Source organism: Ictalurus furcatus, chromosome 10 (assembly GCF_023375685.1).
Source record: "Ictalurus furcatus strain D&B chromosome 10, Billie_1.0, whole genome shotgun sequence".
NCBI lineage: Eukaryota > Metazoa > Chordata > Actinopteri > Siluriformes > Ictaluridae > Ictalurus > Ictalurus furcatus.
This window is the reverse complement of record NC_071264.1, coordinates 284,746-356,834: the sequence shown is the minus strand read 5'-3', so window position 1 is coordinate 356,834 and position 72,089 is coordinate 284,746. Positions and strand designations below refer to the sequence as shown.

General features: G+C 40.2%; 3 protein-coding genes, 2 long non-coding RNA genes and 2 pseudogenes across 6 annotated transcripts in view; 5 read left to right on the top strand and 2 right to left on the bottom strand.

The window, feature by feature from the left end:
• Positions 1 to 13,879, bottom strand: part of LOC128614058 (uncharacterized) — a 367,857-nt gene extending 353,978 nt beyond the window's left edge. Inside the window, exons 1-2 of the mRNA XM_053635334.1 lie at positions 13,748 to 13,879; positions 13,359 to 13,627 (exon numbers count right to left, since the gene is read on the bottom strand). The gene's annotated coding sequence lies outside the window, so the exon portion shown is untranslated. The remainder of the gene's footprint in view (positions 1 to 13,358; positions 13,628 to 13,747) is intronic.
• Positions 13,880 to 43,062: 29,183 nt separating this feature from the next.
• Positions 43,063 to 44,864, bottom strand: LOC128613808 (succinate receptor 1-like; annotated as a pseudogene).
• Positions 44,865 to 46,402: 1,538 nt separating this feature from the next.
• LOC128614056 (kelch-like protein 10) lies at positions 46,403 to 48,478 on the top strand. Its single transcript, XM_053635329.1, has one exon. It carries the CDS (start codon positions 46,656 to 46,658, stop codon positions 48,444 to 48,446), a length of 1,791 nt encoding a protein of 596 aa, XP_053491304.1. The 5' UTR covers positions 46,403 to 46,655; the 3' UTR covers positions 48,447 to 48,478.
• Positions 48,479 to 53,013: 4,535 nt separating this feature from the next.
• Positions 53,014 to 54,102, top strand: LOC128614096 (uncharacterized). Its single transcript, XR_008386995.1, has 2 exons — positions 53,014 to 53,146; positions 53,319 to 54,102. It is a non-coding gene; the product is annotated as an uncharacterized LOC128614096 (long non-coding RNA).
• A 1,225-nt stretch (positions 54,103 to 55,327) lies between these two features.
• LOC128614095 (uncharacterized) lies at positions 55,328 to 61,127 on the top strand. The gene is made up of 2 exons (XR_008386994.1): positions 55,328 to 57,301; positions 61,006 to 61,127. It is a non-coding gene; the product is annotated as an uncharacterized LOC128614095 (long non-coding RNA).
• A 43-nt stretch (positions 61,128 to 61,170) lies between these two features.
• LOC128613807 (piwi-like protein 1) lies at positions 61,171 to 68,297 on the top strand (annotated as a pseudogene).
• Positions 68,298 to 68,315: 18 nt separating this feature from the next.
• On the top strand, positions 68,316 to 69,911 carry LOC128614084 (piwi-like protein 1). Of its 2 annotated transcripts, XM_053635379.1 has the most exons (3): positions 68,316 to 68,954; positions 69,038 to 69,163; positions 69,265 to 69,911. In XM_053635379.1, exons 1-2 carry the CDS (start codon positions 68,770 to 68,772, stop codon positions 69,153 to 69,155), a joined length of 303 nt encoding a protein of 100 aa, XP_053491354.1. In that variant the 5' UTR covers positions 68,316 to 68,769; the 3' UTR covers positions 69,156 to 69,163; positions 69,265 to 69,911. The 2 variants fall into 2 exon arrangements, with proteins under 2 accessions (XP_053491354.1, XP_053491353.1); XM_053635378.1 differs by having other exon boundaries at positions 69,038 to 69,911.
• The last annotated feature ends 2,178 nt before the right edge of the window (positions 69,912 to 72,089 follow it).

The following is a 72,089-nucleotide window of genomic DNA, read 5'->3' as shown; positions in this document are numbered from 1 at the left end:
TAGCTGTTCATTATTATAATAAGCAATGGCTCCATGTGCTAAAACCACAACACTAAGTGAAGTTCATTTAACAAGCATCCTTATTCTTTCCTAGTGCAGAATGTATTACACTTCGAGTTTAGCAGTTAATAGTCTTTCTAATTAGGGATGTGCCAGGTATTCGAATACACATTTAACCTTTTGAGGTGCCATTAGTTAAGTCAAGTGGGTTTTTATTGTCATTCCTCTATATAGCTTGTATACACTGGAACAAAGTGACATTCCTTCCGGACCATGATGCAACACAGTTGTGTATTTGCACTTTATGTAGTCTTGCGTACTGTTCTGTGTGAGATGAATGCAACACAATAAAAACACAAAACAGCAAATACACAGGACAGTAGATACACAGGACATGGACTGTAACTGTAAGCTACTGTGTAATGTAGCAGCACATGTACTGCAGCAATACTGGCAGCAGAAATAGTTCCCTAGTATAAAGTGACTGATGCAGCTATGTAAAGTCTTACTGGGTTAGTGCGGTGTGCAGTGGTATGAGTCTTACTGGGTGAGGTGTTTGACTAGCCCAGGTGAGCACTGTAATCTGACTGTCTCAGGGAAGAAACTGTTGCAGAGTCTGCTGCTGGTGGCACAGACGCTCCTGTACCTTCTGCCAGATGGCAGGAGGGTGAATAGTCTGTGAAAGGGGTCCTCCACAATACTGGTGGCTTTGCGGATGCACCGGTAGTTGAAGGAGGTGTGTGGTGGGTAGAGAGACCCGATGATCTTTCCAGCTGTCCTCACAATTCACTGTAGGGTCTTGCGGTTGGAGGCGGTGCAGTTCCCGTACTACACCGTGAGACAGCTGGTTTGTTTGTACCCTTTATTGGCATGAAGTCAATGAGAAAATCTGGTCAGGTCTAGCAGAACAGTTACCCCAGACATTGTGTAAGTTATAGGTGTTCATGTGCACTAGGGCTGCACGATTATGGCCAAAATGATAATCCCGATTATTTTGATTAATATTGAGATCTTGATTATTTATCACGATTATTAATTGATTTTAGTGACAACATTTTTTATTGCACTTTCACATTTAAGTTTTCTCATGCCACAATATAACACACAAGTAGGCATGAGAACTTGAGCTGGTCAATTATGACAGAATTTAGGAACATAGTGTGAGCCATGACACATTAATTTACCTTCTGATAAACTAAATCTAGTATTTTCAGTTTCAGGTGTGCAGTGGCTTTGGTATCATGTACGTGTTGGGAGAAACAGTCTTCTTAGATTCACTCAATTCTGAATGTTCACACTTCAACTGTTCTTTTCCCCCCAGTTGTATAGTGAATATACAGCTTAATAGAATGATTAAAGATCTAGCAGCAAGGTCGTTTTCCCTATTTGGGGAAAACATTTATTATTAAAGTAGGGTTGAACGAAGTGCACTTCATTTGACTATTTATTGGAATTGTAACAAAATGTTAACTTTATCACTATTAGAAGACCGATTTGTGGTCTTATCCTCGTTACAGGCACGGATGCTGATCACAGAGGAGAGCCTGAAGACCACGATCGTCCGCACACTCCATGATCACCTGAGACATCGAGACCAGCAGGGACGATTTCAGTTTGATCTCTACAGTGCACAAAAGGTCTTTAAATTCCGCAGTGTCCAGAGTCTTATAGAAGACCTCAAGTACGGCTGGAAAAAAGCAGAATGTGTTACACTGTCTGTCAGAGAATATCATTATTAATGATAATTAATAGCTAATCATTCTCATTAAACTTTTTTTTTTAAACTCGGATATGTCCTGATTAGCCGTCCAACAGAGTGGACCGACAAGCTCAGGGAGAAGTTTCTGGAAGGACTTGATGCTTTCTTGGAGCTGCTCAAGTGCATGCAGTGTGTTTACGTGTGTTTGTATAAGCCATGTTAACTTGCAGTTATAGATGTAATAATCATGTAGGGGGGGAAATATAGCCATGTTCTTTAATATCAGTAGTATAATGTGTGTTGGGGATTTGTGACTTCTGCAGGGTATGGACCCAATAGTACGCGACGTGGACCAAGACATAGAGATGGAACCATTGTGGGTGACAGCCTTCACATTGCAGATGAAGCTCACACACATTCTCAGTGATGCAAGAGTGGTGTGCCAGTGATGTGAGTACTAACACACTCACCAGTACTAGTATATTACAATATGTGCACACTCTACAGGAGTTCTGGTAGTGCGACCATAGCAGCAAATGCACATATTATTCCTGCACAAACTAAAACCAACAAGATCTGTCTGAAGATCACAGGACTTTTGTCTTTGTCATGTCTTTGAGGTGTATGGAAATGATTGGCTCTGAGTAGGGATTTCTTGAAGGTCAAAGTTCTACATGTGGTTGTAAATTTAAATCTATATATGGAAGCCTTCAATTAAGAAGGAAGTATTCGACGTGCAGGAAGTGGACAAAATAACTAACAGTACATGAAAAAGCATCTTGACAAGCACAGCTATTGCACTTTAGAGGTGAACAACACGCGTACACAAGTACGAAGAACATCGGCGTTTCCGAAACTTTTATAAATCCGGCAGAAACGTTTAGTTTGGTTTGACTTGGGCAAACATTTACACACAACTTTACTAAAAGAAACTTGCTCAGAACTACAAACAGCCGTTCCCTCAGCACTGAAACTGGAGACTCCTTCCAAAACACATGTCTGCTTTCAACATATGATTTTGATTGATTTATTTGATAAACAACACGCTTTTTAATCTATTTATTGTTAGACCTGTATTACATAGAGATCACGTGTCTTACTTTTAACGTCTTGCTCACAGTGTTTGTGTCCGTGTTTGTTCGTCAGGGCTCAGGACGTTCCCCCGCAGCTGTTGAGCCAGAGAGACCTGAAATGGTTAGAGATGCTGAAGAACTGGGACAAAAGGATCAACAAGAGATTTAAGAAGGTAAACGTACAGCACATACACTATGGGTTAATATACAGCTTGTACCTGCTCATTGAAGGGATTTTCTTCATTTTGAATAGTGTCTGCAGGTTTATAATAATAATAATAATAATAATAATAATAATAATGATGATGATGATGACGACCACAAGTGTTAAACAGAGTCTAAATTCGTAACAGTATTCCCAGTGAAGCTGTGCACGTTCTCTACATCTTCTGATCCTGACTCCTGAGGGCGTTTCACACAGGAGGCTTTTCCAAGTTCCCAAATAAACACTTGAAATAACTGGTTCCCCTCCCCGAAACACCGACATGCACGTAAACATTTTCAAAATTCCCCTCGATTCGGCACCATCTCTTTATCTCCCTCTTATTTCTCTGTTCTGGAGACTAATTACTCAGACACCTGCACATTGCCTCACTGTCTCATTAGCCGTGTTGTGTGTGGACAAGTACGGCATCTCACTGAACTGTCCTCACACAGCTTGTGTGTGTGTGTGTGTGTGTGTGTGTGTGTGTGTGTGTGTGTGTGTCACTCTCTCTTCTCCTAAGCTCTCTTAAGCTTCTGCTGGGACTGGTGTGATCTCAAGTAAAGAGGAGGGTTCGTATATGTGTGCGTGCGTGTGTGTGCGTGCGCGTGCGTGTGTGTGCGTGTGTGTGTTAGATTAGTGCATTATGTGTTTACTTAATAGAGCAGTCTCTGTTGCTGCTTTTTCTTTGCATTTAAATCAGGAAAGATGCTCCTGTGAGTGGAAATTTACACAGTATACGTAAATAATAGAACATGAAATTTTTCATTAATAATTAAAAATTAAAAAATACAAATAAGAATAAAAGACCACTGCATAACACCAGTCAGGACTTGTGCGAACCTCTTCTGTGTATTTGACTTTTTTTAATGTATTTGTTGATTTAATAGATTAATAGTTTATTCAATGAATGAATGGTATTTGTTGATAAATAATTCACATTTTTAAAGACCGATTTATTTATTTATTTATTTAAAAGTGTTAATGTATTCAGTTATTAACGGACTTATTCATATTTTAGGTATACGGTCCATCTTTAAAACACTTATTTATTTGTTTGTTTGTTTATTTATTTATTTAGCGTGTCTTGAAACAAACAGCGTCGTTTGATGTGTTGAAGTAATTTCCACTGAAATAGGAAGTCAGGGCGGGGCATATCCAGTGCCCCCCCCCTTTAAAAATAAAAATAGCCAGTTGCTCAACGGGTGATATTTATCATGACGGTTATGATGTCATCAAAGTAGTTGATCCGTATTGGCGGTAGAGATCGACTGTAAATTATGAACACGTACATCTTCTAAATGCGAATTGTGTCGTTGTTTTGGAGCAGCACTAGTTTATAGATCACCTTAAGGCTGACATTCATACTGAACGCTACAAAACTTCAATTTTGTTTTCATGGGGACTTTTTATTAAATAGGATTAAAAGAACAATGGCAATGAGGAATATAATAGCTGTATCTACTCGTTTTATTATGTTTATTATTTTCAAGCAAGTGCTCTTTAAAAAATATATAAAAAATATGAATAAAACGTTTATTTTTTGGAAGAACGGCATTATGGAGTGTGTGCATGAACTCATGTGTAACTATTGTTTTGCATTGAGTTACGTATTTCTTTTAAAACTCTGTGTGCACTTGTGTTATTGCTAACATAGTGCATGTATGTAGGTCGATTTCTTTAAAAACATTTTCGCATGGTTGTAAAGTCCTCCTATGTAAACCCCAAATAGTCAGTTACCACAGTATTTTCATGCATGCCAGCTGCATAGTTAATCATCAAAATCATCACACAGTCACCTCAAAAGATCTTGTTTGGCTCTGTAATAGCTTTTGTACAATTTGTAAGCAATTCCTAAGTTATCTATTTAAAAAAATAATATACCAATCAAATTTTACAATCCAAAGCGCTTTACACTGTGTCTCATTCACCCATTCACACACACTCACACACCAGTGGTAGCAAAGCTGTCATGCAAGGCGCTAACTTGCCATCGGGAGCAACTCAGGGTTCAGTGTTTTGCTCAAGGACATTTCAGTATCCTTGCGGAAAATCCGAGCAGTGCGTGGCGTCCGAGCTCTAGGAAAAGCAGCACAGATTTTGCTCTGTAGAAGAACGGTGGTTCAAAATGACCCCGCTGCTCCTTTTATTTTCATGTAGGAAGGTGGAGACTTAAATTTTAAGTTTTCTTATAAAAAAAAAATTCATCAATAGCTACAGTGCATCCAGAAAGTATTCACAGTGCTTGACTTTTTCCACATTTTGTTATGTTACAGCCTTATTCCAAAATGGATTCAATTCATTATTTTCCTCAAAATTCTACAAACAATACCCCATAATGACAACTCGAAAGAAGTTTGTTTGAAATCTTTGCAAATTTATTAAAAATAAAAAACAAAAACAAAAAAAGCACATGTACATAAGTATTCACACCCTTTGCTCAATACTTTGTTGAAGCACCTTTGGCACCAATTACAGCCTCAAGTCTTTGAGAATGATGCTATAAGCTTGGCACACCTATTTTTGGGCAGTTTCTCCCATTCTTCTTTGCAGAACCTCTCAAGCTCCATCAGGTTGGATGGGGAGCGTCGGTCCACAGCCATTTTCAGATCTCTACAGAGATGTCCAATCGGGTTCAAGTCTGGGCTCCGGCTGGGCCACTCAAGGACATTCACAGAGCAGACAGACAGACAGTCAGTCAGTCTGTCTGTCTGTCTGTCTGTCTTATTGGTCCTCAAAAAGAGGAAATTTGTTTCCACAGTGGGTGCGTACAAAAACATAACAACGTCATACATATAGACCAACATAAACAATGACAGGCATAGAGAGGAAAAGGGGACAAGGGGAAAAACATCAGGATCATCATACAACAATGCATCTGACGTCACAATGGCTGAGTACCTATGTGTTTAATGCTCGTATAGCCATATTAACAAAACTCCTACCATAGCTGGCCTTTCTGCACACGGGTAGTCTATACCTGCGGCCAGAGTGAAGGAGATTGAAATATTGATCAAGTGGGTGGTTTGGGTCATTCAAAATTTTATGTGCCTTCTGGAGCGTAAATGAACTGACAGAGTCTGATAAATTAGGGATGGGAATACCAATAATTTTCCTTGCTAAATTAGTTATTTTCAAAAGTTTGTTCTTATTGGTTACTGTTAGCATATGGAAAAAACAAATGGCACCATACATAAGAACCGGTTCAATAATACTTCGGTACAGAAGAAGTAGACTAGGCTGAACGGACAGATATTTAAGTTTATGGATAACTGTGAGTCTCTGTTGACAACATTTGTAAATACCTCGAGTGTGCTGATTGAAGCTGAGATGTTTATCCAATGTAATGCCCAGATATCTGAAATGCTCCACACTTTCAACCATCTCTCGGTTAATGGTAAAACCGGAAGGATGGGTCAGTGTTTTGGAAGAGCTAAAACCAGTTCCTTAGTCTTTTTGATATTAAGGTGGAGAAAATTATCATCACACCGTGTACTAAAATGTGCTATGGAGTGTTAATGCTCCAAAAAAGAATCATTGTCCTTATTAAGCAATGCAACAATAGCAGTATCGTCTGCATATTTAAAGTAATGAGTGGCAGTGACTGGACTCTGACAGTCATTTGTATAGAGAATATAAAGAAGTGGACTAAGTACACACCCCTGAGGGGCACCAGTGTTGAGAACAATAATGGGCGACAATGCATTGTCCACCTTTACCACTTGTGGTCTATTAGAAAGGAAATTATAAATCCAGTGTACTAGTGGTGATGGGACTTGCAGACACTGTAGTTTCCTGATTATCTGATGATGCTGAATTGAGTTAAAGGCGGAGCTAAAGTCAATGAAGAGAAGTCTGGCATAGTTTCCAGGAATATCCAGGTGTTGTAGTAGACAGTGCAAGAGACAAGCCACTGCATCCTCTGTACCTCTCCTCTGTTTATATGCAAATTGGAGGCAGTCCAAAAAGGGTGAAACATATGGAAGCATCATGTTTTGAACCATTGTCTCAAAGCATTTCATTATGATTGAAGTTAGTGATACTGGCCTGTAATGATTTAACTCTGTTTGATGAGGTTTTTTGGGAACAGGGATAACTACCGATGTTTTCCATGCGACTGGTATTGTTGAAGTACAAAGTGATAGTCTGAAGTTGTAGAGGAAACATTCGCACTCGGTAATTTAGTTTTGTAACGCCACACAGATCATAAGGTCTGTTAGAAATTATATATCGGAGCTACAAACCCCACCCTGCGCCGCTGTACGAGGCGACTCAACACCGCCATCTTGTGTTTGTGTGTTGCTGTGTTCATGAGGCAGTTTTGCTTAGTTTTTTCTTTAAGGTTTAATGTCCTATATTATTGTGTGTGTGTGTTTATGTATTTTAGTGTGAGCTTTAGTTTTGTAATCTTATTTCTCAGGTGCAATTTTACATGTTTTATTTCTTCCTCCCTGATTTCTGCACTGCACAGTGTATTATTAGAAACAAGGCTTCTCTGTGTAGGAGAATAGTTGTTTTGTGTTTTTAACAGCAAGTTATAGCGCTTATTGTGAACCGTTATGTGTGCAGGAGGCGGTTCAGCTGGACGGAGAGATCCTGCATGCGCTGTTGAAGTGAGTGTGTCCTGTGGCGTATCGGCACCTGGACAAGCACAAGATCAAGCTGGTGCTCTACATGATGGAGTGGTTCATGTGCGCCTTCTCCTGAACTCTGCCCTGGGCCTCAGTCCTCCGAGTGTGGGACATGTTCCTGTGTGACTGTCAGAAGAGTGTTAATGGTGTTTACTGCTCATCTGGAGAGTCACCGCCATCTTTCTGCAGGGGGTTAGAAGGTACTGCTCAATGGTTTTATTTGTCTATTTGTTTGAACTTTACACTTTAATATCAATTCAAATCTATGTGTATGTTTGGCTTTTCCTCTAAAAACGAGTGTTTGGAGAGTTAGCATTTCTCATTTCTGCTCTCCAAACAAAACAAAAAAACGTTTATTATATTTAAATAATAAAAATTATAAAAACAACAACGTTTATTATATTTAAATCTGTAATTAGTAGTTATTTGTTTTAAAAGAGAGATTATTTTCTGTGGGAGATTGTGTAAAATGTACATATAGAGCAGAAGGGTTTGCATGTGCCTTTACTAAATTCAGTAACTTGACTTGTGATAGGTCACTTATGCACATACTTGCTCACTAAAATGGCGGGTGCTTGCGTCTTCTTGTTCAGCTTCTTCTTCGTCTGTAAGACAGTGTTGTACTTGAGCGCCATCAAGTGGTACTTTTATGTAACTTCACCGGCTCCGGGCACGTGAACAAAAGCGCGAATCTCATTGGGCGGCCAGTTTTTGCTGCTTTTCCGCCACGTGTTTTATGCCCGAGTGTGAAAACTCATTGACAGTGACAGGGGGCATTAAACAGACCGTTTTGAACCCGTCCCCGTGTGAACAGGGCTTTAGGTGTTCATTGTGTGCATTGTAGGCACACATTGTTGTGTGAGGAAAAGAAATCAAAACAAAAAGCCATGTCTTAATGCGCTTCTTAACTGAAGCGACAATTCTAAAATTGCTCGCTTTTTCTCCCACGTTCTGTCAGACTGCAGTGTGAATATTTCATCCTGAGTGTAAAGTCGGAATTCAAAGAGACTGCAGTGTAACGAGGTCATTTATGAGCATGATGTTCCTCCCAGACTGCATTTCATACCCTGCACACTTTGAAAACCACCTGAGAGAAGGACGGTGCTCTCATGGTTACAGAGCAGTGGCACATAGCATACAGAGCACATAGCATACAGAGCACGGCCCAGACCCTTTATGAGGAAGATGAAGGTGGGGTAGCAGCGAGGAAAACAACGTTCAGAGGATTCAAGACTAAAAAATTGTGATTCTGTCCTTCGATTGGAAGGAAATGGAAATACAGAGAACAGTGTGTGAGATTAAGAGAACCAGCTCAGGCCTGAGTAAAGAATCCTGAGATGCAGGAAGTAGTGTTAAAAGTCTCTGAAATTTCCCACCACTGAGCTGAAAAACTCTTGTTGGATTCATAATCTTTACTGATCGTTTGTAGTGGTAACAATATGCAGATATTCGAGGGATTAAAAAATATCAACAAATTAAGAAACCATGAGCATGCTGCTATATGTAGAAAGATAGACAACGACAGGATGGTGTAATGTGACGCACCACTAAGCTAAACAGGTCTTCCTGATGCTTTTTATTCCTTATACCTCAGCAATTTGACAATTAAACATTTTAATCATTAAAGGAACGATATTGTACTTTTTCTCTCTCCTAAAGTTACGATGAACCACAAAGGGTAATGCCCTCTCTTCTGAAGACTGGTGGAAAAGTTCAAATCTAAAATCTAGTTCATTAAACACAACCCTTCTTAAAGCTGTTTACAGAGTCCACACAAGTCATGCTTTAAGTACCTGGACATGCCCGGGTTGAGGCTGGCCACCAGTGCACCGATGGATCTCTTTCCTGCGGCACTGTCGTGGTAGCAGTCGATACCAATATCATCAGGTGCTTCAACTGAAAGAGCAGGAGAAGTCACTAAAACAATGTTTTAATAGAATAACATCAGGGTTAGGAGGTGCCACTGTTGATCAGTTACAAGATCAGATATTTATATATTTATATATTGCAGTTCATCTGCAAGGAGATCTTTGTGGCTATGGTCATGAGGGTCTGAGGTCTGCTGAGGGTGCGAGCCACCACACACTGGCTTGGAGTGGGACAGTCCACACACAGGTACTTCTTCACGCAATCGTATTTATCCTTACGGTTGGTTGAGAGGATCACAACCACCTTACACACATGATTTAAAGTGAGTGCTTCAGAACAAGAAGTATTGGTAATCTGTAGACTGAGGCTGTTAATCTGAAATTATCTTATGCCGTATGCTTAGACCCATAAAAGGATATACTGTGACAAAAATCACATAGAAGCAGTTGCACTGCACTGCGTGTCACATCACAAAAGGTGAAACGACTTTAACAAAGAAAATCAAACCGCAATATCCTTAAACATTCAATTTAAAAATTAAATAAATAAATAAAAACAGTTTCATTTGACTTATTTACTAGAAGTGTCATGATCCTAGCTTTTATTTTCCTTAATGGAAAGCTTGAGTATCAGCCGATACCCATCCGATATTGTTTTCTTTAAGATCTACAACGCTCATTATTTTAACTGAAGCACTCGGTTTACCATTAAACTTTCATACAGAAACCCATACATAAAGTACGAATATAATGAATTCAATCCTAGTGAAAGAACAGTCACGTCTCTTTTACATGCATCAGTTATATGATTTGATTTCTGTTATCTCTGATAGCTGAGCCACCGTTTTTTTTTGGTTTTTTTTGTTGCCATCAGGTCCTGGATCAGTGCCATGTAGGGATGCACGATTATGGCCAAAATGATAATCCCGATTATTTAGATTAATACTGAGATCTCGATTATCACGGTTATTCAGTGATTTTAGTGATAACATATTTTGTATTGCACTTTCACATTTATTAAGTTCTCTCATGCCACAATACAACACATAAGTAGGCATGAGAAAACTTGAGCTGGTCAATTATGACAGAATTTAGGAACATAGTGTGAGCCATGACACATTAATTTACCTTCTGATAAACTAAATCTAATATTTTCAGTTCATTTTACAGACTGTATGCACAAAACAACCGTTAACCTGTTTACCTCGTAAACAAATACAATAAACCTCAATGTTCAGTGTTTGAAGTCTGCTCCTCTTAAATATATTTAAAGCTGCACTATTAGACATTTCCACTGTCATGGTTCTGGGCTGGAGTCAGTTCTGAACCGCTCTGTGTGTATTGTGTAGATATCTGAATAATCTCATATAGGATGTGATTGGGTGAGTTCATTTACCCGTCAGATGCAAAGCGCTTTAGGTTAATGGTGTTCATTAGGGATGCTCCGATCAGGATATTTACAGCCAATACCGGTCCAGATACCAATCTTTTCTTGTTTAAGCTTTAAATCAGGAGGTCATAAACAGTTAAATGTTATTTCTCTGCTCATGGTAACTGTTAACTGAATTAAAATAATAGCAATGAGAAATACTGTTGGTTAATTGATAAATAAACAGCATAAAATATTTATTTTTAAATATCTTAAACAATAAAGAGTCCTAATTAAAAGTAGACTAACACAAAAATGATCCATATTAGGAAAAAGGCTAACAGCTTTCTAAGGAAATAGCGAACCAAGATTAATGTCAAACAGGATAGCTCAACACACACACACACTTTTATTTCACATTATTTAAAAGGAATTTAAGTGTTATTTACCATAATTATGAACACAAGTTAAGTTGACAATCATTTTAAAATTCCGTTGCTCCATTTAGATTTTCTCCAGTAGAATACAGCCTTTTAAACCAGGAAAAATTACTAATTTTAAGTCGTATAACATTCGTAATAACTAAAAAAACGGTGTAATTACCTGTCTTTCCTCCCCACAAGGGAGTTTTAGGAAACCATCAGCTTTTAACCGTCTGTAGGTTACTGTATTTGTCTGTGTTTGAGCGCCATCTGGAGGACAGATGCCATTTTGAATTGAAACTCATGCCATCTTCTAACTGTCAAAGAGGAAAATGTAGCGCCGATGTTCATCTCACTACCCAAACTGAACTAGTATTCTTCCACTGAAAATAGTACCGGTGTCTTATGTTGAAAATTTTTATTGTACTTTTATTTGACTTTTTATTTGACTTTTGCAAGGACCGCCTCCGCAAGAACCACCTGCGCAGGACCCGATCAAGCAACTTCTCAATAACGCCACTGTTTTGTTAGGGTAACGTCTGAACTTATTCATTCTTATTCTCTGTCTCTCTCGCGTTCATTACGCACCTGTTTGACTGACTGTGTTTAATGTGCAGCGCAGCACAAACAGTAAGACAACTAACTCAAGCAGGCTTAGCTGCGCTGAATGCTCCAGCAGATCCAGCAGCTGGCCAAGATTAGAGCGGAGGGAGCCAAAGTGACTCTTGAGCAGAATGTACTACACTGAAATACTTCAAGCTGCTTTCACACCTTACCAGCCCCTGCCCCGGTCAGAAGTAACTCTTCTGCACTGTAGCTTTGTAGATAGAAGTTGTTTTAGTTCGAGATGGCGTCGTAACCCTCAGGTTCGAGTTTACAGCAGAAGAAGCGTTACAGGAACTTGTCATTAATCTCTCACTAGCTGCGTTTACATGGACAACAATAATCCACTCTTGATCCGATTAAGACCATACTCTAATTAAGAAACTACCATGTAAACAGCAATTTCTTACCTTAATCTAATTAAGGTCATAATCGAAGTAAGCAATAATCTAATTAAGACAGGTGGAGTACTCCTGTTTTAGTCGCATTATGGACGTGTATTACAGACATGTAAACACCTTAATCACACTATGAACGTCATGTGTGAGTTTTCACCGCATTTTGCGACAGGACACGATCACACATGGCAGTTTTACGGCGAACAAGAGAGCTCGGCTGTGTCCCAAATCGCATACTTTCCTACTATAGGCCTGTAGTGGGGAAAAATACATGTATCTCGGCTACTATATAGACGGTAACTACGCGATTTGGGACGCAGCCCACGGCTTCAAGCAGTTGTGTATTAGCACGTACAGCATGACAAATAATTAACTGCACTTAAAGCGTTCGTAAAAAAATTAAATAAAAACATGCAAAACTGTATACGGTTCCATAACGAAGACGAACTGCATGTTGATACGTGAAATTCTGGAGGGACGTCGGACGGCGTGGCGACGTAATGTGGGCTGTTAATCTAATTATGTTCTAAAACATGTAAAACAGGAACATGAAAGGAATTTTCTAAAAGCGACGCATGTAAACACCTTAATCACATTATTATCTTACTCAGAGTAAGGTCAATAATTAGATTACTGCCGTCCATGTAAACGTAGTCACTGTGACCCGAAAGCTGCTTGTTGGATGTTTAATGTAGGATTAGAAAGTTCAGCTGGTTTATCTCCTCTCAGGTGTGTGTAAAACAGAACCTGGCTGTGTCCTTGCAGCGTGTGATTTCTATTTCGTCTGTGTGTTTTCAGAACGAGGTGGAAGACGTCACCAAAAGCTTTGTGATGAGCTGAATTTTTTTTGTTAAATAAAAAGTTTCCTTAAACAACCAACACCTGCCTGACTGTACGAGTTATTTACATGAACCAGCCGCAGAAAATTATGCAAATTAATAAACAGTGTGTGATTTCTACTTCGTCTGTGTGTTTTCAGATGAAGGACGTGGAAGACGTCACCAAGTTGTGTGATGAGCTTGTGATGTTTGTTTGTGTTTCTTGATATTGCTGTACTGAATGAATTAAAAGACTTTTACTCTGTAACACTGACTTCTTGACTGACTGTGCCGATGATGCCAAACACGCCACGCTGAACTCCTGAGCCTGAACAAACACACACACACTCCCCTCAGTATATACACTTCTGGTACACACTATTTTGGATTAACTACGTGTTGTTGGAGATTAAGTGTTTAATGTTTACAGCCTAAATTGTTGCCATGGAGACAATACCTGAAAGGGCAGAGCTTGCCGGTCAGCAGGAAGTTCCAGAGAGTTACATGGCACTTTGGAAGTGTTTCCAAAGTCCACAAACACCACCTGTACACACACACACACGTGTACATTCAATGTGCAGTTTTCCTGTAACCACTCCATGCTCCATCACGGAGGCGCTTTAGTAGGTGTACGTGTGTGTGTGTGTGTGTGTACAGATGTTACCTCCACATTACTCCCCATGACATGCAGTATTTTGGGTCTGTAGTAGTTCCCAGGTTTGGTGTGAGTTTCAGAGAAAGGGGCGAGACAGAAGATTTGGATAAAGTGAGACAGGAAGTGGGCGGAGCACCCGTGTATTAACGGCCACTGTCAGCCACCTCTGTTTCTCCAGACTTGCCTCGTGAGCCTGGAAACCCCAGAAATGCCCCACTTTGATGACCTACACACACACACACACACAAATCCTGGTAGTGCACACACACACACACACACACACACAGAGACAGACACACACACATTAAAATCCTGTTAGTGCGCACACACACACACACACAAACACACAGACACAGGAGCCACTGCTTTTTTTTTTTATTTGTGCACTGAAAGTGAAAGAGGCGGAACAGACACCTCGGTGATATTGACGATAAAGACAGGGTTAGACGGAAGATTCTCCAACTCAATGGAGCTGCTCAGAACCCCGACAGGGCTCACTGACTGATTCTGAATATCCACATTCACCCTGAGAGAGAGACACACACACAGTGAGTGAGAGAGACACAGAGAGAGAGACCTGTAACAGAACAGCACTAATGTACAGAACATCATCTAAACATCACACTGTCTAGGGGATGTGGTCACATGACTACTCTCACTTAAAATGTAACTATGACTCATCTGATGATGCTCGCTGCAGTGTGTGTGTGTGTGTGTGTGTGTGTGTGTGTGTACTGTGTATATCTGAGGTGTGAGATACACTACCCCCTGCCCAAGTCTTCACCTCTCCAGCGGGTTAAACGTTGAGATGGAGAGGAAGTCTCTGCTGCGCGAGGAGGAGAGACAGAGAGACCTCTGGGAGAACGCCAGAACCTCTCATTGACGAGCGGTAGAACTCTACATAGGCCCTGATACACACAGACCCACAATACATGTTTATAGAAAATCACAATTAAACACACACACACACACACACACACACACACACACCTGGAGCTGTCAAAGGAGATGGATTTGATTTAACCACAGTGTCTGAAGAGAGACTGGAGCCGTTTATAGTAGAGGAATGCAAATGGAGGGAGATTACACACCTGAGAGAGAGAGAGGGAGGGAGAGAGAGAAATATTATTATTAATAATATTTATATTATTATTATATTATATAATATATATATTATATATTATTATTATATTATTATTAATATATAATAATAATAATCCCCTAGTTAAATGGAAGCTGACTGAATACCACTACGGTGGTCCTGGGGTCGTCTCCATAGAGTTCCTTGGAGGCGAGCTCCTCGTCCACAGTTCCTTGGAGGAAGTAGCTCGGATAAAACGCGCCTGCAATCGCCACCTGAACAACGGAAACATCACTGATACTTAATAATAATTATTATTTATTTTCTGCAGGAGTAAGTTACAGTTCTTGGACTTTGTCGCCATGGTGACAATTTTAAACTCTGCATTTGCAATTTTACTTTGGATGCTTGTGATTCTAAGGCTGTGAATTATGACTAATATTTATATTTACTGTATATCAGGGGTGCCCACACTTTTTTGACTTGCGAGCTACTTTTAACATGACCAGACAAAGAGATCTACCTACACTAAAAATGCTAAACATATTTATTTATATATACACTGCGTATACTTACACTGTGTCATCGACCTATTTCGGTCCCAGAGAGTCATTGCAAATGACCCTAAAAGAAAAAAAGTATATATATATATATATATATATATGTACACACACACACAATATATGTTCATGTACCTTGCATAACTGCATGAACCCTTATGGCGCGCTACAGTTCAGTACATTTTTGGTCATTACCTTACTCTGATGACGTGCACTGAATAGAATCAGCCAGGGTTGCATAGTCCGGACAGTAGCTGCTGGTAGCCAGCCTCAAGCTGGCCTCCAAATGATGATCAGTCATTGTGGAACGGTATTTGGACTTAATGATCTTCATGTGGGAAAAGGCTGACTCACATAAATAAGTAGAGCCAAATAATGCAGTCAAGGAGGTGGCACATTTCCTCAAGTTTGGGTACTTTTCCCCTGTGAGTAAGTTCCAAAACTGTCCATGAGCCCTGGACTAGTTTCAAAATCTCATCCTCCACATCAAACGAGTTCAGGTGAAACAGCGTTGCAATTTTCGATGCGAGTGAATCAACCTCAACATTGTCCCTAAACGGGTAGCACATGAATGTGGAGAATGGCTCCAGTAAAGCAAAGTCTTGAAAGCGTCTGTCAAACTCTGCCCGACAGCTGTCAATCTGCTCCGTGTAGCGTGCAATGTTAAACTGCGCACAAGCCGCAATTCCGCTGTGTCTCCAGCTCTGACGCAAGGTTTTGGAAGTTCCCAAAAACATGGCGCTGCAGCTTTGAGAACAGAAGTTGCATTTTCCGTTTAAAGGCATTAACTGCCTTTAATTTTTGTCTTTTCCTTGCAGCTCCAAATTAAGTTGGTCAGATCGGTTAAAAATGCTCAGTTAAAAAAAGTCCAGCAACCACTGATCATCATTGACTTGGGTGTATTCTGCATGTTTAACAGCAAAAGGAAACTCGCTTATCTCCGGACAGAGCTCTCGAAATCTCTGCAGGAATTTACCCCTACTAAGCCATCTCACGTCAGTGTGTAGCAGGAGCTGATTGGTCGCAGTCTGCCTTCTCCAGATGCACACGGAACAGCTGTCTTTGAAGTGATCTAGCACATATAGAACAGGCGACCTTTGTTGCCACATCCATGATCTCTTTCATGTTTAGCATTCTTGCACATAAGGCTTGTTGGTGTATTATGCAGTGGTAGTTAAGGAAGTCAGGGAAAGCATCGTCTTCCCTGCACTTGGCAATGAATCCATTTGCGCTGCTCAACCATTGACTGATATCAATTTGCACACTGCAGCTGGGTTTTGTCAATGAAGTCTTTAAAAGACTGAAAAATGTCCTCTCCCCGCGATTTCGCTCGCTAGCCTTTAGCACTGGCGCGCTTGATCGCACATGCGTGGTGAGAGAAAAGACGAGATCTCAGACTGGCTGCCCTGTACATCAACTAACATCTTTTTTTTTAATGGCGATCTACCCGCACTTCCTTTGCGATCGACCAGTTGATCGCGATCGACATATTGGGCACCCCTGCTGTATATATTTTGACCTGAAGAAAAAGCCTCTTTATACACATATGCTGTTAAACTACACCTGTTCTACTCGTGTGTGTGTGTGTGTGTGTGTTACCTGCACTATGAATTTGTGTGTGCACGAGCTGGTGTAGTCAGAGGGAGAGGAAGTTTCGCTGATGTGCATGTTGAATTGTGACACTCAATTCTTCAGATCCTCAAACAACTCAGCCACCTGTTCATCAACTTGCATACTAGATCCCGTACCTACATGTTTGTTTAAACAGATTTGTCCAGGAGTAATTGAACCACTTTTAAATATAATCAATTCTTCCCTAAGCACTGGCTATGTACCTAAATCACTTAAATTAGCAGTTATTAAACCCTTGATTAAAAAACCTGATCTTGACCCGTCTCAATTGTCCAGCTATAGACCAATATCAAATCTCCCCTTCATCTCTAAGATTTTAGAAAAGGTTGTAGCAAAGCAGTTATGCTCGTACTTAGATAGGAATAACATTCATGAAATGTATCAGTCAGGATTTAGACCTCATCATAGCACAGAGACAGCGTTAGTTAAAGTGGTAAATGACCTTCTACTGACCTACGATCAGGGTTGTGTCTCGCTGCTTGTGTTACTCGACCTTAATGCAGCTTTTGATACTATAGATCACACTATTACCTTGATAGATTAGAAAATGTTGTTGGTATTAAGGGAACAGTCCTCTCCTGGCTCAGGTCTTATCTGACCGATCGTTATCAGTTCGTAGATGTATATGGTGATTTCTCCATGCGTACTGAAGTTACTTTTGGAGTTCCACAGGGTTCTGTTTGAGGCCCACTGCTCTTTACTTTATATATGCTACCCCTAGGTGAAATTATTCGTAAACATGGAATTAGCTTCCACTGTTATGCTGATGATACACAGTTGTATGTTTCAGCGAAGCCAGAGGACAGACAGAAGCTTAGTAAAGTTGAGGATTGTGTAAAGGACATTAGACGTTGGATGTTAACTAATTTCCTTCTACTTAATTCTGATAAAACAGAAATACTTTTATTAGACCCACGTGTAGCTAGAAGTAATCTTTCTGATCACATGGTTACTCTGGATGGTCTTTCTGTTTCATCATGTACAGCAGTTAATTATTGACTCCAGCCTATCATTTGATGCTCATGTAGATAATATTACTAGGATAGCTTTCTTTCATATCAGAAATATTTCTAAGATAAGAAACATATTGTCACTACATGATGCGGAAATACTAGTTCATGCATTCGTCACCTCTAGACTAGATTACTGTAATGCCTTACTGTCTGGATGTTCCAGTAGGAATATAAACAAACTCCAGTTAGTCCAGAATGCAGCTGCTAGAGTCCTAACTAGAACTAGAAGATACGACCATATCACACCGATATTATCAATACTGCATTGGCTCCCAGTAAAATCTCGCATTAACTATAAAATACTTTTATTAACCTATAAAGTACTAAATGGTCTCGCACCACAATATCTAAGCGATCTTTTGGTTTTATATGATCCGCCACGCCTACTTAGATCAAAAGATGCAGGCTATTTGACGGTACCTCGAATAGTGAAGGCTACAGCAGGGGGAAGAGCTTTCTCTTATAGAGCCCCACAGTTATGGAACAGTCTTCCTATTAGTGTTCGGGACTCAGACACAGTCTCAGTGTTTAAGTCCAGGCTTAAAACGTATTTGTTTACTCAAGCCTACCCTGACTAGATTCTGTTCTACTACTTTGCAGTCATAATAATCTTTTTTCTCCCTCTCTCCTTTCGCCAAGCCCCACACGATTTTATGGAGATACTAGAGATCCAGATCCTTTCTGCCTCTGGATGGAGCTCAAATCTTCTTTAATTCCAGACTGCTGGGACTACGGCTGCTCCTAACGCCATACAGACTTCATATAAATCCATAATGAACTTTTTCACACTATCTGTTGTTACCCAGATGAGGATGGGTTCCCTTCTGAGTCGGGTTCCTCTCAAGGTTTCTTCCTCTTAAAACATCTTGGGGAGTTTTTCCTCGCCACCGTCGCCACTCAGTGGCTTGCTCAGTTGGGATAAATTCACACCTTTAATATCTGTATACCGTGTTGATATTTCTGTAAAGCTGCTTTGAGACAATGTCTATTGTAAAAAGCGCTATACAAATAAAATTGAATTGAATTGAATTGGGCTCCCAGTAAGCATTTCATGAGGAGTCAAGTGCGTCATACAATTGGTCTGTGAACGCATCTTCATCAATGCCAGTGGTAAGGCTTGGACCCAGTTTAGGCGAGAGCTCTCGCATATTTTTGCCAGTTTACTTAGTACGGTACCGTTCACACGTTCCACCATGCCCTGGGATTGAAGATGATATACACAACCTAGCTTATGATCTATGCCCAAGGCAGCTGCAATATTATTGATGACATTGTTCACAAAGTGGGTGCCGTTGTCAGAACTCAGAAAATCAGGGATACCGAATCAGGGAATGACCTTGCGACATAGAAATTTAGCCGCGGACCCCGTGTCCTCCTCGGAAGTCGCAGTCGCCTCCACCCACCTGCTGAAGCGGTCTACTATCACTAGAATGTAGCGCTTCCCATTTGTCCTGTTGTCTGCTCCCATGTGTACATAATCCATCATTATATGCCGGAAAGGTCCCGTCAGCGGGGGAATAAAATGGGGGGATGGGGGAATATGTCCTAAGGGGGCGGTAAGGTTCTTTCGCACATTGTAGTTGATGCACACATCACATGTGTTCAACGCATAGTCCACCATACTGGCCAGGTAAGGGGACCACCATTCCTGACGGATTTTCTGGATAATTTCGGCCCTATTGGCGTGATCCAAGCCATGGGCTTCTTTGATCAAGAGTGGGAGGTAGCTGACTGGGGCTATACACAACCCTTCTACACTGCGCCACAACCCAGTACCCGCCTCTTTTTGCGCCCCCCGTTTTATCCATGCCAATATTTCGTCCACTCCTGCGGAGTTTGGCATCCTCACTACATGGGCCCCATTGTCTTCCTGTGGATGCCGCAGCTGGCTCTCCCTGGACTGAGTTGGGGCCATCATCCGCGTAGGCCCTGCAGCAGCTTTCGCAAAAAGTTATATTATTATTATCATTTTGGGACCTTTTAACTAACCAACACGTTCATAATTTATGGAATATAAATGAAAGGTCCAAATGGACTGACTCACTCATTTCTCAACAATGGCCTGAAAATGCACACTTTTCCCCCACCTCCAGTCTTCCCTGGATCACACAATCTGGGAATATGTTTTTATATATTTACTAGAAATTCTTATTTACACAATAGGCAGTCTGGCAAAGGTCTAAAATGTTTTTGAATGCTCCCCAATTTTTAAAACATTCATACAGCCATTATTGATACCAAAGTAATTATAATACTCACAGTCACACCCGACTCACAGAAAGTCTGTACCAGATTCAAAACATTCAATGACAAAGCAGAAGAGCGCTGAAGAGCACACGCACACCGTATTCTCTTTTTCACACACACTCCCTGCGCAGATAAGGCCCAATAGGGAAACACATACCTTCCTTTTTATCTACAATGCCTGCAAGCTCACATACACACATTATATTCACACACTATTACACATATTTATTTTATTACATACACACAATTGTGGTTTCAGAGTATAAAGCACCTTCACACCAGCTCTGTATGTATGAAGTTTACAGTCATATAAATTAAATGCAAATTTCTCCGAAACTAATTTTCAAAGCTTATCAAACACACATGTCTCCTTATCTATGGAGCTCATGTTCACAGCACTAATGAATACATTTTTCCCTGTCTCCAAAACTAAGTTTCAGAGCTTATCGCACATGCATGCACGCTCTCACACCACACTCATATTATAAGCATACACATTTGTTATTACACATTCATACACCGGGCACGCTGGGTCCGTTCCCTAAGTTGCGTGACCCGGACCAGGGCCCAGGATTTATACCCCTCTCTATCCAGACCTGGACTCAATCCAGCGGTATTAGGGGTCCCCCACCAATGCAGCCGCCACCTCTAGTGGCCGGTATCTGGGGTTTGAGGCCTCACATCCACCTGCTTCCTATCCAGCCCTGGAATCTTTCACCAGCGGTACTGCAGGACTTTTGCTCACACAACACAAATACCATTCCATTAAACAACCTTACATAGTTACAATCAGTTTACACTTCTCTTACCTTTTCTCACTCACTCAAGGTTCTTTTGGAGACCAACTTAGTCCTTCTTCCCACCCCGGGGCTTCCCACTTGTGGCAACAGATCACTAAAACAGAACTTTGAAATAACAGGTGTCTGCAATACCTTTTTTCCCCTATACGGCCTATCTGTTGCTTAGAGAGTGAAGTCCCACGGGAGAGATTACAGACATATAGATTTTAACACGGTCCCTTGGTGGTCGCCAAATGCTGGCCCAAATTTAGCCTATCACCCAAAGACACTTAAAATTTAACATAGAAGCAAATACTCACATCTGTGAACCCAGTTGGAGATAGAAAAAAAGACACCAGCCGTGAGTGAGAAGAAGCAAGGGTCCAGATTTTATTTCCACCTCACGAGATCCACACCAATGAGAATTCTCAGAAGTGATCTGACACCTGGAGCTCAAGCTCCAGTATTTATACTGTATTTACACAGTAGATAACCAATATATTTTAGAAAGACTATGATATCAGTACCAATAGGGTTAAAAAAGAGCTCATCTACATTACCATGATGTTTAAAAAGAGGCTTATCAAATTTACCATGATGTTTTGAAAGAGGACTTTCTGACTACCATTAGGATTGAAAGTGGGATAGAGAGAAAACAATTTAGAGAGACCTTGGTCTCATGTTGTTATCTCATAATGTTATATGTGTGCGTTGGGGCCTTTGGGTGTGTTATGTCTGCACGCCTGCCCTTGACAGTACGAGAGTGTGTGTGTTTCTCAGCCGGCACTCCTCAGCTCTTATATTTCTCTGTGACTAATAAACCATAGTGTGTTACTCTTAAAGATCTTAAAGTGTGAATCCAATTCGTCAATATCCGCCTAATACCGCTTCTGTGTGTCTAGGTGCCCGTCGTCATTTTTCCTTCTCTCCTTTACTGGAGGGGCTGGATTTGGATCTGAACACTCACTATCAGCTTGCGCATCTCACTGCTGACATCATGGTGCTACTTAACGTTCTTCGCAGCACCCCCTCTGGAAATGGAAATGCGGGGTCCCCACCCCCTCTCAGATACAGAATCCACCCCGCGAATGTGTGTATTGACGCCTCTACACAAACAGACCCTCTGCCAGACCCTCCCTCCAGCTTTCAGTCTGAGGATGATATTGCCTTCTCTGATCTGGGCTCTGACCATTCTTCCCTCTTCTCACCTGTCAGTCCGTGGTACTCTCAGTATTCTCCTTATTTCACCCTTGCTGGCTATCCCATGTCCCCAGGACGCCACGCATTTTCTTCCCCCTACCGCTCTCCTCAGGATTACACACCCACCAGTCCTGTGAATTTTCAATAAAATTACATGTTACTCATACTAGGTCTCCCTCGTGTTTATTTCATGTCATTTTTAGCCACACAGTGCCAATACTTTTGAGTGCCGGAGGAGTAGGGCGGCAATACTTTCGAGAGCCGGACGCGTAGGGCGCCAATACTTTCGAGAGCCGGACGCTAAGGGCGCCAATACTTTTGAGAGCCAGACTCTAAGTGCGCCAATACTTCCGAGCGCCGGACGCGTAGGGCACCAATACTATCGAGCGTCAGACCCGTAGGGCGCCAATACTTTCAAGTGCCGGACACGTAGGGCGCCAATTCTTCTGAGAGCTGGACGCTAAGGGCGCCAATACTTTTGAGTGCCGGATGTGTAGGGCGCCAATACTCTTGAGAGCCGGACGCTAAGGGCGCCAATACTCTTGAGAGCCGGACGCGTAGGGGGCCAATACTTTTGAGAGCCGGACGTGTCGGGCACCAGAACTAATGGAACCGGCAGTGTAGTGCAGCTATACTTTTTAGAGCCATCTGTGTGGGGCGAAAATACTTTTGAGAGCCGGACTTGTACAGAGGCAATTCTTTTAGAGCTTGCCGTGTAGGGCGCCAATTCTTTCGCAGCTCAATGCAACTCAATGGGAAATTTTCCGAATTTGAGCCTCCGTGACGGGAATGCCGACATTCCGATCACTTCTGTAATACATAGCACACCTCACCTCAATAAGCCGATCGATTTGACACCTCAACTGTCGATCTCCGACAAACGGTGCGGGACTAGTTACGCGCCAAAAAAAGTGGAAGAAGAAGAATAATTATAATAATTATAATCATAATAAGTTTGCCGAATAACAATAGTAGTGCTTTTGTCACTAAATTGCTAAAATCACTAAAATGCTAAAGTCACTAAAATGTCTCTAAATTGCGAAGCTTTTGAATTTTCACTGCTCGGTGTGGGCTTGGCCATCTCACAAATTTTGATGTTTCATCAGGAAAAGGAAGTTGTGTTAACTCATACATAGAATGTCCAATTTGTTCCAAACAAGAACCGATACTTCCGTACCAGGTTGGTACCAACATTCTTAAAACGTGACGGTATTAGTTTTTCTGCACTAGCGTTGGAACAGAGTTTAATGGAGGTACTGAGGTTGCAATTCTTCTGGACCTGATGGGGCAACAAATACACGCAAATGTTTTAGTCGGCCCACAAGTGTTGAAGAAGAAGAACAACGCCTACAAGTACACAGGAAAAACTACAGAAGATTAGCTTAGCTTAACAAGTTTAGCTCCGCCCCGACTCGTTGAGAGGTAAAGAGAGGAAAGCTTGTTGAGAGGAAAGCTAGTATCGGAAAGCTATGCCTCGCCATTCAGCCCGTGTCCCGTCAGCTAACGTCACTAATAATTATTCAAATGTTAATGCTAATAAATCTTTTTGGCCTGCCACAACATCGGTGAATTTAAACTAATGCTTGCATTCAGAGTATAAGCAGTGTGTGTGTGTGTGTGTGTGTGTGTGTGTGTGTGTGTGTGTGTGTGCGCATTTAGGAGTGCACCTCCACTCATTTTCAGACAGTGTTTGATAATTAAAATACCCCCCCCTCTCTCTCTCTCTCTCTCTCTCTCTCTCACTCTCTCACACACACACACTCTCTCTCTCTCTCTCTCTCTCTCTCTCTCTGCCAGAGGAGGATGTACTTTTGGTGTACTTTTGTACTTCATGTACTTTTGGTGGTATCGGTACCGACTACTAGATTTTTGGTATTGTGACATCCCTACTGGTAACATGAACTGTCATAATTTACACTAACTCAAACATACAGTGTTAATCTGCACCAAATGTCACATGTTTTGTACAAAACTTGGCCTGAGGCTATAAACATGCCAATATTCAGTTATAGTCATAGAGCCACCTGCTGCCAACAGGAAATTATACATCGGACATCGTGACACACTCCTTACAACATATAAATGCAAAAAAGTGCTAAAAACTGGAACTGAGTGCCCCTGGCAGAGCAGCCAGAACGTGCATCCGGGTGCGAGGGCCCTTTCATCGCTGCTTGCAGCTTTAATTATTGTTATTATTATTATTATTATTATTATTATTATTATTATTATTATTATTATTATCTCCCTAAAGTGACCAATAACAAGATCTGAATGGTAAGTTTTTAAATTTGGCACATTGATACTACAGGCCACAGGTAACTGGCCCACATGAGCCCATAGGTGGCGCTACAGGCCACACCCAAACTTACATGATTTTCATTCTGCCCCATAAGTCCAAATTGTCTGAAAATTTGTATACATGCTTTATTTCCCATCAGGAACAAAAATTCATTGGGACCCATAAAGTCCACCATGATAGATTTTCCTGTACACTTTGTCCAAAACTACAAAAATCTTCTCCTTATGAACTGTAGGTCAGATTGATTTGAACTGGTGTACTTGTGTGGGATACTTGTCTTTCTATAGGGTGATAAGCAATAAGGAATCAAATAAAAATTTGCCAAACTATTTTCATGTTGGTGAATTGACGTCTGCACATATCGTGTCCATAAATCAATGGAACATTAACCTTTTGTACTTGATCTGTGGCACACACAAAGAGGGCACTACAGTATCTTTGGTAGTTAAACATAATGTAACTATCTTTATCATCCCCTAGATGGCACTGTTTGACTTGGATCCAGCCAAAGCACACTTCATTTAGATTTGTTTGAGCAGCAGGAATAAACATAAGTAGTGTTGTATCAGCATGAAGTAATTCTCAAAACTTCTCACTCCTCATTGTTTTTGACAATGATAATTTGTGGAAAACTACAAAAATGAACTTAAAATCTGCCATTGATCCAAATGCTTTGAAATGTTACATATGTGGGATACATTTCTCCACCATGTCAATTTTGAAATAGTCTGCAATCTTGAAGAGGAATCCGACCATTGGAGCTTGCAGCTACACACACAATTAATTTTTTTTTTTTTAAATCCCAGTAGCAGTATGGTATTCCTACTGTGTAGAAGTACAATATATCAAGTCCTCTCTTTCTTTTCTTGTCTCTTTAGCCAACTGATGATGTGGAAGTCACAGTTAGGGAAGTTAAGGTGGGCATCCTGACTGTGTGTGATGATACCAGACATGATGGTTTCGTCCCAGCTGATGTCCTGAATGTTGCTGTGATACTGGAAGGGGAGATGTTCCTAATGCTCTTGCTATACTGCTTGGACTACTCTATGTTCTGAACATTAAGTATCCCATAGAACTATGATATACCTTTTGAGGTACTTCAGAGAATTTTCATGAAAATTGGCGAGCTGCACAGCAAGAGTTCACAATCTAAAAAATAAATTAATGCAGTGATGTAAAAATGGTGCAAGGCAACCTTATTGTTCAGGGTTTTTTTTTTCACATGGAGCTTGGGGGTTCGAGCTTGAGTACATAGAATTGGAACTTTTTCACATTTGATATGGTTAAATGGCTATTTCACCCAAAAATGAAAACTTGCTGATTTACTCATATTCAGGTCATCCATGAATACTCTGATGCAGCTTTTATCTGCTGTTTGGACTGAAAGTTCAGGCACCCATTCATTTGCGTTTTATGGACCTATGTATGGGTTCCGATGAAGACAAATGCATACAAATCATGGATGACCTGGGGTAAATTATCAGTAAATTTTCATTTTTGGGTGAACTAACACTTTAAATGGCTTCTGATCATAATTACACATTGGTTTGTGTGCTTCAGCAATATTTTATTGGTCAACTTGTGTACAAGGCTTATACTGCGTGTTTGTAGACAATACATGTGCTGAGCCTTTGAAGTGTGATAATGCTGTTTTTTTTTTTGTTAATTTTATACTTTTATTCTCATTTTGGATACAATTTTATTTATTTACTAATATTTATGGTATAAATATTAAATATATATTTATAGTACTTATATTGAGTACATCTAACTTAAATGCTAGTTGAGGCAACTTTGCAGTTGAATAAAGAAGTTGAGACGACTTAACTTTTCCTAACTACATTTTATAAGTTACAATTACTTTAAGTGAACTTTTGTATTGAAGTTCATAAAACTAAAAAAAAAAAAAAAAAAACATGGAAAAAGGCCACTTTATGTTGTAAGTTGAGTCAACAATTTTTTTTGACATTTTATTTATTATTATTTTTTGGGGTGTAAACTGTCCTGTGGTATGTCATTAGTGTTTTATTTTTTTATTTTATTTTTATTTTTTGTATTACTCTGTGTCTTGTTTATATGCAGCACTGTATGTGTAAATGCACTGTAGGATCGCTATAAATCAGCAACAAATTCCTTGTATACTCAAGCATACTTGGCAAGTAAATCTTATTCTGATTCTGAAAGCTGTTCATCACCCTCAGTCCTAAACTCTCGTCTCATCTCCATCTTATGATCTCAAACCCAAATGTCTTTGGTGTACAGCACAAACAAATGAACTGGTCTCACCGCTCCAATAGTTTCAGAAGGGACTGTAGCTAGTTCTGACCATGTAGCTGTGACTCTACAAACCCAAAGTAGCAGTTTCATCTTTAATTTTCTCTGACACTGGGAAAACATGATGGTTTCAGACTAGGATATCATTTCAAACAGCTGAAAATTTCAAACAATAATCTGAGATTATTCTAACGAAGAAGTTTAAACATGAAGGCACTGAAATGGGCAGCATCAGCGTAATCTGCACCAACTCCAGTATGTTCTAGAGAAAAGATGATACTTTTCAATTTCATTTAAACGCTTACAACGCTTAACTTATCAAAACCAACCATAGAAGGATACCATACACAGCCACTCAGTACTACTGCAGGCCTACCTTGTAATCTAACCTGTAGGGGTCCTTTGTCAACATGGTCTCCCACAGGCCACTGTAGGTCTTGTCCTTGAAATTGTGGCTGATTTTCAGCCCCTGCCACTCATCCTGCATTGCAGCCATGTTGCACACCGATCTGCAGGATTGAACAGAGCAAGTGAGTTTACATAACATTGTCTCATATGGTATTGCAGTGTCAAATAAGTTCTTGCGTCTCTAGAGGCTCCTTGAAATCCCTCACCAGGTCTGCCACATCACCAAAAGAGAGAAGGCTGGCCTGGTCCTCTGGCCATGTGTCAGTGTTTAGCACTCTGAAAGACTCCACTGGGGTCTGGGCACCTTCATCCTTCAGCAAACCACCAAACCTGGCTTTGAGCTCTTCCATGCCAATGTTGATGGCTGCGTCTGTGTGCTGCTGTGGATTGGTGAGGCCTGTGAAGCCTTTCCGATTCCCCTTCAGTGTTAATCCCTTTAACAGAAACACACACACAAACCAACTGACAATGAAATGTCTGGCCATTTGTCAGCCAACAATAAGGTTGCATTTGTCTGGCCATTTTTTTATCGACTTCTCCACTGCATTTCCATCCTTATCCTTTAATTGGTTGTCTTGTATTGTGCAATTAATACATTAATTCTCACACTGAGTCTTAATCATTAATTTCTCTTCCATCCTAACAAACTCTCATCCTAATGTAACCAAGTGAGAAATGGTCCGATTATTGTTTAAGTTAGGAAAGCTGTTATGGGCTAAGTTGTCCTGGAGGTGTCAGTAAGTAGCGATGTTGGGTACAAGCGAAGAGGCTAGGCATGCGCGCACACACACTACGCAATGTTCTGTGAGAAGTGCGGGAGAGAAGTTCGCTCTTGGGTTTGTTGGTAGATCTCACACCATCCAGTGTGTTCATTAAAAATGTTTGGGGTTTCAACTCCTGGAAATTGAAGATATTGTGCGGTGCAGGAGCTCATAGATTTGTGAGTGTTCTTTCATTTTTATTTGTTTCAACGATGTCAGTGGGCAAGATAAAGAGTATATTCATTTGTTTTCTTTTTCTTTTATAAAATTAGCCCACTGCTGTATTGTCTGATGTAAAACTTGTTAGCTACAGTGTAGTCAATTCACTTATCAGATCAATTACCGAATAAATGTAAATCTAAAGAACCCTTTTAAATGTGTTCCTGGTGGTAAACCCAAATCCACGGTCACACTAACACACCTGGAATGTCCTCTCATCACCCTGCTGCTGACCAAGCATGGTCTGGATCTTCTCCAGCATGGCCCCTGCCTTTGCCCTAAACTTTAGTGCTTCCAGTCTGGTCACTGTCTTCCTCAACTCTGATATGGCTTGGGGGAGGATCAGGTCATTCTTTTGCAGGGTGAGGCTAAGTGAGGATAGCTCCTCAAACATGTCTTGAGAGAAAATGGCAGAATACACAAGAGTGCATTCTCCATTTCACACTTTATCTGTTAAGTAGTGAGTAAATAAATACACAGTAAAAGTAAAATGGGCTTCATTTTAAACCATGTCTGCACTGTTGTACCTTTTTCCCCCAGTGTTTACCTGACTACCATTTGACACTCGTCTCCTCACTTAGAATCCAGCAGTTCCTGCACATTCCCACATTATTTCAGTGATTGGATCATTGCTTGCGAATCATCACTCTCATTTGCATAACGCTAAGACCATCATCGTGCTATGTTCACATCGCGCAGTCATGATCCTGACAACTTCCGTCCTCTTTCTTCCTCTCCATGGTAATTAGTGGTGTACTTCGCTTCATCGCGCTTTTGTTGCATTTATTGAGAACAGCCCGTCACTTGCACACTGCTCTTAAATTATTTTTCCAGTTCGCACGCAGCTATTATTAGGCGTAAATGCGAGTGAAATACTCGCACTGTAGAGCCCTGACCGGCGCCACTTCATTCCTCGTGCATGGAGGGTATGAGGTTCCACTGGTTGGTGCTTGGCTGTTCAGCCGTGTTAAGCCGATCTACGCCATCGAAACCTCCCATCGCGTAGGTGTATCCATCCAGCATGGCTACGTTCACAAAGCAACGGCAAGACTTCAAAGTGGAATAGAGAAAAAAAGTGTTTTAGATCAAAACTTCTGCTGTATCCGGTCACAATGGCTCATATTGTGCGTTCTGATCTCGGCTCATGACCAAAGAAACTTTTTTACAATGTGCATAAACCCGGCTTAACCAAACTCAGACCTATCATAGAGTAATTAGAGGAACGGTCAGGAGCAGAGAGGGTTACAACAGTTACAGTTAATTACAACAGTATGTTGAACTGATTAAGTTATTTTGAAGGTCATTGTGAAAGTTGAATAATGGTAAAGCAAGTAGCAAAGAGCAGTCTGGTGCACGCTATGGTGCGCACAGGTTGTTCATATGTTGTCCTAATATCATGTTTATGCATGTAAATTATGGAGAGGGATGCTTGTATCGATATGATGTGGGAGTAAAAGAATGTGCACTCCCAGAAAAGGGGAGGTTTTGTCTTAGGCAGTTAGAACAGTTAAAACTCAATTTGGAAGCAAAAGAGAGAGAGATTCCTAAAAGTAAAAAAAAAAAGAAGCACAGTTTTTAGCAGACTGGAAGGCATTTGGTGAATGTCAGCGTGAGGTATATAAAAGAGAGAAAAATGTCAGGCAGGGCCCTCATCTGTTTCTCAGTGTGCTAAGTTACAGAACGCTGATCCTGACCTGGACTCCGCCCCTCCACGGCAAACACAAGTAGCAGCAGAAGTGGGTCCCTCAGCACCATCATCAGATCCACATTTCTGTCCAGCCCTCACTGCGCTGGAAGCCCTACCTGATTCCTCTGAAAATGCAAAGCAGGACTTCTCACCACTTAGGACTCAAGTTCAGGGGGACAAAACAACTGTCTGAAGCACATGCCCACACCTCCCTAAAGGCACAGGGATCTGTACATGAGATAATAACATTCCCTATGGTGGACATGGCAGGGCCTGATGGGGCAGTGCTCGTTCACCGGCCCTGGGCAATGGCTGACTGAACCCAGGATGGCAATGCAGCCTACACAGGAGCGATTGCAGCTCTCCAACAACGACTAATTTAAGCCCTTCCTGTGCGAATGGACATGGAAATAAATAAATAAATAAATAAATAAATAAATAAATAAAAAGCAATGTGCAAGTAGCAAGATTCAGAGGGGAAGATCCAGAAGAGGGGACATCAGACACCCAAACTGTGAGTTAGCTCATAAAGAGCAGGCATATACACATAGATGTACACTAGGGCTGCAACTAACGATTATTTTCATAATCGATTAGTTGGCCGATTACTTTTTTCGATTAATCGGATGAGGCGGGGCAAACTTCCAGTATTAACTAACTTAAGACTAAAATATTAACTTAAGACTAAAACTTTACACAATTATTTGTACAATTATACAACTCTGAAAAGAACCTAATACACAGACCAGAATATATATTATTCAATTTTAACTGTAGTTTAATTCCATGCTTTTTATTTTTTGTATGTATGTATGTATGTATGCATGCATGCATGCCCTGATTGGTAGAACCAGTCATTCCCCAGGAGAGAGAGATAGTTTACAGAATACATTTACAAAATACATTTTAATAAGATAGTTTACAAAATACATTTTAATAATAAAATGTATTTTTTTAAAAAAAATGAATATTGTTTATTTAGATCTGTCTTGATTCATTTTCATAAAGTTCCAATGAACAGTAAATCTACATTTTCTCCTCCTCTAACTTGTTCAGTACTAGTAATACAGATTAAATACGTGTGGCACAGATGCCGTAAACTATGGAACTGGTCCAATGTTATTTGGGAACAAAGATCAAGCTGAATTTTCTCAACATAAATGTTGTGTGTGTAGTTTGTTATCAGATTGTCTAGACGTACATCGCACATCTGATAAACGAGATTTCCTCTCCTGTGCTGTAATGATGGCTGGACACTAGGACTTAATGGCATATACTGTAGAAAGGTCATATAGAACATAGAGAAATCTCATTGGGAAATAAGTCACCTTTCACGTTGCCTTTTATTATGATCACAACCAGACAGTTATATTGTTTCTGAGTTTAATAATAAGATTAATGTTTAGACTTTTTTTATGCTGAAGAAGCAAAAATCTAAGTAACCCTTAACCTTCAGACTGATGATTTGCAATGTCTGAACACGATGCTTGAAAAGAAAAATGTATAACGAACTTGAAAAGGTGGAAAGGGTTCTATGAATTAGTAAATGGGTATCTCTCTCTCTTTATATCGCTATTACAACAGTGTTTAAACAGATACATAGCAGACAAATATACATATAGACAGATTTATTTTGTACACGCATACCAACTTAATCTTCACCTATCATCGTTCCCTGTTAATAAAATCTGTCAATACCTAATAAAACAGTTTAAGTCACTAACCAAAGTAAGTATACAAACTGAAGCTATGATAAAAGAATAAAAACAGTGAGCCTTTCTCAAAGAAATTCCTAAATCCTCTGACCTAGTATATGGCTGTACCATCTGTCTATTAAATAAATGCCAGTCCTTCATGCTGAAAAAGAAGGATCCAAATATAATACCAGTAGTTTGGCACTGTGACTCAAAAAGTTGTTTTATATCTGACATCTGAAACTGCTGTACAATACTGATAATGCTCTTACAGTTAAGAGGGCTGAATGGCAGACCTTGTTAAATAATATTTTATGTTTCTTCCTCATAATGTGTTATAATAAATTCTTATATATCTTATATTACTTTTTGCCTTTTCTTATACGTTGAAATGGGAGAAGAGGGGTCAATGCTGGTGCGAAGGTGATCCTGCACAAGGACATGTCTTTGTAACTGTAAGTGATGAGTCAACTTAATCCTTCACATGGTATTCATAAGGTGCCATAAGTTTCTGCTTCTCTATGGGTCATGATGAGTTTGAACAAAATGGTTTGACTTAATACCCGCAGCAGTAGTGTACAAGTCATTTCTTCCTAATTTGTTTATTAACTTTTATTGTATGCCTAAATGCAATAAAAGTTATTTGCCAGATTCAGATGCTCCTAAACAAATTATTATAAAGTATGAGTTGGTAACTGATCAACAAAGACTGTACTATCATTTCTAATATGATGCATTAAATATGGACCACTATTTTCACTGAAATATTTCAGAGATTTTTTTTACACTAATTGTCTATTGGAACCTTTTAAAATAACTCGACTGCTTCTATAACTTTGGCTTGTAGTGTATATGACTGCTCCCGGGCATAAACCCCTATTTTCCACATGGAAATAAACGTTAATCATTTCAGATCGGGAGTGGGTAAAGACAGACTGGTGATCTGATCTATACGTGTACCTTAGATAATGCCTCTCTGAACGCCATGGTGGGACGTTCCAGAGTTGAAGTACTGTACAAGTCCTAAGCATTAGATCACCCCAATTACTGTGGTATACTCTTTCCATACCATCGTGATCTTTGCCTGACGAAGCCATAACGGTACCATGTATGGTAACGTTTCTGTCACGAATGGATGTGGTCCCGATTTAACATAACTATAAATATTTTTATGATCATGACCTTTGATCTAGATATAGAGAGTTAGAATGTGTATCTTTTTGACCTTTGACCTATACCTGTCAAAACTAAGGGTACATTATATACAAACTATCTCTCTCTCATAACTTATTTACCCAAGGTACCTCATAAATGTAATATGTAAATGTAGTGTACAATGTATAAATTATGTTGTGGTTATATCTCTATGCAGATTTATTTAAAGCTGCTTTTTGACTATGTCCAGTGTTAAAGGGATGTATAAATAAAATTTGATTGAATTTAATAGTTTTTCTATTTGTATATAAAAGCCTGTGCATGGCTCCTCCCCCTCTCGCAGGTCTCACTGTGCACTAAAGCGTGTTTGTTTGTGTATTTGTGTTTCTCTACAGTTCCTCCTGTCATTTCTGTACCTCATGATGAATACACACTCGGTGTTGGCGAGTCTGTCAATGTGCCATGTTCAGCGATTAGACTGCCGGAGCCCAAGCTGTAATGACACAAATTGGGTGGTTCTGTGAGGGGAGGAGTCAACCTCCTGACCTTCAAGAATGGAACACTGCACATTAAAAATGCACAACTTGAACATGCCCTGATTTTCACGTGCACAGCCCTGAACAGCGCAGGGAGAGCGAGCCATGACATCACAGTGATTCTGCATGGTCAGAACACACCCACACACACCAGTGAGGTGTAACAGTGAGGGATTCGGGATTGTACATGTGTACAGCGGAGATCAGCGTCGGCTCTGTTCGAGCGTTAGCATTCCTCCATATCACAGGTGAGTTTTAAATACAGGTCTGTTTTACACTCTCTCTTTCACTCTATCTGTGCGTTTGTCTCTCTCTCTCTCTCTTTGTTTCATTGTATCACTCTCTGCCTCTGCCTCTGTCTCTCTCACTATAGAGCCTCCAGTTCTGAAAGTAGATGGCCATGTGTCTCAGTTTGTCCCTCATGGTGCTGTAATTGTGTTGGATTGTTCTGTTAGAGGAACTCCAGCTCCGGTGTTGTGCTGGTTTAAAGATGGCCACCTGCTGCAGGTCACTGAGCGTCTTCATCTAACAGCTCTCCAACAGCTCTCTCATTCTGTACAGCGCCATGGTAACCATCCCATATTTCCATGTTTCTGTTACTACACATACAACACAAACTGTTGTGTCTGAGTACAGCTGCACTGGACTGTGGAATGATATTTAGTGCGTGTGTGTGTGTGTGTGTGTGTGTTTGTCAGAGCAGGGATTCAGGAGAGTATCTGTGTGTTGCTGAAAATGAGATGGGAGGATGATATCTCTGAAAGTACAGGGTGAAATGTTTATCGTTATCACTGCTTTTTGATATTTGTGTTACAACTATTACATTCGTAATCAGTTTAATAAGCAGGTTAATCAGTAATCAGTTTAATCCACCACTGTTAATATTTGTGCTGCAGTTGCAGGCGGTTACTCTCACTGGGAGCAGTGGGAGCCATGCAGTGTCACATGTGGGTGTGGCCTCCAACAGTGAATCAGATTTTGCAACAACCCAAAACCAACCAAAGGGGGAGCAGCATGTGAGGGTTCAGATGTTGAGTCCAGGCAGTGCCAGACATCCTTATGCTCAGGTTATTTATTTGTTTGTTTAAAAAAAAAACCTTAATAAATTAAACAAATAGAAAAAATTACAGTCGTATTCATACATACTCATTCTCTCTGTATCTTGCTCTTTGTCTGTCCTTGGTATCTGTCTGTCTGTAGGAGACTCTCTCCGTAGGGCTCGTGCCAGTGTGATCGGGATGGTGAATGATCGTGAGTTTGGTGTGTCTTTCCTTGTAGTGAACATCAGTGAGAACTCAGAGCAGATGCAGCATACTGGAGGTTCACATGGAGAACGTTCCTCCCAGTGTGGGTGAGTCTCTCTCTCACACACACTCACTCACACACACGCGCACACACATACACACACACACACACACACATCTTAAATTCATCTAAAATATACAAAATAAAATGGCCTACATTTGCCGTGTACAAATAAATGTCCATGTCATCATTGTTCATCACCAGCTTATGGATAAACAAAACACCCTTTTCTCCAAATGTAAAGACTTCCAGTCACTGATGATATAATATATATATATATATATATATTATATTAGTGGTTAGCACTTTTGCATCATACCTCTAGGGTTTGGGGTTCGATTCCCACCGGGGCCATGTGTGTGCTGTGCGGAGTTTGCATGTTCTCCCTGTGCTTGGTACATGCATGGTAGGCTGATTGGCGTGTTGAGTATGAATGTGTGTGTGTGATTGTGCCCTGCGATGGACTGGCACCCTGTCCAGGGCGTACCCCGCCTTGTGCCCGATGCTTCCTGGGATAGGTTCCAGGTTCCCCGTGACCCTGATAAGGAGTAAGCGGTAGAAGATGGATGGATGGAAGTGTACAACATATTCACACTGAAGTACTGAAGTAATATCTTTACAGAAAATTCCTGTTATTTTCATAGTACATTTTGATTAATATACATTTACAGCAGGGTTTTTTTTTTCCAAATATGAACACTACAGTTGACAGGTGAACCCCTGCTATCAGTTAGTCAGGTAAAAATAACAACAAACCTCCAGCATAAACACTCCCTTACACTACTTGGGACACACCACAGCGGTTTGTAAAGCTGTCTGCAAGATAATGCTTTGTTTATACACTGTTTTAACAGCTGATAGCAGATGCGTGAGACACGCATGAGAGACGCGTGAGACACTGGCAGTTATAACAGGTTTGTGTGTGTGTGTGAGATGGTATAGAGAAACAGATTCTTTCAAGGTTTGCCTGCCTCTCTGACACCATGTGGTTTCACACACACGCTCACACACACGCACACACACACACTCACACACACACACACACACACTCACACACTCACACACACACACACACACACACACAGAGGTATAAATGTACAGTATAAAGATTAGCGAAAATTGGCAGGTAAAAGTGGCGAGACTTGTTGAGATCAGATCAGTGAAGTCTAATCCTCTCCTGAGGTTGAGTCATACTCACACAGCCTCAGGAATCTGGTACCTGAGCCACTGATGTGTGAATCTGAGAAAACGACGCTATGAAAGATAATACAAAGAGAGTAGAAGAGCTCAGGAGGACGAAGGAGAATTAACAAGTAAGGGTTAATGAGTTCCTCTATGTGTGTGTGTGCGTGTGTGTGTTAATGTGCATGCAGGTCCTTTGCTGAAAGTTGTTGTATCTGCTTTGACTCCGGTGTACTGGACGGCTGTTCATGTATCAGCAGGAATGATGAACGGCTTCACCATCAGCCGCAGGAATTTCAGACAAGAATCCTAACTGGAGTTTCACACAGGTAACTTTTCCAGACAGGGTCAGAATGTATTTACATACACCAGAGACGTAAAAATAAATAAACTGTAATAGGACTAAAGCTGTCTCTCTCTCTGTGTGTGTGTGTGTGTGTGTGTGTGTGTGTGTGTGTGTGTGTAGGAGAGATCTTAAGAATAACCCATGTGGTGAGAGGTGTGGATGCAGAGGGAGTTTTGCTAGTCGATGTGGTCATTAATGCATTTATTCCTGCAGTGTTTTTATCCCCAGTGCTACATCAGCAGGTCTTAATTTACGCTTCATTAGAACTTTACATTAATCATCGATACATTAATAACATTAATCAGATGTGTGGAATAAAGATCATCTTGGGTAAAAATCCTTGTTTCTAGGACTTTGATGAGACGTACGTGCAAGTTAGCTCTGGTCAGATTTACTTCTGGTCTACCCAGAATTCTTTTCAGCAGGGTGTCAGCTCGGTGCTGACTCTGCGCTGTAATCACTCGCTGGAGTTTGATGGATCAGTGAAATGTTTCGCTCCACTACTGAAGCAAATCTGTCAGACATCAGCAGCTCCTACAACATGCTCAACTTCAGGCTGTACTTTCACATCACAGCCACATTATCACTGCCAGGTCAGAACATCACAACCATACAACAATACTAATGACAATACTCACATCACAACCATACAACAATACTAATGACTATACTCACAAAGTCCATCAATTTCATCATGGTCATGTTCAGGGCTGAGCAGGAGGAACGACATACACCATGTCTGGAACGTCAGTAAAAGTCCAAAATAATTCTGTAAAAAAGCTTCAGTTTTGCCACATAATTATAAAATAGATCAGGGCATGTGTGTTTTATTTTGTGTAGATGATGAGGGAGAGAAATGCCCAGAAGGATTCTTGCTGGATGAAGCATTTTACTGTGCTGGTAAATACTTTTTAATGATTTCTGATCAAATAAATTAAATTATGTTGTCATGTCATGTATTTTAAACTACAATTAAAGTAGCTCATATTGTAGTGTAGGAGAGTTAGGGTTTAGGATTGGGATAACAGTTTAGTGTTTAGGAATGTGATTAAGGTTCAGGATTGGGATTAGGGTTTAGAATTGGGATTAAGGTTTAGGATTGGGATTAGGGTTTAGAATTGGGATTAATGTTCAGGGCTTGGGATTAGGGTTTAGAATTGTGATTAATGTTCAGGTTGTACAATTAAGGTTTAGGATTGGGATTAGGGTTTAGAATTGGGATTAATGTTCAGGACGGACGATTAAGGTTTAAGATTGGGATTAGGGTTTGGAATTGGGATGGGCGTACGATTAAGGTTTAGTGTTGGGATTAGGGTTTGGAATTGGGATGGGAGTACGATTAAGGTTTAGGATTGGGATTAGGGTTTAGAATTGGGATTAATGTTCAGGGCATACGATTAGGTTTTAGGATTAAGGTTTAGAATTGGGATTAATGTTCAGGCTGGATGATTAAGGTTTAAGACTGGGATTAGGGTTTGGAATTGGGATTAATGTTCAGGGTGTACGATTAAGGTTTAGGATTGGGATTAGGGTTTAGAATTGGGATTAATGTTCAGGGCATACGGTTAAGGTTTAGGATTGGGATTAGGGTTTAGAATTGGGATTAAGGTTTAGGATTGGGATTAGGGTTTAGAATTGGGATTATTGTTCAGGGTGTATGATTAAGGTTTAGGATTGGGATTAGGTAAGTAGGGTATGATAATTGTCTAGGATTTGCAGATCCTCCTTGTTGATAGTTACATGTGGAACAGCAGTGAAAGAAGTTAGTTCCTGTTCTCACTCACATTTTAGCAACTATATACAGTCATTCCCTCATACGTTGGTACTGCACCATGCAGGAGCATCTCAATTACTTCCAAGCTACGTGCAGATATGACTCTCAAAATAACTGTAGGATACGCACAGCAGATATCTGCCAAAAGCCTATGTACAGTTAAAATCGAGTATAATTAGGGTGTTAGTTTGTGTGTTGATGTGTTTTTATATGATGTTGTGTTTCAGACGAGGATGAGTGTGTGTGTCAGATTCTCCATGTTCTCAGTCCTGCATTAACATCATGGGGGGCTTAGCTGCAGCTGTCCATCAGGATTCACCATCAACACCGAGAGCAACAGCTGTCAAGGTCTCTCTCTCTCTCTCTCTCTCTCTCTCTCTCTCTCTCTCTCTCTCTCTCTCTCTCTCACACGCACACACACATTCACAAACCTTATAATTGTATGTGTGTGTGTGAACGCTGGTTCTGAGTCTCAGCCTGCTGCATCGCACATAGCACATTTGTGCACATGTGACATTATCCGGTGGCTGAATGAAGAATCAGGAACATGCAGTTATGTGGGAAACTCTGATCAAAATAAAAGCGTAAATAATTTTACTTGCCCAGTGGAGTACCTAATGAATTTATCATGTTTGTTCCACAACTGCAGTGTATGCATGATTTAAGTGTCTTGCTGATTCGCAGTTCATCACTCCCCTGGCATTTCCGGTTCCTGGAACGTTCAGGTACGTTCAGGCTTTGCTCACGCTGTAATGAGGTGAACATCTCAAGGCTAATTTGTTGATTTATAGTCTTAGAGCAGCGCTGGTGGTGCGTGCATTGTGGTGAGTTGGCGCCGGAGATCGCGTTCAGTGATCGTGACATTATCCGGTGGCTGAATGATATGTGTATGTAGATGTCTATGTATATGTATATAATAATAATAATACTTTGTTTTATAAAGCGCCTTTAAAAGCAGCTTCTCAAAGCGCTGTACACAAAATAAGCAGTACACAGAACAATAAATGTAGTGCCTTGTATGTCAACAACATGATCTTAAAATCGACACGGAACCTGACTGGGAGCCAGTGTAAGGACATCATAACAGGAGTAATATGGTCACATTTCCTGGTTCCCGTCAGGATGCGGGCAGCAGAGTTTTGAACATATTGCAATTTATTGATTGTGGATTTAGACACTCCGGCTAAAACGGCATTACAGTAATCCAGCCAGGTGACAACAAATGAGTTAATCAGCTTTTCAGCTGCAGAGAAGTTTAGCATTGGGCACAGTCTAGCTATATTTCTGAGGTGAAAAAAGGATGTCTTCACAGTGCTCTGAACAAAAAAATCAAATGTGAGGCTGGTATCAAAAATTACTCCAAGATTCCTCATTTTACTTTGGGTCTCTAGAACAGAGCTATCAACAAACAAAGACAGTGGAGCCGCTTTGCGAATTTGATGACGGGAAACTATAAGCACAACTTCAGTTTTCCTGCTGTTCAGGCACAGTAAGTTATTATTCATCCATGTTTTTATTACAGAAATACAATCAGAAAGATAACAAACATCAATGTTTTCACCAGATTTTGAGTGAATGTAGATTTGGGTATCATCAGCATAAAAGTGATAATTGTGATAAAAAGTGAGGCCGAGCGAATGCAGCAGATGCCTAAGTGGAGATAGATAAATATTGAAAAGTAGAGGGCCTAAAACTGAACCCTGAGGAACACCAGTGAGCACAGAGCTAGTGTCAGACCTGTAGCCATGCACAGAAATAAACTGGCAATGGTCAGTAAAATAGGATTTAAACCAGTTTAAAACTGTCCCAGACACACCAAAAACACTTTCAAGGCGGGTAAGTAAAAGACCATGATCCACAGTATCGAAGGCAGCTCTAAGATCAAGAAGAATACGAATGGAAGTAGCTCCGGAATCAGAGGCCATCAACAAGTAATAGGTGACTTTGACCAACGCCGTTTCAGTGCTGTGAAATTTACGAAAACCTGACTGAAGGGGTTCAAAGAGGTTATTAATTGTAAGATGATTACATAGTTGAGAGGCAACAACACGCTAAAGTATTTTTGCCAAAAACAGACGATTTGAGATGGGACGAAAATTGTTAAAATCATCCACGGAAACATTTTCTTTCTTTGGTACAGGTGTAACAGCAGCAGTCTTTAGTACTGCTGGAATGACCCCAGTCTCCAGTGATTCATTTATAATGCTGAGGATAGCAGGGCACCAAACATCGAAGCATGATTTAAATAGGTTCGTGGAAATTGGATCCAGCAAGCAAGTGGTTGATTTCATGCTGGATTGCTCCCTTGTGAGAGGCTCAGAATCAAGCAGTGAGAAATGAGTGAAAGAAACACCAGTGAACCTAGATGGACGAAGGAGTGAAGAGGCAGAGTCAGGTGTGACAGAAAGTTCTTTGCGAACATTAGCAATCTTAGAATTAAAAAACCAAGAGGCAGAGTCAGGTGTGACAGAAAGTTCTTTGCGAACATTAGCAATCTTAGAATTAAAAAACCAAAGAAAAGAATCACAAAGCTGCTGAGAAATAGGCAAAGTGGTAACAACATTAACTTGAAGCAATCTGATTATGGTTTGTAACAAGTGTCTGGGATTATTTTGATTATTTACAATATCCTGAGAGAAGTAAGAGGATCTTTCGGTCTCTATTAGTGCTCGATAATCCCCCAGAACATCCTTCCACGCTTGATAGTAGACATTCAGTCCAGTAAGGCGCCATTTACGCTCCATTTTCCGACAAGCAGCCTTTCTAGAGCGCAGATTGTCATTATACCAGGGAGCAGAGCGGGCGAATGTGACCTTACGTGACCTTAGAGGAGCAACAGTGTCAAGATTAGCAGCAAGAGCAGAATTTAATTGTAGAACTTTCTCCTCCAGCAATGAGGGATGTAGATCGCTTACGGTGGAAACAACAGAATTGGAGAAAGCTGTCTGATCGATATTCTTCCACTTCCACTTCCACTAAAAACAATATAACTTTAAAAAACTTGCAGTTATTTAAAAAAATATGACTTAAAATAACAAACAAAAACAAACCAAACGGTAACAGGAGCGGCAGCAAAACACGCCAGCGTACCCTGTCACCGGAACCGGATATGTATGTCGAGCTGCGGTACATGTGAGTAATCATACCACTTCCTGTCTGGTGTTTGTTCAGCCCAATGGTAAGTACACCTCTCCCTTTTGACATTGGGACTTGGTAGATTTAGTTTGACTCTGATCTTTGTGTTAAGGTGAGAGTGGTGAATTGAGCATCTAAATCTTCTCTGAGGCCAATCCCTAGCTGAAGACGCTTCATGTGATTCCGCTCCTGTTTTGCTTGATCGGTTTCTTGTTTTGTTTTACTTCATTGTGTTGCTTTACGGTCATTTCCTAAACTGTTTTGCTTTACCGTTATTTTCTTTGTTTTACTTATTGTTTTGCTCTAGTCTTTTCTTTTTCTATTTTTTCATTGTGCTGTTGTTTTTGTTGACTTTAGTTTTGGATGCATGTTTGGTTTATGTTCTGTAACCACATGTAGTGTGAGACACTATTTGGTAAATCAATGTTTTCCAGCTTCAAACCTGTTCTTTCAGGTTTGTTTTCCCATATATCCACTTTACTATTGATGGGGTGTATGCTATGCTTTATTGTCTCCATGCTATAGTGGCTTTATTTTCCATTTTGTATTGTTTACCATAATTCTGGTTCTGCTTGGGTGCTGTTAAGTTCCTCCATTTCATGTGGTGGTGTCAGTGGGTCTGGGTGTTATAGCCACCACACCAGGGTGTCTAATACTCTTTGCTTTTCTTTCTTTGTTTATCGTTTAGTGTGTTTGTGCAATTTTGGGTTGACGCGTGTTTTCTTTCTCTCCAGGAGCCAATGAGTCTTGGTGGGACAGGGGAGGCCAGCTGCATTAATTGAATACTTATGTACATGTGCTTTTTTGTTTTTTATTTTTAATAAATCTGCAAAGATTTCAAACAAACTTCTTTCATGTTCTAGTGCAAGGTGATGTGACGTTGATTCTCAAGATTGTGGTCACTGCACAGGTATGTAGCTTTTTCTCCAGAAGGCAGCTTTTAGACCTGATACATATTGTGTCAAACTATGGTGGAAGATATCCACACATTTGGGATAAACCACATACTGTTTTCTGGGGCACCAGAGTTTAAACCATTCCAACCCATTAAGATAGTTGATGTCCCTGTTTACTGTGTGCATGGCCAGTGAAAATGTAACAGAATATTACTGTGGTCTTGTTCTTGACAGACCCTCTGAGGACCTGAATGCACTGCTTTGGTACTCTGCCTGTTCAAGCACCATGAATGAAGCTTCTGCTTGCACACACCAAGAATTACAAATGGTGTCAGACTGGAATGAGTTGTTTTAATGCCAATTCCATCACGAATATCACAGGAACAGAGGGCAGCAAGGATGAAGTGGTTTAGAGGTCATTGAAAAACAAGCGCTTCCATTTTGTTCCTCGTGTATAGAGAAAAAATTGTAGTTAGAAATGCAAACACAACAACGACAGAACAAAATGGTAAAATATTTGAAATGCCATGTAGCTTTCACAAAGCTCAACAAGGTCAATTCCTTGCAGGGTTAATTGCAAATTTTACTATACATAAGCTTTATTTCATCCCATAAAATTTGTTTTAGAAATGTACTTCTTAATGCTTGTCCTTCCAGTTTTTTATTAATTAGTAGCCCTTATTTTATTATTTTTATCGCATTCTTGCACAGAATTCCACTGGAGGAAAAAATTATATAAATAACTATTGAAAACACTATCATATTGAAGAAACTCCATATTTTTATTCATAGTTTAGTAGTAACTACACATGTTCTAGTGGAATAATAATACTTTACTGCTGAGACAATAGCTCCACCTACAGGAAGATGTCTGCAAATAACTCTACAGTACATGTCTATTTTAATTTTGGCTATGTGTAACATTTAAATTGACAGAGTAATAGGAACTCCATCCATCTTCCACGGCTTACTCCTTTTCAGGGTCGCGGGGGAACCTGGAGCCTATCCCAGGGAGCATCGGGCACAAGGCAGGGTACACTCTGGACAGGGTGCCAGTCCATCGCAGGGCACATTCACACACCCATTTATACACTACGGACACTTTAGACACGCCAATCAGCCTACCATGTGTGTCTTTGAACTGGGGAAGGAAACGGGAGTACCCGGTTGCCAAAAACATTTTCAGTACACCTTGGTATAGATTTTACAAGTCTCTAGAACTGTACTGAAGCATTATTCTTATAGAAGAGATTTACTTCATTTGTTTTGATGATGGTAGCAAGCAGTGTCTAACACTGGCAGTTGCATTGCGATTTGATTACTGTGAAGATTATAGCATATGATTTACATTTTAATACTTAAAACACCAAGGTGTACTGAAAATGTTTTTGGCAATGTTCTACTAAGACACTTTATATCGGCTTTTGCTTTAATTTGCCAGCCAACTGTGAATAAATATTCACAACAGTCAGATTTCAAAGCAAGGCAATTGTTATCAATGCTGTCTTTGCTTGATAGGTCATACTTGCTTGTAGTGCAACCATTAGCATCCTTTTAAGCTGCCTCCACTTGTCTTGCAGTGCTTCCTTAAAGCTGTCCGTCATGAGGAAGTAAAACACTGGGAAGATGACACTGAGCCTATGCAATTAGCCGTGTCACTGCGAAAACCGAATTGATGTAGTCTACGATGCACGGTGACAAATTTAATTCAGGAAGCCGAGAGGCAATGCGCACAATCCTCATTATATGGATGGGTGTGTAGAGCACCAGAAACATGATTGCCACAGCCCCACGATTCTTACTGGCCTTTGGAAGGATGTCGCATGCATTTCCTCTCTTTTCATGAGTACAGAAACCATGCTTTGTGATGATAGAAACAAACCCACCAGGGGCATCACATATCCAGTTATTTTGAGCACTATGCTGTAAATCAGAATAACTCTGGCCACTCCAAGGCTTGCAAAATCACCACACACTGTCCAGCCATTGTCCTCCAAGTCCTGGATAATGAAGTCTATGAGGGGAGCAATTTGAGCATTTACCAAGATCCAGTTCAGTATGGTGATGCACAATGAGGCCTTGAGTGTCAACAGGATGTGTTCTCGCTGTGGGTGACATGCAACAAGAACCGGTCCACACTTACACGCATCATGAAAAGGATGCTAGAGTACAAGTTCACATGGAGGATGTAGCGATTGACCATGCATAGTGAAGTATTGAGTTTCTTCTGGTTGTAAGCGTAGTTATAGGACAGCTCAGGTAAAGTACACAGGTAGATGAGAAGAGACACAGACAGGTTAAACAGGTACAAGTTTGTTGACTTCCAAGCAGGGAGGCAAAAGATATAGCTTAGGACCTGCACTAGGTTTCTGATGAAGCCAATAGTAAATTCCAGACCATACACTGGCGAGAGGTAATATCTTTCTAATAATGGAGCAATGACACTACAGCAGTTGTCCTGCAGCCATAAAAAAACTAGTGTATATATAATTACTGTACATAAAGGGTTCTATTTTCATGTTATTTAGTTTGCTGGTTAACACTAGAATGATGCTTTTTTTTTTGGGCGGATTAAAAGAATTCACTCTTGAACTCTCTTGCTATTTTTGTGGACATAAATAAATGCTCTGTGCTAATGTGTGTGGAACAGTGCAGAAGGAGTTATGATGTACAGAATCTACACAATGTGATTTTCAAATCCATTTTGGTCCAAAAATGGACATGTATTACCCAAGGGATAAGATTTTTCCCTGTTAAAGTTCAGATTTATAAGTGGTTTATTCAGTTGCACACTAGGTTTAATTTTAACCAGCATTTAAATCCATGCCAGCTGAGACACACCATAAAAACACATGCCCATCCAGTCTACTATATATTCTATACACACAAGTGAAGCATAAACTTCACAGTCAGTAGTGTCACATGTGCTTCCACATTCCACATTTCTTGACCTCCCTTAGATGCCTTAGTTTTAATTTGATCTGCTCTGAAATTATGTTCTCAAAACAATAAAAAATAATTAGAGTTTGTATGAAGCAGATTATTTATTATTCTCAGGTGTGGGGCTTTAATTCTTTTTAAGCTTTCAACCCTATTTTGATTCATAAATTGTTTTAATTTATTAGCAAAACTGCACAATTTAGAATGAATGTTGTATTTGACAGTGTTGAAAGAGTTGCTGTGAACTTAAGTTCAGAGGCATCAAGATTAAAAATGTTCACTTGTCCAAATGTTGTACATAAACATATACAGTGGGGTCAAAAAGTCTGACCTTTTTTTCTGAGGTTTTTTCATTTAAAATTTGAAATCAACAGAAGGTCATGAAAATTCACAATGAGTCACAACTAGTGATTGGGATGAATAGGTTGTACAGTATTGTCCCATTAGCTCAGGTATTCCAGGTATGTCAAGTATGTAATACTGTTCATTATTGTAGCAGGTGGGGAGTTGGTTTAGCGGAAGTCTGCAGAGGGTCTGTGCTTATTTTCGTTTTCTTATATGAACAAGCTGTTCTCTCTCTCTCGTGTGTGTGTGTGTGTGTGTGTGTGTGTGTGTGTGTGTGTGTGTGTGTGTGTGTGTGTGTGTGTGTGTGTGTGTGTGTGTGTGTGTGTGTGTGTGGTTTAGAGGTGAAGAGACAGGACACAATCCCATGAGATCAGCGTGTTTATTAGGGCATATACAAAAAACATAGTCATGAATCAAAGTATAGTCAGTTAAAAAGATTAAACTATTGAACTGGTAAAGAAGAACCCACATTTCTATAAAACACTAGTTTAACCTCCTGGGAAACTGCTCTACCCTGGAAATAATCTAAATTTAATCCGTAGCAATAAATAATTTCAAGACATGTGGTCATGATTCTTACAGAACAATGAGAAATAGTTCCTTTCTACACCTCTCTTTAGATCAAATATTTATTCTTGTTACAAATATAACGTTAGAAATCTTCATCCTTAATTCTCTAGCAGGAAAAAAAGTGTTATTTAGAGTGTGTAGTGTAATGATATAAAATATCATATGACACTTTTTGTAATAAAGTAATATCTGTAATAAAACCTACGTAGGCCACACTAAGTAAAGAACATAATTAGCATTTCATTTAAAATGTCATGGCGTCAAAACTTATAGCAGTGTTCATCAGTTCAGAATTTATTTCTGGTGTAAAACAGCTAAAAGTTTTAAAAGGTTACTTAAAGTGGACAAGTTTAATTACTTTTCTCACCAAAAAGCTGGAAAGGTAATGTTTATCTGTATAAACATACATCTCTCTCTCTCTCTCTCTCTCTCTCTCTCTCTATCTATCTATAAAGCTATTAAACAAACAAATAAATAAAAAAATACAGCCATTATTAATTATTTCATCATCAATATTTAATCATTTTAATGTAGGATTAATTCTACTTGGGAAATTCACCCTGGGAGGTGGGTTTTTTTTTTAACAGGAAAATAAATGGTTCTTTACACCAGACTTGTGCATTTTGGACATGCGCAGGATTTAAAGCTGTTTTTAAAGCATTTCACAGAGACTGATCCTGTACTGCAGGTTTCTGTCAGGTTCACTGCATCCTGTATGTATCCGTGGTTACAAAATTAGAATTGGAACCTTGGAATCATGAGCTGTTATTATTCTGAAATGTGGAATCAGAACATTCCGAGTTGAAAAGCTGATCTGCATCAACACAATCCACATTCAGATGAATGTTGTACATTCAGTAGCTCTGACCTGCACAGAACATGAGTAAACAGGAAGAAGAGAAGGGAATGGAGAGGAAGGTAGACGGGATGTCCTGCAACATCATCAATGAGCTGCGGTTAAAGAAGCAGCTCTGTGATGCAGTCATCGTGGTGGACGGCGCCGAATTCCACGTGCACAAGATCATCCTGTGCGGCTGCAGCCCATACTTCATGGCTCTCTTCACCAACGGGGGGTACCCTCCTGATAAGCTCGGGTACAGCATCCCTAACGTTTCTGCCGAGATAATGGAGCTGATCGTGGAGTACGCGTATATAAGACGTGTTAACATCACGGAGAAAAACGTGTGTAAGCTGCTGATCGCTGCTGATTATCTGTTGGTGAACAGCCTGCTGAACGACTGCTGCACGTTCCTGAAGGCTCAGCTGTGTCCCGAGAACTGCGTTAACATCTGTCGTTTAGCTCACTCCTACTTCTGCGAGAAGTTGAAGCAGCAGGCCTTCCGGTTTATCTTGCACAACTTTGAGGAGATGGTGCGCCTCTCTGAGGAGTTCCTGGATCTGACGGTCGAGCAGCTGAGCGAGATCATCGAGAAGGACGAACTGAACGTGAAACAGGAGAGCGTGGTGTTTGAAGCCATCTTACAGTGGATCAAACATGCGCCATGGAAACGGAAAGCGCACATAGGAGTGTTACTGCCCAAGGTGCGTCTGGGGCTATTGACACACGATTACCTTATGAACAATGTGAGCAACAACGTTTTAGTGATGGACAACATGACATGTAAGCCGATCGTCACCAGAGTTCTGATGGGCATCGATGACCTCAACCCGAGCCTTCCCCTCAGCTCTGATCTCCAGAGACTCCGCCTGCCCAGCGCCGTTCTGCTGGCCATCGGTGGCTATGGCCACAAGAATCTCAATACCATAGAAGCGTATGATACGCGAGCAGCGCGCTGGGTCAACGTCACATGCAACGACGAGAGTCCACGAGCCTATCACGGGACGGTGTATCTGAACGGCTTCGTGTACTGCATCGGAGGATTCGACAGTGTGGATTTCCTCAACAGTGTGAGAAGGTTTGACCCCATCACCAGAACCTGGGCTCAGGTGAACCCCATGCACTCTTGCCGGTGTGACGTGAGCGTGTGTGTGCTGGACAGTCGTATCTATGCGATGGGAGGATTTGATGGCTTCGAACATCTGAATACAGTAGAGCGATATGAACCTGAGAATGATCGGTGGTGCATGATCGCGCCGATGCACGAACCAAGGGGTGATTCTAGCGCTACAGTACTGAATGGCAAAGTGTACATATGCGGAGGGTTTGACGGGAACAGGTGTTTGTTCACGGGGGAGTATTACAGTCCTCAGACGGGAGAGTGGACCCTCATCACCCCCATGATGATCAGAAGGCGTGGACTGGGCGTGGTTGCGTACGGAGGATGGGTTTACGCTGTCGGGGGAAATGATGGTGTTAATCAAATAAGCAATGTAGAAGTGTATAATCCTCAGACCAACGTGTGGACACAAGGTCCAGCCATGAACAACAAGCGCAGCAACTTCGGCATTGAGGTGCTGGACGATCTCCTGTTCGTTGCTGGTGGAGAGAACGGCACTACCACCATGGATGAAGCGGAGTGTTATGATAAGCAGACTTCTGAATGGCATGCAATCGAAAACATGGGGATTTCTCGCCGTGGTCTGAGCTGCTGTGTGCTGTCTGGTTTACCCAACATGGCAGAGTACGCTGCTCCCCGAGACGATCCCTACAGAGTCCCTCAGAGCTCACAGAGCACCAGAGGCTACCTCACACCTCCTGCCAATGTCTGAGACATACAAATAAACCTCTCCTTTCATCAGAATCCTTTTGTTCTCAAGAATCAAATTAACCACTCTGAAGCAGTCAAACTACTGAATTTGCCTTTTGTTTCCCCTCTTATGCTGCAAGCCGTTGTATTGAAACTCGTAAAACCACAACGTCCCTCATGGAGACGTGCGATAGAACAGTCCTGAGAGCTCTCACACACACACGTACACATACCTGAGATCACAATGACATGGCGGCGCTCATGTGGTCAACTCTAAACAGAATTCCCTTCACGTTATTTTCTATGTGATGAAACCGGACTTTGTTGACTTGTAGCTTTTATGTCATAAGTTTAGGTTCGTGACGTAATTCCGCTGATTTTAGCCCAAATTCACTAATGTGATAAAATAACTGTAACGGATCATTTTTACAAGCAAAGATGAAGACAGGGGACGACGATTATGCATCATTTCTCTCTGTGCATCACAGGACTAATTCATGTAGGTCTTATTAATATGTTTATCAAACTCAAATATGACCTTGCTCAGAGTATCCACCATTATTTCTGAGCCAGAACGCCTTTAGAGCGGAACGCCAGAAAACTGGTTCTGTACTTTCAGAGCTCGAGTACAACGGAGTGCAGCATTAATACCAGCAGATCCACAGCAAGAGACTCTCGGATAATACTATAAACACACCAGGTTCAATTACACTACACTAAAACCAGAGAAAAAAAACATGGATTAGGAAAAAAGGACATAAAATAATGACAAAGAGTAAAGGAAAAGGAGAGACAGAGAATGTGTGTGTGTGAGAGAGAGGATGGGAGAGAGAGAATGATAGAGAGAGAATATGTGTGTGTGAGAGAGGATGAGAGAGAGAGAATGAAAGAGAGAGAATATGTGTGTCTGTGAGTGAGAGATAGAGAGAGATGATGAGAGAGAATGATACAGAGAGAGAGGATGAGAGAGAGAATGAGAGAGAATGAGAGAGATATGAATGAAAATTAAATAGAAAGAATGAAAAGCAGAAATCAAGAGGAAAAACAAAAAGTGAAAGACAAACACATTACATGAGCGACTGACAGAAAAAGTTCGAAACAAAAAAGTGAGAAGAAAAGAAATGTAAAAAATAACAGAGAGAAAGAAAGAGCAAAAAAGGAACAATAAAAATGATAAATATGAAAGAGAAAGAAATCATGGTAGGGGAATAAAAAGGTAGGACACAATTGCTAAAAAGCAGGAGAAACCGTGGAAAAGAAGAGGAAGAGAGACAGATAAAGAAAAAAGGAAAGAAAGGAAGGAGAAAAGAGTGAGAGAGGGATGAAAGAAATGAAGACAGATTAACGTTTCACCTTGAAGAAGTCGGTTTTGTCAGCGATGTGCTTTAACATCCCCTGTGTGAGCGGCGGCCTGATCACCACGGCAACAGGACCCTGGCTCGGGCTCATCGGCTGGGCGGAGTCGGCCACGCCCACCCGTTCTGCTGTCACCATGGCGATGGACTGCGTCAGACCCACCAGGTCCATAAGGAGGGGAGACGGTGATGGCGCGGATGCTGAAGTCCAGCTCAGAGAAACAGGTGTTCGTCAGAGACTTGAGCCACCGAGGAGGCGGAGTCACACCGCTGCTGTCTGACATCATCACCACACACACGTCATTAATAATCATATTAATATTAACTATTATTATTGTTGATGTTGATATTAATTTATAAGTAATCATACACCGTAATTAGTAATAATAAACAGCAAATAATAAATAAATCAGTAATATTACATAAAAAAGTAAATCCAGAATAATCATCAGAAAACTTTCAAATAAACAATAACATGCAAATGTGAGAGTATGTTCTGTTTAATATGCGCTGGTTAAATAAAATCATTTTGGCAGCCGTGAACGCAGACACACACTCCTGTTCGAATACACCTAGCCTCTATGTTAACTCCGCCTCCCCCTGGTTAGCCCCGCCCCCCACTGGGTGATGTAGAGCTCCACCAGTCTGCACAGAAAGTGCTGGAAGTGCCCGAGGCAGTGCTGCATCACAGGAGTACCAGAGAACCAGGCTGGAGTTTAGGATCGGACTGGAGAGGGGCATGGTCATCAGACTCCGCCTCCTCGTACTGAACAAAATCTGTAAAGCTGCTCTCTGGAGAACGAACTGCGGAGAGACTTTCCCTGTCCTCAAACACGTCCTCGCTGACCGGGACATCAAGACATGACCGGGCTGGGGGGGAGAGAGAGAGACGAGAGATAGAGAGAGAGAAAGAGAGGGAGGGTAAAAAATGATTTAAAAAGTATACAAGATCATAGTAAGAAATAAAAGAAAGTATTAGAAACTAGTGTAGAAAACAAACAATCTGATCAGTGTCACAGCTTATAATTCATACTGTTTACTGCTTTTCTTTCTTTCTTATTCTTGTCTTTTTGTGTGACTTACAGCGAGAGTGAAGTGTCCAGCGTCTCATTAGTGTGTGATAACTGCGTGATGACTTCACTCAGACTGTGTGTGTGTGATGTGTGTGAGTGTGTGAGATACGTGTGTCGGTGATGTGTGTCTGTGTAAGTGTGGTGCACTGACCTGGAGTGTGTCCTGCTCTTGGGCGGGGCCACTGGACAGGAGGACGAGGGGGGAGACGAGCGGAGGTTGGACTTTGGAGCAGAGGTACAGACAGTGTTGCAGACCGAGCTGCAGCGTAACAGCCGACACTCCTCAACACTCCTCAACAACAACTGGGGCAAGTGTTCTGTCTGGATCTCTATATACACATCTCCTACACACACTTACAGAGAGAGAGAGAGAGAGAGAGAATGTAAGACAGCTGATCTGCTGAAAGTCATGCTGTAACTGAAGCTGAAACTGTTACACAGTCAGTGTGTAAAATGTAAAGTCTTGATGCTGTGTTTTTGGTGTACGATGTTTTTGGTGTACGGTGGTGTTTTTGGTGTGCAATGGTGTTTTGGTGTACAGTGGTGTTTTTGGCTGACATGTAAAGAGTCCTCAGGGGTTTAATAAGATCACCACTAAGAACTGAATACTTACTTCAAGTTGGTTAATGACCTTAAAACATTTAAACAGAAATGGGGTGTAAATCAATGTATTTGTGATGTTGATTATAACGGAAATATGACATTTTTATTTTAGTTTTTTTGGTGATTATGTGATGTGCTGAAACATGATGCTTAACTGATTCGTCTATGGGGGGCGGGGGGGGGGGGGGGGGGCATTTTAATCTTTGGTATTAAATGATATTTTAAAGTCAGGTCCATCCAAGGGTTTTCTCTCTCTCTCATTCTGTCTCACCTAGGATTCTCTCTCTCCCTCTGTCTCACCTAGGATTCTCTATCTCTCTCTCTCTCTCTCACTCTGTCTCACCTAGGATTCTCTCTCTCTTTCTCACTCTCTCCTCACCTAGGATTCTCTCTCTCTCTCTCTCTCTCTCGCTCTGTCTCACCTAGGATTCTCTCTCTCTTTCTCACTCTCTCCCTCACCTAGGATTCTCTCTCTCTCTCTCTCTCTCTCTCTCTCTCTGTGTGTGTGTGTGTGTGTCTCTGTCTCACCTAGTATTCTCTCTCTCTCTCCAAGGGTTCTCTCACTCTCTCTCCTTCGCACGCCCCCTCGCACTCTTGCTCTCTCTGGATTTCTGTAAAGCTGCTTTCTAGCAATGTCTAATAATAAAACATTAATTCACATCAGTTTCATTTCTATAAATCACTTGTTAGAAGTGATTTATAGAAATATGAAATAGAATGTTATTGATATTCTACTGACTGTTGCAATCTCAGAGATGCACGATGCCAAATCTGAGACATTTATAAAGCAAGTTTTTTGTGAAATGAAAACATGTTGGTGCTCATAAAATATCCTGTTTCTTAAAAAGTAGTGTGATTAATTGCTTTTAAATGAGCTATCATTTAAGCAGTCTGGAACAAAGTCTAACTTAAAAACTGTGAGGTCAGCGTGAAAACTGTGATATTTAGGAACAACTTGCCTGATCTGATTGTCCAGGTAGTTAACCATCTCCTCCACCTAATCAGACCGATCTTTTAACACCAAATGCTTCATGAGGGGCCGAAGGTGCTCGCTCTGCATCAAGCTCTAGAACCTCGTACTTCAAACACAAATCTGCTACTAGACGCGCAGCATACACACATACAATAGAGACAAATATTGATTATAAAATAACAAGGTGTCTACAAGGTGAATGAGGCAGAGCAGCGCACAGCTGCGGTGTTCAAATGTCAGTCTGAGAACGGATCTTCCCAACAGTTGAGAAAAGAACAACAACAAAAAAAAAAAGACAGACTAATGTGCTCATTCTAAACATTATCGTTTTTATTGTAATAACTTCTACAGGGACTTCTACAGGAAGTCTACTGATTATTCAGACTAGTCGCTGCAGCCCCAAACATAAGTTATATGAAGTGTAACTATATACAGATAACGTTATTTAGTATTAATGTAATAAATCATTGTGTACTTTGTTTTTCTTTAAAAAAAAGTTAGTGTTAGGTTTTACACACCAGTATAATGTGTCAAGTCTGATACGTAATGCTTAGTTTTCCAGATATACTTTCCTCATATGGGACGAGGCGCATGAATGAATGCTGACGTTCATTCATCCAGTAAATGAAAGATTTGTTGCAAATGAACATGACGATAAACTGCTGTCCATCAGAAATTGTAGGAGGCAGGTATACATGTATATGGGCTTGGAGGGAAGGTAGGATGAAGGAGTTATAAATAATAATTATAGTGTTACTGTACATGTAAACTTTAGAGCTTTGATTTTACCCACTGGCCCTTTAAATTATACTAATACTGTATAAAATGGGAAGAAATCATATACATCCTGAAGCTACAGCTATATAATTTACCTTTGTCTCTGCACTCAGGATGGGACTGAGCAGACATACCTCATATCCATGGAGTGCATCTGCAGCAAATACACCACTCTGAAAAACAGAAGAAAAGAAATGTGCATAGAAAACACTTTTCTCTGATGGGAAAAAGAGCTGTGAAGTATAATGGAGGAGTTTTTAGTTCACCTCATGAGATCAGGATCCTCAGTAAGATCAGTCACAGAGTCCTGGTACTGGAGGTCCTGTAGTGACAAACACTGCTACTAATAATCGCTCAATAATCTGTGTCTTTTTGGGGGTTTTAAAGATTTAGTTGCTTTGTTTGATAAGATGCTTTGAGAATTATTCCTCAGTTTTCAGCCTACATTTAAAGTTCCTGCGTGTGTTTGAAAACCTCTTACCTTGCCATTTGTCTGCCCTGGTGTGCAAAGCCACTTCTCTAGAAGGATATTACTGATATTGAAAAGGTCAACACCGTTAATGGGTGCGATCTCTTTAGCCACTGCGTGAATTTCTGGTCAGGCAAACAAAAGTGGCACAGAAAACATGTGATGAGTAAATGCTGTTGTTAAAAACTGTTTAAAGCAGCCTTTTGTTATACACCCTAGGGCTTGGGGTCGACCGATAGTGGATTTTACTGATACCAGTAACCAAGTCGGGCAGAAGTTTTAAACTGATACTGAATGAAAACACTCGAAGTAAAATATTCCTGAACTTTATTACAAAAATAAAGTACTGACTGAACCATGAAAAATGTACTGCACATTTTAAAATGAAATATAATATATTAACTATTAATAAACATTAATTTAATGTAGCACTCTGTTAGATTTCCAAGTATCTCAGGAATCTCATATTTATGTCTTCAGATCTCCATCAGCCCGATCAGCCTGTTCTACCATTACTTCTATTAACTTTTAGTTCTGTGCTGCTATGAGCTAGAAAGTGTGGTTTACCGCAGAGTTCAGGCCTGGAGAGTCCAAATGAACACACACACACACAAACACTGACACACATGAATGTTCACAGAGACTTCTGGTTTATTTCAAGCAAAACAAAAGTATTTATACACATTGATAAGAAGCAGTGCGTTTCTACTGGTCCAGGTGTCAGACAGATTTAAACAAAACACACAGCACATAGTCATAATTCAAAATAAGTCCTGTGTCATGTTGACATGGAAATACATAATATAACCAAGGATAGCAGTTGATCAGCTTATTTAAAGAGGTTATTAAATGAATACAAGGTAATTAAACGAATACATTCATCATAGGTATTTGATAGCAGTTCATAATATAAGAGTACATGATAAGAGAATTTCCCTTCACACTCCAAATAACAAATAAAAATAGAGATGTCCAAAATGAATTAAAAAACACTTCAAATAACAAGAATGAGTTTTTATTTCTCCTCTAGAGGTCACTCTCGTGCTGCATAATGACATCGGACAGTTCTCAGCCGCTCCTGCAAGGGACGCAGCCGAGCTCTACTAAGGGCTGCATGGTTCTCAATGAAATAGGAAACTTTTTTTTTGGCTTGAGCAATTATTCGATTCTTACATTACTTACGGAGGCTGCATTTGAACAGACAATAAGGAAATGTAAAGCTTCAGTGCTCCGAGTTTGACAGCAAAATATTCACATCTTGATCTACACCATGAAAAAAATTTCCATACTTTCTCCAGACTTTCCAGAACCGTGCCTCGCTTGCTGACATTTAGGCACATCGTGATTCTAAATGACCAGCAACATCAGTACATCAACCCTAACCTTTCATGAGTCCACACTTTCATGAGTATAACCATTAAAAAAAGAGGCTATTGTACATCTTAATAAATATTCAAGTTGCAATCAAAATGGTGCGTGATTGCTTGAGTATTGGTGCTTAGGGTCTGCATGGTGAGATTTACTCTCACCAGGGGAGGTCTGTCCAGCAGGACTCTTCACGTGCTCCACCACTGAGCTGTGCTCGAACAGAGACACGATGAGACGGCCGGGCAGTCCCGTGAGCTTCAGCAGCTCGGGGCAGTCCAGCTGAAAAGTCATGAACATGTTCTCTGTGGCTGACCGCTGATACTGCAGCTTCGAGGTGAAGCTCTCTCCCCTCGTCTGTAGCTCCTCCTACACACACACACACACACACACACACGCACACACACACACACACGAAACAAATCCATAAACAAGTGCATTCAATAGATCATAAAGTAGAGTCATTTATGCTGTATTAAATATATACACTGTATAGAAAATATAAAATGATGCCTAATATTTTTGTAATAGTTGTTAGTCAACAAAAGAGCCTCTCTGTAAATGCAACAGGACTGCAAAAGAAAAAACAAAGCAGCGACCAGTTATATTAAAGCGCAGAATAAAACTAAGACAAACCTGTATTCATGGAAATGACATGACTTTAAGGCTTAACCAAGATAAGTGGAAAAACAGTTTGGTCAATAGCGATGGGAAGGAAAGACATCATTGTAAAATTTGTTTATAAACAAAACACTAAAGATTCATCTATAAAAGAATTAAAATAAAAACTCATACATATATAGATTTATTTTATAAAGCATCTTATTCCTGTGGTAACAAACCTGTAGCGTATCAGACTTCAGCAATGTGTGTACGAGGTCCAAGCTGAATTTCAAACACATGGTTCTCTCTGCACCTGTAAACAAAGCAGAGGGGCAAATTTCTATATTTATAATAAATAAATCTATTCATGATAGATTAATATAATCAGTGATTAGACGAGGTTTAGAGAGGCCAATCGTAACAAAACTCAGTGGACCGGTTTGACTCTTGACCCCAGAGGTCTGTGCTCAATTTGAACCCAAACGGTCACTGGGAGGCACCATCACATTTTGTTTTGTGTGTGGATTTTATATCATGTGATGTTTCCCACAAACACAAATTCTTTATATCAAATTGTAGATCTCCTTATTTTGAACAACTGTGCCTCAAGAACCACTGCTGTCAATCAAATTGCTGTCAACTCATACATACATGTACACACATTATGCACACACACATGAACTGGTGTGACTAACAGACCAGATCTTGTGCGATTTGTAAAAATAAATAAATAAAATTATTATATGAGCACAGTGACAGGGGCACCTTCATAAAGTTTTGCATTAGGTCCCCAGATGTTTAGGACAGTCACTGGATTTAGTTTTACACATTAATTTATAAATATCTATTGAATAAAAATGAAGCCATGTTTTTCATAATTGTTGTACAGATAGGTGGCAAATTAAAGGAACACCCTTAAGAAAGGAGTTAGGGGTGAGGGCATTTTTCTGGCATGGTTTGGGTCCACTTATCCCCTTAAAGGAAATGGTCACTGCACATCAATATGAAGTGGTTTTGAATGATCACCTTTTTTCCTATGATGAAGCATTTCTATCCTGTTACAAACGGACAATGCACCATCCATAGGGCACAAGGGGTCAATGAATGGTTAATGATGTGAAGGATATGTCATGGCCTAACCTGATCTCAACCCAGTTGAACATCTATGGGAGATTTTAGACCAATGTGTTATGTCTATGTGATGTCTTCATCATTATCGAGACAGCAAATGATGATCTTTTGGAACAATAGTGTACCATTCCAGCAGTACAATTCCAGAGACTTCTAGAATCAATGCCAAGGCACATTGAAGCTGTTCTGGGAACACATGGTGGCTTAACACTGTTTATTAAGGTACTGTTAATTTTCCCTTTAATTTCTCACCCATCTGTATAATGTCACTGTCACATGGAAACCTAGTATCTCCAGATTTGATCATTTTTCCTTCTTTAAGTTCTTTATAAAACAATGCTATTGGTCACCCTTTACATTTAACTGTGGGTTTCACAAATATTTAACCAATGAAAAGTATTAAAAAGTGTTTGTGACTAAATCTCAATCTCTAAAACTTTTGGTAAAGCCTCATAACTCCACCCCACCTACATGTTGAAGGATTGATGTGCCACACAGCAGAGCTGAACGTAAACAGTGATCTTGAAGGTACATAAAGAACTGGTTGCTTTGAATAAATACAGCGTTTTCTTTCATCAGTAAACACCAAGTCTGTAAAGGCTTTTTTAATCTAACATTAATGTCATTTAAACATTTTTTTTTATGTACAGCCACACTTCCAACTGTAACAGTTCACTGCACAACATACAGGGTTTTTTTTTCCTGAAAAGTAACAGTTTGTCATGTGAGGTTTCCACCCGAGAGTGACAGCATGTACAGTGTCCTCCACTAATATTGGCACCCTTGGTAAATATGAGCAAAGAACAAAATCTTTTGTTCAAAAAATTCACAAAAATACTCTGCTCTCATGGATAAACAATTGCAAACAGGTTTATTAAAAAAAATGTTACATGGGTGCACAACAATTTTTTTTTTTTTTTTTTTTTTGTATAGCGCTTTTTACAATAGACATTGTCTCAAAGCTGCTTTACAGAAATATCAACATGGTATACAGATGCAAAGGTGTAAATTTATCCCAACTGAGCAAGCCACTGAGTGGCGACGGTGGCAAGGAAAAACTCCCTAAGATGTTTTAAGAGGAAGAAACCTTGAGGGGAACCCGACTCAGAAGGGAACCCATCCTCATCTGGGTAACAACAGATAGTGTGAAAAAGTTCATTATGGATTTATATGAAGTCTGTATGGCCTTAGGAGCAGCCGTAATCCCAGCAGTCTGGAATTAAAGAAGATTTGAGCTCCATCCAGAGGCAGAAAGGATCTGGATCTCTAGTATCTCCATAAATTCGTGTGGGGCTCGGCGAAAGGAGAGAGGGAGAAAAAAGATAATTATGACTGCGAAGTAGTAGAACAGAATCTAGTCAGGGTAGGCTTGAGTAAACAAATACGTTTTAAGCCTAAACTTAAACACTGAGACTGTGTCTGAGTCCCGAACACTAATAGGAAGACTGTTCCATAACTGTGGGGCTCTATAAGAGAAAGCTCTTCCCCCTGCTGTAGCCTTCTCTATTCGAGGTACCGTCAAATAGCCTGCACCTTTTGATCTAAGTAGTCGTGGCGGATCATATAAAACCAAAAGGTCGCTTAGATATTGTGGCGCGAGACCATTTAGTGCTTTATAGGTTAATAAAAGTAATTTATAGTTAATGCGAGATTTTACTGGGAGCCAATGCAGTATTGATAATATCGGTGTGATATGGTCGTATCTTCTAGTTCTAGTTAGGACTCTAGCAGCTGCATTCTGGACTAACTGGAGCTTATTTATATTCCTACTGGAACATCCAGACAGTAAGGCATTACAGTAATCTAATCTAGAGGTGACGAATGCATGACGAATGCATGAATTATTATTATATGAATTATATAAGTATTTCTGCATCATGTAGTGACAATATATTTCTTATCTTAGAAATATTTCTGAGATGAAAGAAGGCTATCCTAGTAATATTATCTACATGAGCATCAAATGATAGGCTGGAGTCAATAATCACTCCAAGGTCTTTAACTGCTGCACATGATGAAACAGAAAGACCATCCAGAGTAACCATGTGATCAGAAAGATTACTTCTAGCTACACGTGGGCCTAATAAAAGTATTTCTGTTTTATCAGAATTAAGCAAAAGGAAGTTAGTTAACATCCAACGTCTAATGTCCTTTACACATTCCTCAACTTTACTAAGCTTCTGTCTGTCCTCTGGCTTCGCTGAAACATACAGCTGTGTATCATCAGCATAACAGTGGAAGCTAATTCCATGTTTACGAATAATTCGACCTAGGGGTAGCATATATAAAGTAAAAAGCAGTGGGCCTAAAACAGAACCCTGCGGAACTCCAAAAGTAACCTCAGTACGCATGGAGAAATCACCATTTACATCTACGAACTGATAACGATCGGTCAGATAAGACCTGAGCCAGGAGAGGACTGTTCCCTTAATACCAACAACATTTTCTAATCTATCAAGGAGAATAGTGTGATCTATAGTATCAAAAGCTGCACTAAGGTCGAGTAACACAAGCAGAGAGACACAACCCTGATCAGAGGTCAGTAGAAGGTCGTTTACTACTTTAACTAACGCTGTCTCTGTGCTATGATGAGGTCTAAATCCTGACTGCTACATTTCATGAATGTTATTCCTATCTAAGTACGAGCATAACTGCTTTGCTACAACCTTTTCTAAAATCTTAGAGATGAAGGGGAGATTTGATATTGGTCTATAGCTGGACAGTTGAGACAGGTCAAGATCAGGTTTTTTAATCAAGGGTTTAATAACTGCTAATTTAAGTGATTTAAGTACATAGCCAGTGCTTAGGGAAGAATTGATTATATTTAGAAGTGGTTCAATTACTCCTGGACAAATCTGTTTAAAGAAACATGTAGGTACGGGATCTAGTATGCAAGTTGATGAATTGGCTGAAGAGATTAATGAAGCTAGTTCAGTCTCTCTAAGTGGAGCAAAGCACTCTAAACATTGATCTGATATTGCTACATTGTCATGTAATGGGTTTGTTACAGTACTGTCCGGTTTTAATTTAATGGCCTGTATTTCACGTCTAATATTTTCAACCTTATCAATGAAAAATTCCATGAAATCTTCACTGCTATGTAATGATTGTGATTGAGTGTTTCTCTCTGTAGTGGTTTTATTCCTAGTTAATTTTGCTACTGTGTTGAAAAGGAATCTAGAATTGTTTTTGTTGTCTCCTATTAAGGTGGAGAAATAGATTTTTCTAGCATCGCCAAGAGATTTTCTATATTTCAGTAGGCTCTCCTTCCACGCTGTTTGAAATATCACCAGTTTGGTTTGACGCCGTTTACGTTCTAATTGTCGAGTTGTCTGTTTTAAGGTTCGCGTTTGATCGTTATACCAGGGTGCTAATTTTTTTTCTCTAATTATTTTCCTTTTGAGTGGAGCCACTCTATCTAGTGTGTAGCAGAGTGTTGACTCCAAGCTTTCAGTCGCCTGATCGAGTTCTATGTGATCTGACGGTGATCCAAATCTAATTGATGTTTCTGCGAGGTTATTTATGAAGCTCGGTGCAGTAGCTGATGTGTAGGTACGTTTTACGCGGTAGCGAGGCGAGGTGGAAATATTATGATCAATTCGTATTATGAACGAGATAAGATAATGGTCTGAGACAACTTCAGACTGCGGAAAAATGATAATTTTTTCTATTCTTAGTCCGTATGTTAGTATGAGGTCAAGAGTGACAATTATTAGCACCCCTATGAATCCATGAGAAATACAGTATCTCACAAAAGTGAGTACACCCCTCACATTTTTGTAAATATTTGATTATATATTTTCATGTGACAGCACTGAAGAAATGACACTTTGCTACAACATAAAGTAGTAAGTGTTCAGCTTGTGTAACAGTGTAAATTTGCTGTCACCTCGAAATAACTCAACACACAGCCATTAATGTCTAAACTGCTGGCAACAAAAGTGAGTACACCACTAAGTGTAAATGTCCAAATTGGGCCCAAAGTGTCAATATTTTGTGTGGCCACCATTAAGTTCCACTGCAGTGGCTTAGTAGGTGGCTTTGTACTCAACCTATTTGCATTAAAGGAATTAGATATCATTTTATGTTAACAATATTTTCCCCTTCACATATTGAAGCCATTGATTTCTAATAATTTGACAATTATATGAGTGTACGATATTGACCCATAGAGTAGATACAAGTAAAAAGCAGACGCAATTTGTCAACTTTGCTCATTTCTTTATCATCAGTAACCACTTCATCCTGCTCAGGATTGAGGAGGATCCAGAGTTTATCCAGGATTAATGGGCAAGAGGCAAGAATATATCTTACATCAGTCCATCACAGGAGACCACGGACACACACACAGACACAGAATCACAGACTCATTCACACCCTGGGGCAAGATAGCATAGGAGATCCACCAACCAGTAGGTCTGTGTGGTGGGAGAAAACCTGGAGGAATCCTGCACAGACACAGGGAGAAACTGCAGTTCCACATAAACAGTATCCTGAGCTCAGGATCGAATCAGGGAACATGGAGCTGTGAGGTAAACTGGTCTACATGAACCATACTCATACACAATATATGGTAAATCCACTTGGAGGAAGGAGTGGGGATGATTCATTATTAATAATTATTAGGGCTGCAACTAACCATTATTTTCATAATCGATTAGTTGGCCGATTATTTTTTCGAATAATCGGATGGGGCGGGGCAAACTTTCAGTACCATTTCTTCTTACTTGAAATAAAATCCACAAACTGAGTGTTACTTCAGACTAAAACTTTACACAAGTGTTTGTCCAAAACAGAAAAGAACCCAATTCAAACACACACCCACACACACACAGCAGAATATATATTATTAATTAGGACTGTAGTTTAATTCAGTGCTTTTTGTGCAGCCATGAAAATAATGCATAAATACTATAAAATAAATTATATAAAATTTTGTGTTTGAATTAGACATTACAGATCTTACTCACGCTACACTCTGTATCAGCGCGTCTACACCGCGCGTGATCGCAACGCGGCCTCGTTAATAACACATCACTTCCGTTATAATAAACAACAGAATTTAAAACTGTAAGCGCGCAGATACAGCATATAATGACAATAAACTTACATTAAACTAAACCTTTTAAGCAGCATGCACCAGTTTCCCCTGCCCCTTACACACAGTGGATATAAACATAACTTTGTGCTCCGCGGTGTTTAATATAAAATGCTCCCTGCATTTCTGATTTTCTTCCTCAGTGACGTGATGATTTCTCCTCCATCTGATGGAGACTGACATCATGGGAATAATAGGTAACGCTGACAGAGAGTAAACTGGAGAAAGTCAGTGTCGGTGACTCTGAGTGTCTGCTAATGCTAGCGTGCGTATGACGTCATGCGTCATCGTGACTTATACTACCGGTTAGTAAAAAAATCGCTAGTGATACATTTGAGATGATTTTACCTTTCTAAAATCCACACAGTAGAGTATACAGACAGTAGAGTATACAGTGCCTAGTGTAAGTGTACAGTACTTCATTTGGGACACAACTTTAGTATTTACTCCCCGAAGCGTGTTTTCTGAACAGAAGTAACGTAATGCCGACCATCTAATCCATAATGAGATTCATTACAATAATTTTCATCATCGATTATTATCCATTTTATCGATTAGTTGTTGCTCTAGTGCAAATATATAAATATAAATGATTTGACTTTTTTTTGACCCAGTGTAAAATGTTAAAGAGCTATCTCTATATCTCTAGATATAACCATGCGGTGTGTTAGATGGTGGTATGCTGTGTTCAATAGGACTATGTGAGCACAAACAAACACTGAAATCTAAGAATGTTTTTTTAAACAGATAATTAATAAAAATGTGTCCACACAGGTCTGTTAAATCTTTAACATATAACAGGTAGTGCGATAATGGAAAAATGGTATAAATGTAAACATAACATGCTTTGACTGAGTATTCAGCAAATTAGCTTATACCAAATATGATCATAGCAGTTATAGTGATAGCAGCCAGGTAAAGTGTATTTAAAGTGTATATAGTGACAGTAAATTAGATCCTATGTTTTTTAATAATACAGTACAGTATAATTCAGTTGTTCTATTAGTGCAATTTCAACCAAAATACAGTTGAGTGTAAAAGTTTGTACCCCCTTTTGGTTTCTTTTGGACGGAAGAGTGTTAAATGTCCTAAACACTACAAAATTTGACTGTAAGTAGAAGTTAATTTTATTATCAGACTCAGATATCCATGTTAATATTTTTAATACTGCTCATTAGTGTTAAATGACTTGAAAGAGTCAACACATCGGATGGTCATGGCAGGATCTTGATTTTGTGTTCAGTAAACCAAATGTGTTGATTTTGATGTATGTTTTGGATCACTGTCCTGCTGGAAGATCCAACCAAGGCCCATTTTAATCTTTCTTGCAGAAGCAGTCAGGATTTTATTTAATATCTGTTGATATTTGGTAGAGTCAATGATGCCATGTATCCTAACAATATGTCCCGGTCCTCTGGCAGAAAAACAGCCCCAAAACATTAAAGATCCTCCACCATATTTAACAGTGGGCATGAGGTACTTTTCCATATGACTACCTCTCTGTGTGCTCTAAAACCACCTCTGGTGTTTATTACCAAAAAGCTCTATTTTGGTTTCATCTGACCATAGAACCCGATCCCATTTGAAGTTCCAGTAGTGTCTGGCAAACTGAAGACACCTGAGTGTGTTTTTGGATGAGAGTAGAGGCTTTTTTCTTGAAACCCTTCCAAACCACTTGTGGTGATGTAGGTGAATTTGGAGACTTTCTGACCCCAAGACACAACTAATTTCTGCAATTCTCCAGCTGTGATCCTTGGAGATGTTTTGGCCACTCGAACCGCCCTCTTCCGTGTGTTGAGACGATATGGACACACGTCCTTGTCTAGGTTGATTCATAACATTTCCAGTAGACTGGAACTTCTTAATTATTGCCCTGATGATGAAAATGAGCATTTTCGATGCTTGTGCTATTTTCTTATAGACACTTCCCATTTTGTGAAGCTCAACAACCTTTTGCTGCACATCACAGCTACAGTGGTGCTTGAAAGTTTGAACCCTTTAGAGTTTTCTATATTTCTACATAAAGATACACAAGTTTTCCAGACAAGTCCTAACACTACACAAAGATAACCCATTTAAACAAATGTGACAAATATTATACTTGGTCATTTATTTATTGCAGAAAATAATCCAATATTACATATCTGGGAGTGGCAAAAGTATGTGAACCTTTTGCCTTCAGTATCTGGTTTGACCCCCTTGTGCAGCAATAACTGCAACTAAACATTTCCAGTAACTGTTGATTAGTCCTGCACATGGGCTTGGACATCAGTTTTGGCCATTCCAAACCAATAACTTTATTGTTCTTTAACCATTCTTTGTTTGGGGCCATTGTCTTATTGCATGCCCCACTTTCTCTTGAGGTTCAGTTCAGTTCCTGGGTTCATTCTTGCCCTGCGTTTGGGGAACTCACCACTACACTAATTATAATCTTTCAGATAGCTTGGAGATTTAGTACGTGTAGACCTTCTCAACTCAGGGTTTTCCATCCCAAGGAAAGTTTCTGACGCAGCCACTTCAGAAGTTCCTCCCAGTTTTTGTTTGTGACTTTCCTCAGAGAATGAGGAACCTGAGTCTTTTGTAGAAGGCACTGGAATGTCAACATCTGGCCGTGAAGTGTCTAACAACTCTGGTGCTGGTGCTACGGATGTTGCATTGTGCCTGTCTCTCATCTGATCAATATGTCAGTGCACTACTTGCCCACTTCCCAATGCTACTGTGCACCATACAGGACCAGTTTTTTTCTGAACTGTTCCTGGAATCCAAGTAGGTCCAGAGCTGAAGTTCCTAGTATACACTGGGTCACCCACCACAAGATATCTTTCCTTTGCATGTTGGTCATGGTACCATTTTTGTCTCAATTGTTTGTGTCTCAATGAGACCCTGTGTAGACCAGTTTCCTTCCACACAGCTGATTTGCCAGTGGTCGACTGTGGCGTCGTTCGGTAACTGAATAGCACTCTGGCTAGCTTTTTCAATGGACTCTCCAGCACTGTCACGATTTTGAATGTTTGAACGGCCCTTTCAGCCAGACCACTGGAAGATGCATGGTATGGTGCTGTGCTTGCGTTTGATGCCGTTTCTTTCCATAAACTCTTGGAATTCAGCACTGGTAAAAAACAAAAAAACTGCTATGGTCTGACATCACTACTTCTTGTATCCTGTGCTGGCTAAAGGTTTGTCTTTAGCACTAAATGGTAACTGATGGTAACTGGTAAGAGCCGCACGCCGTGGAGGTGGAATCACTACACGAGTCCCCCATAACACAAAGCTTCCCTGTATGCAGAGTTCATCATTTCCTTACATATTAGGGATGTCACGATACCAAAAATCTAGTCGTCGGTACCGATACCACCAAATGTACACAATGCTCAATACCATGGTGTGGTTTTTATTTTTTTTAAAAAGAGAGAATAAAAAAAAAATTATAAAATTAAAAACTCCTGGAGGACATCCTCCTCTGGCTGATACTGGCAGAGAGAGAGAGAGGGATATTTTAGTTCAAACACTGTCTGACCATGACTAATAAGTGCTAAGGTGCACTCCTAAATGCACGCACACACACCCCTTATACTCTGAAAGCAAGCATTAGTTTAAATTCACTGATAAGGTGGCAGGATTAAAAGATTTATTAAAAGCATGAACATGTGTATAATTATTAGTGACATGAGGCTACATTTAGTTGACAGGACACGGGCTGAATGGCGATGCATGGTGGCCCATTAGGAGGTAGTTTATAACATTGCAATGTGTTAGTGTTTAACAAATAACTGGATATTGCTAACATTACATGGAGCATAGTGTCCGTAGTGTATGAATGGGTGTGTGAGTGTGTATGTGATTGTGCCCTGCGATGGACTGTCCAGGGTGTACCCCGCCTTGTGCCCGATGCTCCCTGGGATAGGCTCCAGGTTGGATGGATGGATGGATGGAGATATACATATATATATATATATATATATATATATATATATATATATATATAATAACTTAATTAAATATAAATGAAATGAGAAATGAAATAATGTTTAATTACTATGGGTTGCATTTAATATCAATTTGACATTAAGCATAGTTTGCTATTTCATTGAAAGCTATTAGCCTTTTTCCTAATAAGGATCACTTTTGTGTTAGTCTACTTTTAATTAGGACTCTATTGTTTTTAAGATATCTAAAAATAAATATTTTATGTTTGTTTATTTATCAATTAACCAACAGTATCATTGCTATTATTTTAATTTAGTTAACAGTGACCATGAGCAGAGAGCTTACATTTAACTGTTTATGATAGACTGTATGATTAAAGCTTAAATAAAAAAAGATTGGTATCTGGATCAGTATCAGCTGTAAAAATCCTGATCGGAGCATCCCTAATGAACACCATTAAACTAAAGCGCTCTGCATCTGACGGGTAAATGAACTCACCCAATCACATCCTATATGAGATTATTCAGATATATACACAATATACACAGAGCGGTTCAGAACTGATTCCAGCCCAGAACCATGACAGTGGAAATGTCTAATAGTGTAGCTTTAAATATATTTAAGAGGAGCAGACTTCAAACACTGAACATTGAGGTTTATTGTATTTGTTTACAAGGTAAACAGGTTAACGGTTGTTTTTTGCATACAGTCTGTAAAATGAACTGAAAATATTAGATTTAGTTTATCAGAAGGTAAATTAATGTGTCATGGCTCACACTATGTTCCTAAATTCTGTCATAATTGACCAGCTCAAGTTTTCTCATGCCTACTTGTGTGTTGTATTGTGGCATGAGAGAACTTAATAAATGTGAAAGTGCAATAAAATATGTTATCACTAAAATCAATGAATAATCGTGATAATCGAGATCTCAGTATTAATCAAAATAATCGGGATTATCATTTTGGCCATAATCGTGCATCCCTACATGGCACTGATCCAGGACCTGATAGCAGCAAAAAACAAAACAAAACGGTGGATCAGCTATCAGAGATAACAGAAATCAAATCATATAACTGATGCATGTAAAAGAGACGTGACTGTTCTTTCACTAGGATTGAATTCATTATATTCGTACTTTATGTATGGGTTTCTGTATGAAAGTTTAATGGTAAACGAGTGCTTCAGTTAAAATAATGAGCGTTGTAGATCTTAAAGAAAACAATATCGCATGGGTATCGTCTGATACTCAAGCTTTCCATTAAGGAAAATAAAAGCTAGGATCATGACACTTCTAGTAAATAAGTCAAATGAAACTGTTTTTATTTATTTATTTAATTTTTAAATTGAATGTTTAAGGATATTGCTGTTTGATTTTCTTTGTTAAAGTCGTTTCACCTTTTGTGATGTGACACACGCAGTGCAGTGCAGCTGCTTCTATGTGATTTTTGTCACAGTATATCCTTTTATGGGTCTAAGCATATGGCATAAGATAATTTCAGATTAACAGCCTCAATCTACAGATTACCATTACTTCTTGTTCTGAAGCACTCACTTTAAATCATGTGTGTAAGGTGGTTGTGATCCTGTCAACCAACCGTAAGGATAAATACGATTGCGTGAAGAAGTACCTGTGTGTGGACTGTCCCACTCCAAGCCAGTGTGTGGTGGCTCACACCCTCAGCAGACCTCAGACCCTCATGACCATAGCCCCAAAGATCTCCTTGCAGATGAACTGCAAGATGGAAGGAGAGCCGTGGAGCGTCGAGATCCCGGTACGGTTCTGTTCTTCAAGCACTGGGAGTTTTTCAAGTAACTCAAATATATCCGGCATTGGGATTTCAACTACAGCCAAAATCATCACTTAAAAGCATATCTGATCTTGTAACTGATCAACAGTGGCACCTCCTAACCCTGATGTTATTCTATTAAAACATTGTTTTAGTGACTTCTCCTGCTCTTTCAGTTGAAGCACCTGATGATGTTGGTATCGACTGCTACCACGACAGTGCCGCAGGAAAGAGATCCATCGGTGCACTGGTGGCCAGCCTCAACCCGGGCATGTCCAGGTACTTAAAGCATGACTTGTGTGGACTCTGTAAACAGCTTTAAGAAGGGTTGTGTTTAATGAACTAGATTTTAGATTTGAACTTTTCCACCAGTCTTCAGAAGAGAGGGCATTACCCTTTGTGGTTCATCGTAACTTTAGGAGAGAGAAAAAGTACAATATCGTTCCTTTAATGATTAAAATGTTTAATTGTCAAATTGCTGTGGTATAAGGAATAAAAAGCATCAGGAAGACCTGTTTAGCTTAGTGGTGCGTCACATTACACCATCCTGTCGTTGTCTATCTTTCTACATATAGCAGCATGCTCATGGTTTCTTTATTTGTTGATATTTTTTAATCCCTCGTATATCTGCATATTGTTACCACTACAAATGATCAGTAAAGATTATGAATCCAACAAGAGTTTTTCAGCTCAGTGGTGGGAAATTTCAGAGACTTTTAACACTACTTCCTGCATCTCAGGATTCTTTACTCAGGCCTGAGCTGGTTCTCTTAATCTCACACACTCTTCTCTGTATTTCCATTTCCTTCCAATCGAAGGACAGAATCACAATTTTTTAGTCTTGAATCCTCTGAACGTTGTTTTCCTCGCTGCTACCGCCACCTTCATCCTCCTCATAAAGGGTCTGGGCCATGCTCTGTATGCTATGTGCTCTGTATGCTATGTGCCGCTGCTCTGTAACCATGAGAGCACCGTCCTTCTCTCAGGTGGTTTTCAAAGTGTGCAGGGTATGAAATGCACTCTGGGAGGAACATCATGCTCATAAATGACCTCGTTACACTGCAGTCTCTTTGATTCCGACTTTACACTCAGGATGAAATACTCACACTGCAGTCTGACGGAACGTGGGAGAAAAAGCGAGCGATTTTAGAATTGTCGCTTCAGTTAAGAAGCGCATTAAGACATGGCTTTTTGTTTTGATTTCTTTTCATCAGCTGTGCTGAAGGCCTACTTCAAATACAACGAATGTTTGCCGTCACGCATCGTGGCGTATCGAGATGGCGTGGGCGACGGCGTGCTGCTGAGCATAGTCGACTACAAAGTGCCTCAGTTCATGCAGTCCATCAAGGCCATGGGTGAAGATTACGCGTGAGACTCGACACATCTCCATAAAACAGATTTGACGCACGCTTTTTGGGTTTTCTCTCAGCCATCAGTGTTTCTGTGTACAGGCCCAAACTGACCGTGTTGGTGGTGAAGAAACGCATCTCTTCCAGATTCTTCGCTCTCCTCGACGCCAGACTGAGCAACCCTCCTCCCGGAACGGTCATCGACGCCGAAGTCACGTGACCCGAGTGGTGTGTTCAGGCATAGTTCATCGATCTTTTTCTCTTTTTCTAGCGGTCTTTCTGATCGCAGCTTCAGGTTACGTTCGAACGCTGATGGCTTGATTTGTCAGGTACGACTTCTTCATCGTGAGTCACAAAGTGCGCTTCGGCAGTGTGGCCCCCACTCACTACAACGTGGTGTACGACAGCAGTGTCCTCAAACCAGACCACATGCAGAGACTCACCTACAAACTCTGCCACATGCATTACAACTGGCAGGTAAAAGCCACACACACACACACACACGTTCATACGGGAGGAGGGTTGCTAAGTCAACGATTTTCATTATCGATTATCATCAACTATTATGGATTAGTTGTTGCAGCTCTATTTGCAACACATTATACTAAGAATTGTGTGGTATTTTAAGATGTTTGTTCAAGGTAATGCAGTTAATACCCATTGCAGTTCTTTATACTTTGGGTTATTACTCAGATTATAAATGTATTTGAGTGAGGACATTTATCACCTGTGTGCTTTTTCTGCATTGTTATTAGCATATGTACTGTATGATTTAGTAAAATAATCATTAGCCATTACGTTGTTATTCTGATTACTCTGGGTGTGTGTGTGAGTGAGTTCATTCTCTTGGGTGTGTGTGCTGTGTGCTGCACTTCCTCTTTTTGGTCAGGCCCTACGCCTTGCTGTAGTTAACTTTTAAGAGACATTGTCTATAAGGAAGAGAGCGTGACTCTGCTCTTTCCCTTATTCTCAATAAAGTCTCATTCTCCATATTTTATTGCCCTTGTGTTTTATTTCTATCAAAAATCTTCTCCAACACTGATAACGATCGGTCTGATGAGACCTGAGCCAGGAGAAGACCGTTCCCTTAATGCCAACAACATTTTCTAATCTATCTAGCGCAGAGGTGTCCAAACTTTTTCCTGTGAAGGGTCAAGTTTGTCCCGCAGGCCCTAGTTTGGGCACCTCTGATCTAGCGTGTAGCGGAGCGTTGATTCGGTCGCCTGATTGAGTTCTGTCGGATCAGACGGTGATCCAAATCTAACTGATGTCTGTGCGAGGTTATTGATGAAGCTCGGTGCAGTAGCTGATGTGAAAGTACATTTTATGCGGTGGCGAGGTGGAAATATGATCCATACGTATTATGAACGAGATAAGAATGATCGGAGACAACTTAAGACTGTGGAAGTGTTACAATATTTTCTATATTTAATCCGTACGTATGAGGTCAAGAGTGTGACCACCATTATGAGTAGGCCCGATTACGTTCTGATTGACCTCTACTGAATCTAAGATGGACACAACCGTTGTTCTCAGAGGGTCTTCTGGGTTATCAAAATGAATATTAAAGTCTCAGATGATTAATGCTTTATCTACAGACACAACCAGGTTTGAGATAAAGTCTGCAAATTCACTAAGAAATTCAGCATATGGCCCTGGGGGTCTGTAAATAATAATTAGAGGAATTGACTTATTTTTTGTGGCTACATAAGTTATGCTGGTATAAAGAATTTCAAAAGAATTAAATTCATGATTAGGTTTTTGTGTGACGACTAGATTTTGACTATGGATGAGACCAACACCTCCTCCTCTACCAGTTGAACGAGGCTGATGTACATAACTGTATCCAGGAGGACTGGCTTCATTTAATGCTATGTACTCGTTTGGTTTAATCCAAGTTTCCGTTAAACACATTAAATTACATTCCTGATCAGTAATGATGTCGTTAACAATAAGAGCCTTAGACGCAAGAGATCTAATGTTTAATAGTCCTAGCTTCAGATTAAAGGTGCTGGATGTATGATCTAATTTAAGGTTAATTAGGTTACTAAAACAAACATTCTGAAATTGTCTATGTATTTGTATAGCTCGGGGAACAGACACAGTCTCTATAGTATGTACTACAGGTGTTGGACTATTAATTGAACATTGCTTATGATGAACGTTGTTATTGTAGAAGATGTGCTTACGCTAGGCAGTCACTTGGAGTGTAGCGTCTTGGAGATGTTGTCAGACAGCAGTTCCGCTCCGAGGCTGCTGGGGTGCAGGCCATCAGGACGAAACAACCTAGGACGCTCCCAGAACAGATTCCAGTTATTAACAAACAGCAGATTCTGTTCATTACACTGAGAGGGAAATTATTCATTTTTATTTTGAAATAGTTTTATTCTTGTTCTGTTTCATTCTCATGTGAGGATAACGACTCAGAAGGCCATGTGATGTTACTGAGATCAGAATGTTTATCTGCTTACAGAGACACAAACATGTTCTTCTGTTCAATGTTCGTCTAAACATCATCTAAGATCCTAAAACAAAGCCTGTTTGAACTGCCTCAAACTGCTTCTTATCGGTACACAGAATGATGTCATGCTCTGAGTTTCATATATATAGTAGTGGTTTAGTACAAGCACTTCAGAGCGCTCTCATTATTCTGTCCTGCTTTATTCTATCCTGTATTAACCATCTGAGAGAGGGGTTGTCGCTGCGGGGGTCCCGACTCAGGAGTATGGGGCGCTCGCAGGTCTTTAGTTTATTTATCGAAAACATTGGATTTGGTGTCACAAGGATTGCCAGCACGTTTGCGTGCCATGGCTCGAGCTGCTCTCTTAGTGCAGATCACTGGGAAAATTGCTCTCACACATTGATCTTACACTCATCACACCAGGTCACTTCTATTTTGAATTAGATCCACATGCAACACGACAGCTCATCAAAGAACAGGATATGAAGTTATTCTATGTGTCACCCAAAATTTTAATATTAAACCTATCAGTGTGTCTAATACACCAACTGTAGTGTTGTATTGCCTAATTAATTCTGTGGAGCCAGTCACTGAGAACACTCACGATTGCCTAGCCGAAATTCATATTTCCTCGAGCCAAAGTTTGAACTTTTTAGACGTTCCATCTGGAAGATTTTGTGAGCACCCTGTTCT

What these genes read in the sequence shown, in the direction of transcription:
- LOC128614056 (XM_053635329.1), top strand. Translation starts at nt 46,656, where the DNA reads ATGAGTAAACAGGAAGAAGAGAAGGGAATGGAGAGGAAGGTAGACGGG.
- LOC128614084 (XM_053635379.1), top strand. Translation starts at nt 68,770, where the DNA reads ATGGCTTTTTGTTTTGATTTCTTTTCATCAGCTGTGCTGAAGGCCTAC. An exon ending in GCCATGGGTGAAGATTACGC is followed by an intron (nt 68,955 to 69,037) that starts GTGAGACTCGAC and finishes TTCTGTGTACAG; the next exon opens with GCCCAAACTGACCGTGTTGG.